This window comes from Anthonomus grandis, chromosome 8, assembly GCF_022605725.1.
Source record: "Anthonomus grandis grandis chromosome 8, icAntGran1.3, whole genome shotgun sequence".
Classification (NCBI taxonomy): Eukaryota; Metazoa; Arthropoda; class Insecta; order Coleoptera; family Curculionidae; genus Anthonomus; species Anthonomus grandis.
This window is the reverse complement of record NC_065553.1, coordinates 34,096,387-34,168,475: the sequence shown is the minus strand read 5'-3', so window position 1 is coordinate 34,168,475 and position 72,089 is coordinate 34,096,387. Positions and strand designations below refer to the sequence as shown.

General features: G+C 33.7%; 1 long non-coding RNA gene across 1 annotated transcript; it reads right to left on the bottom strand.

The window, feature by feature from the left end:
- Nucleotides 1-45,026: 45,026 nt before the first annotated feature.
- LOC126739076 (uncharacterized) lies at nt 45,027-48,039 on the bottom strand. Its single transcript, XR_007661542.1, has 2 exons — nt 47,680-48,039; nt 45,027-45,815 (listed from the first exon to the last, which is right to left on the bottom strand). It is a non-coding gene; the product is annotated as an uncharacterized LOC126739076 (long non-coding RNA).
- Nucleotides 48,040-72,089: the final 24,050 nt, after the last annotated feature.

Sequence of the window (72,089 nt, the reverse complement as noted above, 5' to 3'; positions counted from 1 at the left end):
TATGTGATGTTTCATCTTCATTAATAGACTTTCTCAATGCAATGTTAGATGTATATTACGGTTTCTTAGGTGATATCTGTGTATGTCATTTGAGTTAATCTTAAAATCGGCTATATAATGAGGTATTAATTTTAAGATAAGTTATTTGTAAAATGGGGATTAATACCATAGTTTATTACAGAGAATAGTTTGACTTTTGAAGATTATTTATAATTTGTTAATTTGAATATAATTTTTCTTAAAATAATTTTATAATTTTGCTGTTCTAACTCAAGCATTTGATAAATCGACTTTATTTTTAACATTTTGTAGATTTGTTGGCATAAATTAAAAACAAGGTTAAAAATAATAATAAGAGTATAATTTAAAGACTATTTTTTTTTGTAATATTTTGAATTTTTTTTGCAGACAAAAAACATTTCGCAGAATTTTTTGGGATAGGCCTTATGTCCAATCCTTTTATTATTTTATTCAATTGATTGGTATAGTTAAAGAGTTTAACTTTAATTAAATATTTAAAAATTGCCGTTTTTATTTGTTCATCATGGAAACATTTTGTAAGATTAATCTTATTTTTTAATGTTCTTAAGGCATGTGACACTATTCCTTTTTTATGAAGATCCCTGTTAAATATATATTTAATAATGGCTAATGCATATTTTAATTGGTCTAAAAATTGCGAATTAATATTTTTTAAACGACTTTTCCCTTTATTGTACTCCTTTGCCTTTAAAAACTCGCTTAAAATTTCGCTTTCTTCAACGTCAGAGCTCTTTTTTAGAAGAAGTTCCTTACAGTTGCAAGTCGGGGCCGTTTCAATTTTTTTGATTAAATATCCCGAAATATATCGGAGAGCTTGTGTCTCGATGGGTTGTGAAATTGGTGGCACGTTGTCTGGGACTTCACTAAATGTCTCTTCTGTATTCTCCTCCTCCTCATCTTCAGGCAGTCCCTGTAAAAGAAAAAACATTTATTCAAACACGAATAAAGGAACTATTATAGAATAAATTATTATAAATATAATGAATTTATATTAGATGTAGTATATACCATGCTTTTCTTTGAAGTCCCCCCCCCCCCCCATTTATTTTTTGAACGGGTCAAAAAAAAATTTTTGAAACTTGGCATAAGTAAATTGGTCTATAGATACTATTTTTCACTGTAAACTAGGTAGTTGTAAATTCCAAGATGGCGGCTGGGCAACATCTTGAGAAAAAATTTTAAATAGAAAGGGGGGTCGTGTGGTACCTCATTTTAAAGGTCTCAATGAGTACTTTATAACCTTGAAATATTAGACCCACATCTTAACTCGTTTCAAAATGGCGGCCTAATAAAAAAGTTTTTTTTTTATTTTAACGTTTTACATTTTTATGATTTTTGAATAGGTAAAAATCAGTGTACGAAAATAAATGCGTCACTATTTTATTTTGACATAAAAACGACAGTTCTAAATGTCAAAATAACACATAAGCGCCATCTTGAATAAATGCATTAAATAGAAATCTTGTGTTACCTCATTTAAAAGGTTTTATTGAGTACTTTTAATATTTATTACATGGACTCGGTGGACTCCGTTTTGACCTGTCTAAAAGTAACAGCCAAAAAAATACACTGTTGCGATTTTATTAACGTTTTTAATAATAATATACAAATAATTTATAATTTTTGAATTTTGGATTTAAAGATTAACTTTTTGGTTTCTAAAGACTTACTGAACCGCCCTCGTATGTCACATTTCACGTTAAAGGTTATTGAACATTATTTAGACATTCCAAAAACCAAATAGCTATTAAAAAAACTCGAAAAAAAATTTTAAGATATTTTTCCTTAACCGGTAAATTACTCTTGTATCGGTCATTGTTAGATATTGTTTAGTGTGTTTAGCAGTTTGAATTTATTGTTTTTTTCAAAATGGTTCATTCTCGTCCATTGGAGGAAAAAGTAGAAGCAATTTTTATTTATGGAGCAACGCGTAATTTTCATGAGACTGAAAGGGTTTTCAACGAACGTTTTCCTGATCGTCCTATTTGCCGTAAATATTTAAGGAAACTTGTAAATAAATTTACAACTACTAGTACTGTCCAGGATAAAAAACGCCCAGGCCATATGTCTATTTCAGAAGAAAAGCAAGTCCAAATAATTGGCGAAATAATAGAAAATCCCCAACATTCTACTCCAACTGTTGCTGATATCTGTGAAGTTTCAACTTCGACGGCATGGAGAGTTTTAAAAAAAAATAAGTTTCACCCATACAAGATCCAAATGGTCCATCAACTGACTGAAGATGATCCTGACCGAAGAGTGCAATTCTGTGAAATTATGGCAGAGAGAGTAGAAAGGCAACCTACGTACGTGCGCAACATTTGTTTTAGCGACGAATGTACTTTTTTTTAAATGGTAATGTCCACAGACAAAATTGTCGATATGGGAGTGATACCAATCCACACATTTTTCGTGAAACCCGATCTCAGTATCCGCAAAAAATCAATGTATGGGCAGGAATATTAGGGAATCATATCGTAGGGCCGCTGTTTTTAGAAGAAAATTTAACAGGTGAATTGTACTTAAATATGCTGGAAAATGCTATCGATCCTCTCATAACAGAAATTGTTGAGGCTAATGTACATGAATTTGACATGGAAGTTACATTTCAACAAGATGGTGCTCCTCCGCATTTTGCCAGGAATGTGAGAAATTATTTAAATGATAATTATTTTTGTCGTTGGATAGGTCGTCGAGGTCCTATTGAATGGCCAGCTCGGTCACCAGATTTAACGCCGCTAGGCTTTTTTTTGTGGGGATACCTAAAGCAAAAGGTATACGAAACAGAACCTGCCTCAATTTTTGAGCTACGACAAAGAATCACTAACATTTGTCAAAATATTGAGGCAGATGTATTTGAAAATGTTCGACGTAAATTTTCAGATAGGTTATTTATGTGCCAAGAGGTACAAGGAAATCATTTCCAGCATCTTTTAATTTAAATATTGTTTTTCTTTTGATAAATTGTTTATTTGCTAATTGTAAATTAGTATTTCATTGTATTCTATTAAAAACGTTAATAAAATCGCAACAGTGTATTTTTTTGGCTGTTACTTTTAGACAGGTCATTGAGACCTTTAAAATGAGGTACCACACGACCCCCTTTCTATTAAAATTTTTTTCTTAAGATGTCGCCCAGCCGCCATCTTGGAATTTACAACTACCTAGTTTACAGTGAAAAATAGTATCTATAGACCAATTTACTTATGCCAAGTTTCAAAAATTTTTTTTGACCCGTTCAAAAAATAAATGGGGGAGGGGAACTTCAAAGAAAAGCACTGTATGTTATCACTTTAAAACTCGATTTCACTTTTTAAAAAAAGGTTTATTTATTAAGATAATTATTATTTAATCAAAATAATTATTAAAACTTCAAAATTCAAATGGACATAGATTTAATATACGACTTAAAATTAATCTTACAGATCTAACTTAAAATTATTATGTGTACTGTATTTATACAAAATAGTACAGCGGTGTCAGCGGTTCCCATGGTAGAAGCATCGGACGTAGACAATGGTGGAGCTGCGTCAGCGGTTCCCATGGTAAAGGAATCAGGCCACCGGTTTGCTAATCGACGGAAATGGTATTGTTACCAATTCCTAGAACTGCTGACTCTGGTTCGTTGCGAAATAACACACGTGTGTGGTTTTGTATTTCAACATATAACAGCTCCCTCATTTAGTTAAAAGCTAATGCCTTGCAGCAACTTTTTAGGGCGAGTTCAACTCTGTGGAGTCCTCGGGGGAGTCATCAGGATGAATGGCAGGTCTTCTTCTGGGGAGGATGCCGCTGAGTCTAAAGCCTTGGAGTTTACGGTTGTGAACTCTCGAGGTTGATGAGAAGTCATCTTTGGCTAGGAGAACGTTAATTTGGCAGGTTTGTGTTAGTAATTGGGCGTTCTGCTTCGAGAGTTGTGCTTCACAAATTGCATCTCTATCGATTGGATGAGGTAGTGTTTCCAGGCAGATTTTCTGGCTTCGTTCTAAGCTTTTACAGTGTTCCAAATTTTGCAAAGATACGTAAAGCATCGAATCATCATCTCGCGCAATATATTTCTGTGTTGTTGAAATGATGTGATGAAATCCATTTCTATTATCTGATATAGGTATAGGCTAAACATGATATAAGGTATAAGTTTCTGCTTCTACAAGAGGAATTTTAAGAATGAAAACTATTTTCGAGTCAGATTGATGTTTCTAATTCAATTATGGTGAGTTGTAATGTGATCTGTGTAGGTCTAGGCCTGATGATGCTCCGACAGGAGCGAAACACGTGTAGCTTTTAAGCTTTTTTAAGAAATTATATAGATTGGATGAGACCGTGACTTTGTGTCCTTACCTTTGTTTTTGTTTTCGTTTGGTCTCTTAGAGAAAAATGGATGATACGTTTCTATATGGTGAGATATTGAGCAATATTAGATGAATAGACTGGTAAGGATAGATTGTTTTTATTTATTACTTGAGAGATTGTTTAAGAGAGCTGATCCAATCAATTGTTGTGATAATGGAACTATGTAGAATTTTTAGTCGTGCAAAGGTGATGGCATTTAGAATATAATTTAAGGAGTCTTCAATAAAGGCATAGCTCTCCATAAGAGATTCACAGGTGTCAAGAACTCCTATTTTCGCAGCATAATAACTCGTAGTATCAGTAAGATTCGCGATAGAATCTTTGATGGTTTTAGAATTTTTGTTATACGTTTCTTCGTCGATCTGCAACTTTTGTATTGTTGAATTGAAGTTCTTAATTACAGAAGTAGTAACCGATATTTGATTTTTCATCAGAAATTCAATTTGCGTTTCGTCACGGGCAATTTTTTCGATGCAACTATTGAAGTATTCACCATCAGAGGCATCTAGGTTACCAGTAATGGATTTCCAGATGGTACCAATTCCGTTTATAAAACCACGTTTTTCTCTAAAGAAATAATTTTTGGTGTCGGCAATGATTTCTTTAAATTTTAAATTTACTGAGTCGGAAATTTGGCCAAGAAGACTTATGTGGGTTTGGACTTCTGTTTTAAAAATAGTCATTTTAGGGGTCTGTACATTGTAAAAATTATCTAATAGATGGTTTGAAATAATTTCGTTCTTTGATATTGCTTCTTTTATTGGAAGTAAGTCTTTATAGACTAAAAGAGTCCATTTGTTATTTGAAATTTTTATGTTTCCCTCTTCATGAAGAAAGATTCCTATGGTGTTGTTTATAGGGGTAAGGAATGTTTGGGATAAGGACATTGCGAACAGGCCGCAGAATCTGAAAAGAAGAAAATTTATTCAGAGTATGGTTTTAATCTGTCGAAATTAATTTTTGAAAATTGGTTTGTGTCGGGAAAATTTCAATTATTTCGAAAGGGCCATTAAAAAGGTTTTCAGCTTTAGACTTAATTTGAGATTCTTTCACGTAAACCTTTTCATCACCGATTTTAAAATCATAGATTTGTTTTGATACATGTTCATCGTCTCTCGCCTTTGCTTTTTCTTTTTGTGTTTCAGTTCTTTGGCGTGCTTGTTTATAGTAGAAGTCCATTCGATTATGAAGATCTCTAACATATTTAGATATTAGTTCTTTTTGATTGTATAAATTTTCAGGGGACCGACTTGAAGTATGTCCGAAAATGAGTTCATATGGAGTAAATCCATGCGTTTTATTGCGAGTATTATTGTAACAGATTACCACATAGGGTAGTACTTAAAAAGGATGTTCATCGGGGTTATCGGCGTAGTTAGCACGAATCATTTCGGAAAGGGTTGCATGAAATCGTTCAATAGATCCGTTTGATTGGGGATGACTAACACTAGAGAATGTTAATTTGATGTCAAATAAGCGACAAAGATCTTTTAACAACGTGTTGTTGAATTCAGGTCCGTAATCGCAATGTATTTTCAAAGGTGTACCATAGTGTTGAAAGAATACTAACAGCGTATTGACTATAGTCTTAGCCGTTTTATTTTCAAGAGGGTAGGCTTGTGTAAACTTGGTTAGTTCATCTCGAATTGTTAATGCGTGATTTCTTGTTGGGTACTCGAAAACGTCGATGTTAATTCTTTCAAAAGGGGTCTTCGGGGTTTCTGTTATAACTAATGGTCCACTTAAGTTTTTCCGGCAAATTTAGGTTTTTTTGGATGTTTCACAATTTTTTAGAAATTGCTCGACATCTTTAGAAAGATGGGACCAAGTGTATTTTTCTTTGATTCGTCTTATGGTTTCGTTGATTCCTCGGTGGAGATTCGCTTTTCCGCGGTGATAATGATCTAGAATTTCTCGTATTTCATCTTTGTCTGGGGTTCGAACTAAATCTTGGCAAATTCTTATTTTAATTTCTTTGTCGGCAAATATAAAGGTAAATAATTCTAAAATAAGTAGTTCTAAATTGTTTTCTATACAATAAGTTTCAGAGTCATCAAATTCGTGTCTATCCCTGTATAATGTATAAAATAGATGTGGAACTACTGTTTCCAGGTTATAAGGTAGTAGAACTATGAAGTATTTCCTATTCTTAACTGATTTGCTATGGACGATGTTAATACTAGAAGATCTGAAATCAAAGTGTTCTTTAAGTATATCTTCTATTATTTCATTATGTAAGTTTTGTAATTTATTTTGCCAAAAGAAGGAAATTATGTTTTTATGGGATTTATCGAAGAGTTGGTTATTTGATATTTCTATTTTGGAATAATCTAGTAAAGATGTCTTGTAAAGTTTTGTAAATTTATTATATTCTTGTACCATATACTCTTCGGTTTCTTCGAAATTATCTGTAGCAGGGAGACATATGTTTTCTTCTTCTTCTGTCTTTTCTTCTTTAGATGTATTTTCATTAGATGCAAAAACCTTTATTTTGGATTACATCGAGGCACATTCTTTAAAATAATTAATTCTTATTCTGGAGAGTGCATTGGCATTTTTATTTATTTTTCCGGGTTTGTGTTCGATATGATATGTGTATTCCTCAAGTTTTAGACGCCATCTAGCTAATCTGCTACCTGGATCTTTGATAGAAAATAGCCAAGTTAGAGGTCGATGATTAGTTATTAAATTGAATTTTCGGCCAAAGAGATAAGGGCGGAAGTGTTTGACAGCCCATACGATAGCGAGTAATTCTCTTTCGATGGTTGAGTACTTGGTTTCGGCGCTACAGAGGGTTCTCGAGGCAAATGCTATTGGAAGGTCTTTGCCAATGGGACCTTGGGAAAGGACAGCACCTATTGCAAATGCGCTCGCATCGGTAGTAAGTAAGAAAGGTTTTTCGAAATTAGGATATATTAAGATGGGGTCTGAAATTAATGCTTGTTTTAATTCGTTAAAGGAGATTTTGCATTCTGAATCGAAGAAAAAATTTGTATCTTTTTGAAGTAACTTGGTGAGTGGTTTCGAGATCTTGGCAAAGTTGGGTATGAAGCGACGATAATAACCGGCGAGACCTAAGAAAGATTTTATCTCTTTTGGTGTTTTAGGTTCCGGGAAGTTTTGGATACAGTCGACTTTAGAAGGGTTAGGTTTAACACCATCTTTAGTGACTAGGTGTACTAGGTATGCGACTTCTTTGCGGAGGAATTCGCATTTGTCCGGTTGAATTTTTAGGTTTGCTCGTCGAACACGTTTAAATACTTCTTTAAGACGTTCAAGATGTTCATGAATGGTGGGAGAATAGATAATAATGTCGTCCATGTAGACTAGACAACGTTCATTTTGGATGCCCAAAAGGATGTTATCCATGACAAGTTGGAATGTGGACGGGGCATTTTTTAAGCCGAATGGCATACGAATGAATTCGTAATGGCTATTGTCTACTTGAAAAAGCCGTTTTGGGAATATCTTTTGGATCTATCTCGATCTGATGGAAACCAGAAGCAAGGTCGAGAGTGGAGAAATATTGGCATTTTCCCAATTGATCCAATAGGTCAGATATGTTCGGTAGAGGGTATTTATCATCTACGGTGAATTCGTTTAATTTCCTGTAATCGATGACGACACGCCATTTTTGTTTTCCTGACGCATCCAATTTCTTAGGTACAACCCAAACAGGTGAAGACCAGGGTGATGTAGAATGTCGTATGATGCCTTGGTCTAACATTTTTCCTACCTGTGTTTTCACTTCTTCTTTGTGGATTTGTGGGTACCTATAAGATTTGGTAAAGATCGGTCCGGTGTTATTGGTTTCGATTACATGTTTAACTTCGTTGGTAAATGTTAAGGTGTCTCCTTCGAGATAGAAAATATCTTCAAATTCCAAGCAGATTTCTATTATACTCGTAGCTTCTTCTTCTTCCAAGTTAAGATGTTCAGTTCTTAATTAATCTTTTATAATATGCCTTCTGTCTATTGGTTCGGCTATGACATTGTCTTGTGCATTGAGGCTCATGATTGGATTCGATGAATCTAAAGTTTCTACGGTTAAATCGGAAAAATCTATTGTCTTAGGAATTGCATTTGCATTAATAATTGTTGTTAGAAATTCATCTTTTTCATTGACGTGTGAACTTTTTCTTTTTCTTGTTCTAACAAGACAGCATCGGTATTGGAAAGATGACATTTTAATTAAAAAATTTTTTCGGTGCGTGCGTCAATTGAAATGGTATTTGAAGAGGGTTGAGCTTCGGACGGAAGGGTGTTGGAAGTTGCTTTATGCAAGGGTATTGTTTTAAAATTTGTAAAAAGTTGTTTTGTATTTAAATCAATTGTGCATTGATAATGTTCTAGAAAATCAAGACCTAAAATTCCATCGAATTCTATATCCAGGTTAAAAATGAAAACTTTATGCGGGTCTTTTGCATTAAAAGGAACTAGAGTAGATTCGGTAATTTGCAATTTTTGGTTGGTTATGCCTTGTATGGTAATATTTTCTTTAAATCTATGGGGGAATTGTGTTGCAATGTGTTCTTTGAAAATCGATATTCCTGCTCCCGTGTCTATTAAAAGTTTAAAAGTATTGGAAGCATGTTTAATGTAATATAAATTTTTTGCATTGACGGTAAGAAGTGGATTTAGAGAAAGTTTTGTTTGGGGAAGTTCAAGTGTGGGTTCAAGTCATCTAGATTCAATGTTTGAATAGTATTCTGGATGTATAATAGGTTGTTGTCTTCCGGAGGGTGGTTTTGATCTGAAAGTGCTCTAAAATTTTGGTAGTCGCTTTCAGGTATTACGGTGTCTTGACTAATTTCCTCGTTTTGGTTATTATAAGAATAATAATTTTGATCCTCTTCTAAGTGGGATTCTTGATTATTATCATATTCGTTGGAGTCTGGTATATAAGAATTATTAGAATTTATATCATGAGTACGATGTTGATTGTTGCTTACATAGTTTGGATTTTTCTGAATAACGGAAGAACGGAAGGGGTATTGAGTTGAGCTAGGTTGAGGTCGATTGTAATGAGTCTGCGTTGGTGGAAAGCGTTCAGCTTGTGGCTGATGTATATTTGGTCTTTGTTGCATACTCTGGTTATGAATATTATTATTATTATAAGAATAATTAGATCGCTGTGTTTGAGAAACGCGACAGTCATTGGTATAGTGTCCCATACGGCCACAATTTAAACATTTAAGTGGTTGAAGTAAAGGTCTTCTAATAGTTTGTTGTTGTGGTTTTGGAAGTATGACCGTCCTAGGGGAGGCTTTCTGGATTTCAAAATAAGAGAGTTGCAGTTCTCTACGAATTCTTGATTGAGCATCTAAAAGATCTCTTGGATTTCCAGCACAAATGATTTGGCCTAATCTAGGTTCCAAACCAGTAAGAAGGGTATTTAGAGCCATAGTATCTATTAGATGGCTTTGAGCAAGTTTTTGGTCAGCATTTAGTGAAGATTTTTGAATGGAAGCATGCATTTTGAGTTTAGAATTTCTAAGCGATTGAAAAATGTAAGAGGGGATTCATTTGGGAGTTGCCTAAGTCGTTGTAGGTCTTGAATAAGAGACGATAAATCTCTAGAATCTCCAAAATGAAGATTAAGAAGTTGCTATATTTCTGCATACGATTGCGGATTTCTTGAATTTATTAGTTGGGCAGCTTTGCCTTTAAGTTTATTTTTTATAAATAGAGTGAGTAAAGTTTTTTGATCATTTATAGCCATAATATTTGCACAATCGCACGAACTAATAAAGGTGTTTAAGGAGATTTGATCACCTTCATACTCAGGGATTATTAAAAATATCTCCGAAAGTTTATAGGGTTCAATTTCTATTTCTTCGTTATCTATTTTAGCGGTTGTTGCATACGAGTTTCTTTCGGTGGCATTTTCGTAAATAGATTTTATTATATTTAAATATTAAAATTATTAAACGTAAAAATATATAAAATATTCAAATAAAAATGGGTAACCTATATCAGATTATCGAACAAAGAAGACGGGATGATTCGATTACTTACATTAAAGCCAGATGCATGGAGTTGTCTTGTTCTCTATTGGTCAGAACAAACAGAGGTTTTCCAAAGATGTTCTACTGCCTGTGCCAATGAGTGAGGACGCCTTGTTTGCTCTCTGGGAGTCCTGAAGATGGTCCGTTGTCCGTTTAAGGGATTGGGATCCGCCGTTAACAGTTAGAATTCTCTTGTTCTGTTGACGTTTGACGGATCCTACCGACTGCGCCAATTGTTATCACTTTAAAACTCGATTTCGCTTTTTAAAAAAAGGTTTATTTATTAAGATAATTATTATTTAATTGAAATAATTATTAAAACTTCAAAATTCAAATGGACATAGATTTAATATACAACTTAAAATTAATCTTACAAAACTAACTTAAAATTATTATGTGTACTATATTTATACAAAATAGTACAGCGGTGTCAGCGGTTCCCATGGTAGGAGCATCGGACGTAGACAATGGTAGAGCTGCATCAGCGGTTCCCATGGTAAAGGAATCAGGCCACCGGTTTGCTAATCGACGGAAATGGTATTGTTGCCAATTCCTAGAACTGCTGACTCTGGTTCGTTGCGAAATAACACACGTGTGTGGTTTTGTATTTCAACATATAACATATATAAATATATATCAGTTTTTGAAACCTGTGAAACAAGTCTTTGGAGTGTCAAAAAGACTTCGGAATTATCTTCTTCACAGTTAGCCCCAACGGACTGAGACTGAGACTAGTTGTTTAACCAACAAACTCTTGTAATAACTGCCAAAATCGGCAGCAGTTGGATTTATATTTCTCTGTCCTCTTTGCCTTATCCTACCAAAAAAGTTCTCCAAAGGGTCTTGATTAAAAGTCTTTGGTATCAAGTAGATAAATTTATGATTTTGTAGGACTATCCACAGGTCTTGAAAATTTTGGAGAGTAATTTTTAAATTTTTTAGACATGGTGGTGTTTTTCCACCATTCAAAAAGGACATAGTATCCAATTTTGACATCGAATCTTGCCAAAATTGTACATGGGGGGAATTCGCTTTAACAGCACCTCGCATAAATTTCCCAGGATCAGTATTAAATGAGCTGCCATTTAAGCTATCAAAAAGCTTATCCAGAAACTCTAACAGGTCTGCTGTGTCTGTTCCTGATTTCTCCATTCTAATTTCTCCTTCCTCCGTTTTTACAGTTGTCTCTAAATATAAGATTGGATTATTTTAGTGTTTTTGTCAACATAAAACAAAATATACCTAAAAATGCAAATACATTTATTGCAGCAGCAACGGAGTGGCTGAATACTTGGGTGCATTTGGAAACCTTCATTTTGTGTATTTTTAATGGATTTACGTGTACATCTGTAATTTTTGACATCAATCTCAAGCTTCCTAAATAATGATCAAGTTGATAGGCTTTATATATATGATCCCATTTTGCTATTTTTTGGATGCCATTTTCCTTAAAACTGACATCATGTCTTACAAAATTATTTCTAACGCATTTAAATAAATATGGCACGTCATATATTGGAATGACCTTATGATCATCTATCTCATAATGATAATCCAAAAACTGAATGGCCTGCCTCATATATTTTTCTTTGGTGTCATGCACAAGCCTTTGAATAGCCGACCGATTTTGACACAAATTCCTTGGTCACAAACAGTAGCTACAATGTTGAGACTAATACTGTGGCACTTCCTAATGATTTGTTTTATAATGTTTACCAAATCACTTTTTTTTGTAGCATTATTTACAAAATTATAGTAAACAGGTTGGTTCCATTTACGTCTGATTCCTCGAAGCATAAATACCTAAATCAAATCAATGTTTATTTATAGATCACACAAATTATATAATTAATTTGTGTAAATAATTAATTAATTAACACTAATAAATATGAAGAAGACGTAGCTTAGCTTACAGAAAGTCTGGTTTGTTATGAAAAGTTAAAACCACTGTTCAGGAATTCTTTAAAAAAGTAAAAAGCATTAGTACCAAAGTAATGTTTAATTTTCGACAAAAATTGTTTAGGCTCAATATTTCTAACATGCAGTAGAATGTCATTAAAGAATTTAATACAATAATAATCGGAACCAGCCCTAATCCTCAAAAGCATATGAAATGCAGTCATAATGTTTCTGTTATGCCTGATATTAAAATGGTGAATTTTAGTGTTTACTATACTGAGAGATGTTATTAGCAATGTAAACTAAACAATGGTACATATAAATATATACAGGGAAATGTAAGTATGTATTGGATGCAAGGCTCCTAAAATGTTGCCAGCAGCAATTTTGGTAACTTAGCCCAGCAATAGATCTAACACATCTTGAATCAAGCAATTTTAATAATTTAATGAAGCAACAAAAATTAATGAAAATTTGTTTCAAAACAAATAACATAGAAAACCTATGACAATCTTACCTGAGCATGATTTGCTATTTCTTCAGTTTGTCTAAAACCCAAATCTTCAAAACCAATTATTTTTTCTTCAAGGTAATAACAATGGATGTAGATTTGGCTGAATGCTCATTTCATCAAATATTAGGACACAATGTTTATCCTGGGGATTCTTAAAGTTTTCAGCTTTTAAAACTGAAAAAACTTGCTCATGTATGCCTGGACAGATTGGAATCCTATTAAGGAGCTTCATAACTGTTTTTCTTGATGGTAATGCAAACAACTTTGATAAGAAATGGTATCCAGAGCCAGTTTGTTTATACAAAGCTAATGCGAGTGCCTGATCTTCAAGTGTGTACCGTCTACCCTTTGGTTTTCTGTCAGAATTCTCAATTTGACATTGGAAAAATCTTGCCCGAATATGGTCCATACTCGAAACACATTTTTTGAAAATGTCAGATGAAGTAAACTTCTCCGAAGCACAGAGTCTCTGTTTAAATGATGGCCTACTTTTGTTTGACAAAGCAGCTCGCCTTTTAAATTGTACTGCTCTTTTGTAAAGGTGCCTGGCTTTTGGAATTAGATCTTTTACTTGTGAAACATTCACTTCAGAGAGTAGTGTAGATCGGCCTAATTTAAATTCAATATTAATAATTTGTAAGTAATTATTCAAAACTTACAGAAATATTCCAAATTTCTATATTCATCCACACTTGTCAAAGATAGTAGGTACGACGTCTTTTATAACTAAGTTTTTGAAGTTAACTAAGTAAATCCTAACAAAAAATATTCTTATTATGAGAAAATCCTACTTCTATGTAAGTTAAAAAATTGATTTTTTTTTCATTAGATATCACTTAATTAATAAAACTAAAAGTATAATATGGCTTAATTGTCAACTTATAATAAATTCTATCATAAAAATTTGGATTTTTCATTGTGAATAACAGTTATAACAGAAGAATAGGTTGTGATTTTCAGATAGTAATAATATTTAAGTTATGAACAATGGCTTACTTTTTTTATTTGAGGATGCTCCTACTGGATTTAATATGGGGGTAGGTAATGATATACCATAACCACTGGTGTTTACAGATGAACTCTCAAATGTCTGTCTTAACGTTTCCTTTCTGGTGCTGGGTTCAGATTCTGCGTTTACAGTCACTTCATTATACAAGAGCTGATCATTTAAGAAATCTGATTTTAGACAGCATAAATCTTCAGATCTTCCTGATACCTGTATTTTTTGCTTTGCAAATTACCTCAAGTAGTTCCATGGGACCTAAGCAATAAAATGTTAAGAGCAATCATCAGCACGTGACTTTGCTCGAAATGGATTTAACGCGCTTTATCGGAAAGGTGAGCATTTGGCAACAACGCATCGCTAAAGCGAAGCAGAACGCTGTTCGTCTCACAGCAGACGGGCACCCGAGAGAGTCGGGAGGAACCGATTCGTGCATTTTTTAATTTGCAAGTGGTTGGACTTTTTTGCGTTTACCTACATACAAGTCGCACGGGTATTTCGGTATTTCATGACGTATAAATCAGTAAAGAAAATAACATATTTGTATCAGTTCAATCAAAGTATCCTCATGTTCTTCTGGTAATACAGTTTATTCACCATTCAAATTAACGGATTTAATTTATTTATAAAAAATGCTTTTATATAGGAGGGTATTAGAACCACAAATTTAGGGAGTGAAGAAGTGAAATATAAAAAATTTTATAATTTTGTATCACTTTCAAATAGATGTACCTAAAACGGTTTTTAGTAATTAAGATAAAATTCTAAATTAAAATTCCAAAATAAAGAAACACAAAATAAATTAAATATAACAAAAATCAATTATGTGAGAAAAAACACACACACAACATGTATCTAAAATTAGAATTATTAAACTATATTAATAATATTAATAATTATTAATAATTAACAATGTGTGTGCCAAACGTAGTAACGCAATAATAAAAATCTAATTTAAAATTAATACAGATTAAAAAGGACAACCCAAGGTATATTATATATACATACAGTATCGGACAAAAATAGAGCGACGACATAGTTTTTTTCTTTTATTAAAAAAGCAAAAACGCAAGAATTAAACCCCAGACTTCAATTATTTAAAGAAAAAATTATGTCTCACTTTCAAATACAACATGCTATAACAACTTCAAATACACATGCTATGTAAAGAGAAAATAATTAACAAAATAATATGTCTCAGAGACACATGTTTTTTCTAAAATGAGGATATGCAAAATCACTCATATTCTCCACCATGTAACTAATAATAATTTTGAATTCGTTACGTTAGATTACTTATTTTTGCTTTGTTTTTATGGACTTACTTACTTATAATGACGTAGGTACATGTTTTAGAACAACCTGTATAAAATATAAGACAATATTGAAACAGTTGTAAGAAACACATGTAAGTAAATATACAAAAATAAATATTATAATATAACGAAGTGGAAATTGAAAAACCAAACAAATGTAATATAAACATTGTCATTTATAGTTTAAAATGGGATCTAAGTTCTAAATGGATTTCGAATTTCCATGCCTCTATTATGCCTAGGATCTATAATTTCAGGCAGTAGACATTTAAAATAATTTTTTTTTAATTTTTCTATCATTTTTTCTTTCCAAAATGAATCTTCTCGCCTAATCTACAACAATTAAAAAATGATTTAATTTTCCAATTAAAAAATTATTAAGTAAATATCACTTACTTGTTCTACCAACATCCCTTTGGGTGTCCAATTTACAAAATAGCAAAATTCTCTTTTCGTTATGTGAAGCTGGCCTTGAATTTGGTAATAATAGTCATGATTTCTTTTGACTTTCATGTTACCGTATTCATCCACGCTTGCAAATTTAATTTTTTTTTACCAATAGCTTCTGTTGAGCTTTTATTAGAAGCAGTAGAGGGACATTTAATTTCAACTTGTTCTCTTAAACCTACTAACCCATCAGGGCTAGCTGCTAATGCACAATATTCCTTGTCGATAAAAAGGCCGCACTTTTCGACTTTCATTCCAAATTCTTCCTCGAATTGCTTTATTGCAAAAGGTGTTTTCAGTGCCATATTTGGTATGTTCATTTCCACGGAAGTCTGAATAAAGCAACTGTCGAACTTTATTTTGACAATTTGTTTTGGGAAGCATTTTACAAATATTGCCAAAATTAGATGCTGTCAGTCTTATGCTTCTCTCTTGGCTCCATAGTGGATTTCCTCCTTGTCCTCTTGTATTTATTTCTATTTCATGAATTTCTTTTTCAGTCTTTTCAAGGTCCTTAAGGAATGCCATTTTCTTTTGCTCAAATATATCTGACTCCATATCAGGCTGCACTACTTCTTCATCTTGTAGCCCATAATCCTTATCAGGTAATGTAACAGGTTTATTTCTTTTTTTAAAAATATTTCGTCTCTTATTTTTATAATACAGCCTTTTCATTCTTAACCTTTCAATAAATTTTTTTTAAATACCAGATGTATTTTTTTGAGAAAACAATTTGTGAAGCTGTTCATAATATTCTCCGTTCCCAACATTAAATTGTAATGCAGCAGCTTCACATCTTATTTGGTAGGAACCTTTTTTAGAAAAATTTATCCGTTTACCTCCAACAAACTTACATACTACGGAATTATAATGTTCAGCAATGTTGGTATCCATATTTCGTAATAAACTTGCAGCGTGATGAATAAGTCGATTGAAGCACACTCCTAAATCTTGTAATATTCCACAGTCTTTCATCTCTGGAATTAAATTTGCTTCGTCATCTTTTTTTTCACATTTAAAATAACCAAGAGATGCACATTCACGATGTTCCCCAAACACATGAGACGGAATGTTTCTCAGATGTTTTGTAATATTTTGTAACTTATCAATAAAGTTGTTATTTTCTTTATTCCTATATATCACAGCCATTGTAATAGCAGTCCTTAACCTTCGAATATTATTTGAAATAGTCTTTCGAAGTAACGGTGAAACAGGACTATTGGTACTGTTACTTCTTTTTTTGTCTAAAACATTTAGAAGCTTAATTTACTAGAGCATTTTAAAAAAATGTTTAATAATTACTTACTACAGATTTCTCGAATTTTGGCACAAAAATTCCTCAGCAGGTGATTTTTACACTCCACTTTATCAACGAGCAAACTTCCATATGGTCGGGCCTTTACCAATTTTTTGTATACACTGCTATCACCATCTCCAACAAGTCTTTTGAAAATAATATTGTACATTTCTAAACTCTTTCGGAAACCCTCAACTATAATATCCGATTCCATAGCCGTGGATGTATTATATGTAGACCAGTTTTTGTAGCACACATGTTCAGGAATCGGATCTATTTTCTTTGCTGTTGCTCGAGCACAAAAACTACAATACTTGTTGCGAATTCCCAGAAATAAAAGTTTGCCAGTGCGTTGCCCAATAATGCAAGCCTGAAATAAATAAGATAATAATAAGAAATATCCTACTTACAACCATTTAGACTTACTACTCCCGAAGCAGCATCATAATTTACATTATAAGATCTTTTACTCCAGGCCCCGTCCGCAACAACAGTTATATAAGGACAGTTATTTTTATCTACTTCCCCCAATTCTTTTGCCAAATCACTTTCCTCTTTAGCAGCTTCTTCCATTGCTTTCCAAGCCGATTTTCGAATTATGTCCCCATAAATTCTTCAGCAGCGGAAAAGCCAATGCCAGTTGAAATTGTTGCCAAAGTAGCAGCCGTATTTATGTCAGTTGTGTCAACTAAGTTAAAAGGTTTTTCTAAATGAAACATTTTACATTTTAATAAAAAAGTACTATTAAGTCCTTTTCTATTCTCTGTCATAGCCTATTGCGTGATTTGATAATAATTGAATTTGTTTAAAAAGGGTCTAGATATCAACAATCCGTCTTCCTTCCATAACGACATTTTCCTTAGGATAGAGCGGCCTAAAATATTGACAAAAAAAATCACAAACCGTGTCATAGGATCTAATGTACTTGTTCCATAAGCAAATTAAATGTATTTTACGTTTTTCTAAGTTACTTTTGTCAAAGTTAATCTTGTACTACTAACCTTGCCTCATTCTCAATTATAATTTCATCGTCAGATAACTAAGTTTCATATGTTTTTGGCAGGTTGTCATTTTGTCCTGAGGATATACTAAAATAATAAGTAAATTTTATATTCCTTAAATTAAAAAAATGATATCTTATTGCATCCAAGTTTATTTATACAAACCTTGGCTTTTCGTGAACCAAATTGGCGATATTTTCACATGATTCGTTATTATTATTTTCTAAAATATCATTGCATTTTGGCAACCTAAAATAATTATTTTCATTTATAAATAAATAGGAAAAGCAATGTTACTTACACATTTGCAGCCATTCTAGGCCTAAACTGATCCTTTTTTGGCTTTCTACTTTTTCGTTTAGCATAATAAATTTTTAACTTTCCGTCTCTTCTTTTTCCCATTTTTTTAAAATAAACGTAAAAAACTCAGTAGTACAAAGAAAAACACGCAACGCACAAAATTGCAACACCTTCGCAATAAAATACTTCTAACTGAACTTCCGATCAACAACTCTCAATATAAAAATTCTAAATTTCAATTTTACATAGTATTGAATTACTATTGACCAGTAGCCGATACCGTCGTTTGCGCAAATCGGGCCGAAAAAGCGTCGCGCGTTTCTTGGTTTGATTCATGCTAGCTCGGCCGTGCATTGTTGCCATATGATACTAAACTTATCGGCGGTTCAAGAAATTATAAGAAAAATGCCTGAATTTTGTATTTCCATTCTCAAAGGTTTATTATTAATTTTTTTGAAATGGTTTTTTAATATAATGTTTCTAAAATCGATGTATCTAGAGACGTATGGAAAGATTTTTTTATTTTTATTTTTGGTTTTTAAATAAAAAAAAACAATTTTAGAAATTAAAAAAACTGGCACCTATCATCTCTTGACAAAAATATGTACATTTCATTAGTGAAAACCGCAATAAAAAATATTGTAAAATAAAAAAGTTATCCAGGAAACAGAAATTTATGGGTGAATAATCCTCTTAATGTAGAGTAAAAAGTTGATTATATACCATATTGTTTTCCTAAAGTTTCGTAACCTGGTAAATTGAGTGAGGGTAAAACATCTTTTTTGAGTATTTCATTAGCACCAAAGTCTTGGGGCAGAAAATGTAAAGCACTAATTCTGCAATTATTGCAGATTTTCTCAGGTGTCATTTCTAATACCAACCGTTTGTTTCCTGTTAAATTCACCCATTTATCAAAAATTGGTTTACTCTTAGATAGGTTGGGAAAGCGATGTTTAGATTGGGTGCTCTTATAGCAGCCATCTACGGAACAAGGAGCTGATGGCATGATTATAATTCAACCTATAATTAAGATACAAAACATAAAAAAAAAACATTTTAAGTGTGAGGTGCTTCTTATTTGTAAACAGGAATCAAGGTAGAATGTGTGAAGCCAAGCAAATTTAAATATTTTCTTTTCCTGTAATACTAACATATTTTTCTACTCATACAAACAATAAAACATTAATATGTATTTAACTGAAGTATGTGGTTAATCATTTGTATATTATTAATATCTCTTTGAAAATTAATAACAAGTAAATAACAGCAGGATCTAATACAAGATACTATACCTACAAGAACGAATTTCGTTTAAGACCACTAATATCTTTTGAATAGGTTATTTCAAATGATTTAACATTTATACAATTCATATCATAATCATGATAGTATATATTATAATCAAGATAAACTGGCATAATGCATAAGATAAATTAATGTTATAATACCTACCTACAAATTTCCAAATGCAGTGCAAATAAATGAGTATATATTAAGTCTTTCTGAATTTAAAACACACAAAACAATGCCAAAATCACAGAAAATCACTAAACACAAGACACGATTATTGCAAACTAACAGTGCTAATGTCAACAAATGAACAAATCGCCATTTTGACATTGTTTTCGTCACCTCTTTCGCAATGTGCTAAAGGTTGCATAATCTTTTTTTTAATGGCTTCAACGCCATCTATAGGAGTGGAATTAAGCTCAATGCGGGTCAATATTGGCAATTAGAGATCGCAGGATATGGTGGGCCGCTTAGGCGCTTAAAGGCCAATTCATACATACGGTACTGGGCACCCACTGTGCACCGACTGTGTCGATTTGAACTAAATCGATCACCTGAAGTTTCCATTGAAAATGTTTTGAATTGCACGGTTTAATTCACACATGTAGGTCTACGCACAGACTGTGCTCTGACTGTGTTGCTTCCGACCGCTCTGAAAGCGATTTCTCAAGGTTACGGTCCGACACGGTAGAAGCACGGTACGTGCATAACCGCTCTAGTGAGAACTATTGGAAGGCGACCAGAGGGCGGCCGTCATGTTTCGGCCAGCGCTCGCTCATTTTCGGGTATCGCGATTTTGCCGCTGGTATTCTTCATCGCAGTTAGTGTAAATTCATCGATGTTACGAGTAGGTAGAAAAAATGCCTGTTAATGAAGAATTTTTGATAATTTATGTGCAAGAACATGAATGTTTATATAATTTACAAAATAAAGATTATGATAATAACCTAGTTAGAGATAATATATGGAAAGACATCGCAAATAAATTGAATTTAACACCGGAAGAATGTAAAAATAAATGGGCTTTGCTGCGCTCGTACTGCAGAAGAGCTCTGAGCCGGCGTAAAACAGTGAGTGGTAAAGCTGCAAAAAATATGAAAAAATGGAGGTTTAAAGACCAGATGGAATTTCTTAGAAGGCACATGCAAGAGCGACAGTAAGTATCTAAATTTTATGTAAAATTTGAGAGTAGCAAAGTTTTCTTGTGGTTGAAACAATTGGAAATTGGTACATGGCGAAATTAACGTTGTTTACATTATGATTTATAAGTTTTTCTTTGTTAACATATTGTGCTATGCAAACACACACACAACACACAGAGACATAAACATTTTGTTATTATTTTTGGTTTTATATTCTCGCGCCCATAAGGCTATTAGTCCCCAGTCCCTGCTGCTAAAAAAAAGACTACTAGCCGTTTGCAAATGATTGTGTTCTTTATGTCAAGTTATGAACTTCTGTAAAAATAAAAATTGTCAGTAGCGGTACGTTTTTTTTTGCACGTAACTCTTAATTTTAGAATGTCGGACAACGGAATTTCGCAAAATTTTTGCAGGACAAGGTTACCACTTAAAGAGCATATTTGTAGTAAACGACCCTGGAAAAATCGGCTGTGTGAAAATAAATTCTGTGACGTCATAAGTTGACCTAAAAGTCATGCAAAAAGAAACGTACCGCCACTAAGAATTTTTATTTTTACAGAAATTCAGAACTTGACATAAAGAATACATATACAAATTTGCAAACGGTAATTAATCAATTTTACTTTCACATCACAAAATGATGGAAAAATAAAGTATCGGTAAAAAAAATGAAAAAAATTTTTTTGGCTAATCGTCTTAAACGCGCAAAAAAACACAATTTAAGCTAATAAAAAGTCTGTCTGTCTGTATGTCTGTCTATCTGTTAATTCCCGCGATAACTTTCGAAGGAATTAAGGGTTTTCCGACAACTTTCCGTTTTTCTACAATCAATTTAAGATTTTTTTGCAAAAACAGGGTGGAGTTAAAAAAAAGGAAGGGAAAAATTCGAAATATTTGGATGAGAAATAAGAAATATATCATTTTACGAGTTTTTAAGTATGCAGATTTTAATTGTATGCTTTATTTTATATTTTTATGAAAATTTAAAAGGGTAGAGAGGTAACATTAAAAAATATAATAAAATCGGCTTTTATAATTTTTTTTTATAAAAGTAGCTCTTTTATTTTAAAATAAATAACTAAAAATTTTACCACCCCTCTAGATAATGGGTTAAATTTAAAATATGATGTATATTGTTTTCTAGGTTTTTAGGATCAAAGAACCCAACATTACCATTAGTTTTTGATATAACATTATTTAACCGAGTTTAACCTATCCCTTTAAAAAAGTTAAATAATAAAAGTAATGCGGAAGTATTGATTCAATTTGCAGGGGTTTTACCGGGACTGATTTAAATAAGGTTTAGTATTTAAAATTTAAACATAAATAAGAATCTTTTTGTTACAGAACCTGTTCTAATTTGGATGCGTCAGAGGAAACTGAAGCAGATGATGAAGTTGATGACAATCAGGATATCCCACAACCTTCTCCATCTCCCGCTTTAGTGGTCCCAATAATATCTTCGAAAAAGCGAAAGGCAAGTGAGGATACTCTACAACCATCTTCTCCCGCTTCAGTGGCCTCAACAGTATTTTCGAGAAAGCGAAAGGCAAGTGCTACCTCTACTCAGCCCACTTTGGCTGATGCTTTGACAAATTTTATCAAAGTTAGAACACAATCCGCCAATTCTAACAATCACGTCACAATACCTTCACCAAAAAGAAATCTAATGACTTTCTTTGAAGACATAGCCGAAAGTATTCTAAAGTTCCCGGAGATAGATCAGGCGGAAATAAAACGGGATCTATTTAACCTCGTGAACAGCAAAGAAATCGTTCTGCTTAGAAAAAAACAATATATTCCACCATTGTTTTCTCCGAACTCCACAGATGGGGGGCAGCAATGCGTGCAAAATATTCCTTCAGATGCCGGCTATACAGATTCCCAACACGTTTCTCAGCTACTGCCGGGGTCCTCTAATCGATTTGAAGATGGGTATTCTCCAAACTTCATAGATGGAAGACGTCAATGGGTACAAAATCTTCCTTCTCCAGATACCGGCTACACAGAGTCCGAACACCATCCTCCGTCACTGCCAAGGACCTCCAACCAAACTGAAGATAGATATTAGGCAATGTAAAAAATGTTTCCATTTTTTTCTATTTTTTTAATCTGTTAAACATGAATTCCATTTATGTTATAAAACCAAAATATTTTAAGTTTTTTATTATGTTTGTAAAGTTGATGTATATATGTAGCTGTCTAAGAATAAAACAGTTATCTAATAAATATGTAATATTTATTAACCCAATATGCAATATCTCGATATGAACTACAAATAATATAAATAATACAAAATTACTCTGTATTTTGGTAGGGTATACCTCTTCTTACTACCTCCAACTGCCATGGTACGGCGCCTGTAGTGTTTAAATAATTACAGAATGTATTTCTTACACCTATAGCTACTTCACTTGAATTCCCACCCAAACGACGGAGTCCCCTTAGTGGAAGTTGATGTGAAGTAGAGATTTGTTCTTCATATACAGGCAGGCCCGATTTATTCTTAGATATATCATCTCGTAAGTAATTATGTAAGATACATGCGGCCAAAATAATTTTATCAGCGTTTTCAGGATTCACTTGAAGTCTACCATACAAGATTCTGAATTTTTGAATCAGGATGCCAAATGCATTTTCAACCACACGTCGAGCCCTTGACAGTCTATAGTTAAATATTTTCTGGTTTTCATTATCTCATGCTGTGCTTCCTGGATAAGGTCTTAATAGATTTTCTTTTAAAGGAAAAGCTTCATCTCCTAATATCACGAATGGCACTATATCATCTGAATTAGGTAATGTTCTTGGTCCCGGAACATGAAGATTACTTTTTTCCAATGCTTGTCCTAGATTTGATTTTGAAAATATACCTCCATCACTCAATTTACCATAACCTCCAACATCAACAACAATGAATTTATAATTAGCGTCTACAAGTGCCATGAGAACAACAGAGAATGTCTTTTTGTAGTTGTAGAATAGAGATCCGCTATTTTTGGGAGCCTGGATTTGAACGTGCTTACCGACAACTGCACCAATGCAGCTGGGAAACTGCCACATTGTCCAGAAGTCATCAGCTATTTTTTTCCATCGATCTTCTGTTGGCTCAGGCATTTCTGTTCTTGACGGAACTCTCCATATTGCATCACAAGTGGAAACTACAATTGATTCTACTGTTGAAGGGGCAATTCTATAGCTCATTCCTAGACGGTACTGAGAAGTACCTAATGCTAAGTAACTGAAAATATAATAATTGCTTAAATACTTGTTATGTGTATTAATAATGAACAACATACCTCAAAGTTAATGCTAATCTTTCCTCTGCGGATATAGATCTTCTCCACTTTGTGTTCTGTTTTTGTTAAATTTCAAGAATGTCATGCGAAAGTATCGAACAAATTGTTCTGGATCATCTTTGAGTCGAGCAAATGCTGTGTGAAATTCTCTTTCTTCCTCCCGAGCTCTCCATAAACGATTAATCCAAATCTTCCTCTTTCTTTTTTTCACTTTTTCCGTTAATACTAGATACGCTTCGCATGCTATAACTACGTCCTCCTCTTTTCGATCCATGATACAAACTAACTGTAACACGTAATAACATGAATAGTGTGAATATGCACAACACAGCACAGTCGGTGCACGGTTAGGACACAGTCGACGCACAGTACCGTATGTGTGAATTGGCCTTTACGGTGCACTTTGTAGCGGAGAAAGCACAGCACTTTAAGCGGTGCCATTTAGGTTTTGACCGTCAAATGGCATTTTGAATGAGGTCGATTTTGCGGTGTCGGAGAATAAACAATTTGCGCTCTGTTTGGGTCCCTTTTGGGTTATGTTTAAGAGAAAACGCCTCTCCATGGTCGGTTTTCTCGCCATTTGAGTAAGAATTTTTTCAATTCTTTATTCTCGAGGGACCTTATTCGTTCTTTGAATTTGATATGTTTCATTTTTATAAACTCCTCTATGGTCTCAATGCGGCAATCCTCTCTTACGTATATGTTTCTCGCATATATCGGTGCGTTTGTAATTATTCTTAAGGTTTTATTTTGAAATCGTTCTAATCTTGTGAGGTTTGTTTTTGTGATGTTTGTTAGCACGCATGAGCTATAGAGGAGTTTAGGTCTAATGATTTGTTTATAAATCAGAAGTTTATTCTCGATCGACATCTTGCTCTTTCGACCCAGAAATGAGTAAAGTTTCTGTACCAAGCTATTGCATTGATTAAGCTGCCTTTTAATGTGAAAACTAAAATTATTTTTGTTTTCAAAAAAGACCCTTAGATAGCGAATCTCGCTCTTCCAGGGAACCTCTGTGCCCAATACCACCCAAGTTTGGAATGTCGCGATCTTGTTTTGTTGTAATTAGAATTGCTTCCGTCTTGTCTTCATTGATCTTTATCTTCCATGTTTTTGCCCATAAGCAGAGTTTATCTATGTGGCTTTGAATATAAGCATTTAACTGGTCCAAGTATTTGCAACTGGCGAAAACGCAGGTGTCATCAGCGAATAGTGCTAGTTGTGAATAATGATTATTTTTCGGTATGTCCGCCTGGTAAATGTTAAACAGTGTTGGGGAGAGGGGAGAGCCCTGGGGCACCCCCGCTCTCACTTCTCTATATGGTAGAGTTTTATCTCCAATCTTAGTGGTAAAAGCTCTTCCTTTTAAAAAATTTTGAGTTAATTTTACCATTCCGGCGGACACACCGAATTTTACCATTTTATGTATCAATCCGCCATGCCACACCCGGTCGAAAGCTTTCTCGATGTCGAGTGTGATCATGGCGATTGAATATCTAGCATTAAATGAATCTACAAGACTTTGTTGGATTCTCGCCAGTTGCATTTCTGTTGAGTGACCCTGCACAAAGCCATGCTGCTCTTTGGGGATTATTTTTAATTCTTCCGTTTCCTCTCTCAGCCTGTTAAGTATCGCTTTTTAAAAATTTTTTCCAATTATTGGTAACAGGCTGATGGGTCGATAACTCTCTGGTTTTGCTAAGTTTTTTCCCTGTTTTGGTATCATTGTCACTATTGCCCTTTTCCAAGCTTCAGGAAAATGGCACAGGTTAAGACATTGGTTATATATTATTAATAAATCCATTATTGTGTTATCAGGTAGCTTTTTTAGCATCTTATTATTTATATTGTCATAACCTGGTGCTTTTCTGTTTAGCTGTAGTGGTATTAGTTCTTTTATTTCATGAAATTTAATTTTTTTAGGGCTTATATTCTGTGGTAGTGTTTCTTCTATTATTTTATATGTATTTTTAATTTCTTCTTCTAGTGCTGCATTTTCAGGTCCTTCATTCATGTTAAATTGTTTTTCTAGTGATTTGTTGAATGCCTCGACTTTTTCTAAGTCCGAGTACACTAGACTTCCATCTTCTATTTGTATGGGCGAAAAATTTGTTTTTGTTTCCCCTCTCAGTATCTTTGAAACCCTCCAAAAATTTTTGTGGTTTTCGTCATTGTTATTTAATTCTTCTAAAAAGTTATTCTATTTTTCGTTTCTGAAATCATACACTTCATTTTTTATTGTTTTGGTTAGACTGTTTGCTATTGTTTTTGTTTCTGGGTCTTTGTATAACCTTGCCTGTTTATTTAGACTATTTCTTATTTTAATCAAGTTTTTTATTCTCATCGGGAAAACCAGGGGGTGTGAGTTTGGGATAGGGATTTTGGTTATTGCTTGACTGCAATTAACAGCAAACTACTATTCTATAGGCTTATATACTAGATGTGTGCAGCGATGTGGAAAGGAAAGTCATCCGTGAAAAGAGTTGGGGGAAGGACACGCCTCTCTCTAGATCCTACACTGTCCTGAGAGTAGAGGCTTCCAGATGTTGGGTACATCGACGCTTGGCTGGCTGAAGATCCCCTGATTCTGTGAAATGAAAACTAAAAATGAAAAATACAAATAGTTGTAGTAAGCTGCCGCCTTTGTAAGCTTAATGACCGTAAACATTTGTCGCTAATAAAATTAGACTGGCTGCCAGAATCAATGAGAATACGTATTGGTTGAAAATCACCAAATCCATCACGGATATCGACTACAGCCGTGGCGAGCAGTACCGCACTTTGGTCGATGTATGTATTAGGTGAAAATCTGCTACATTCTTGGGAACGGGAACTGCACGGTTGATTTTCTGTAGTCAGAAATCCGGTGTTAGAAATATTCACCGATGAATCTGGATTAACTTCATTCGAAAATTTGAACATATGAATTAATGAATGGTGACGATTGTTACATGTACGGTATCTATAAGATGAAGGACAATTATTGGAATTGTGCGTATGATGTAAGCAATTAAGATATAACTTATTTTGTTTTACATAAGAAAATCTATCATTAGGCGACTTGGAAAGAAATTGAGCACATTTGGATAATCCATGGTGCTCTTTACAGAGATAGCATTTAATTTTTGAATTTGCAATTTTAGAAGTATTTGTTTGCATTGATATTGTAGCCCCAGTTTTACTATTTGAATATTTTGTGAAAACTTTATCTTTACTATTAGCAAAAGACTTATTTTTTGAAAAATTTAAATGTTGAACGGATTCTAAAGCTTTGCACTTATTTTCAAGAAATTGGAAAAGTTCTGTGTACTTTGGAATTTCTGAATTGCTTGCCTGACTTTCAAAATTAGTGCGAGTCTCAATATCAAGTTTCTCAAGAAGAATGTGCAGAAGTAAAACATCCCACTGATCAGTTTGAAATTGAAGAGAAAAAGTGTTAAGAACTACTCGAAAATCTTTAGCGGAATCAGATTTTAGTGAAATAGAAAAAATAGCATTTAATGCATTAGACGCGATCAACCGTTTGTTTTGGTATCTGTCCAAAAGTTTATTAAAAGCTGTGATGTAATTACAATTGTTAATTGCGATACCGCTTAGTAATTTTAAAGGCTCATCCTGTAAATATGACAATAAATAACGGAACTTTTCAACATTAGAAAGATTTTTATAAAAGGTAAAAAACACGAAATCTACAGCATCACAAATACATTTAATAAAATAACGAAGGTAACATGTTTCGCTCGACTAGAGCATCATCAGACGTTCGTGTTTTTTACCTTTTATAAAAGTGTATGACCAGCATCTTTGGGATAATGGATGAATTTTTCGAGTTAAATTAGAAATATTGACATTTTCATGTATTAATGAGTATCAGTTTAGCAGTCATACGTGACGGTCGTGTTTAAGTTCGTAGGAGGCTACGCCGGTACTCAGTTTTGTTTGTTTTGTTTTGATTTTTTTTTACAACCACATCGACGTGCTATATTTCCGTACAAGTGTTCCTAATTAACAGGTCAATATTTTTTTGTTTTATAAATATTTCCTGTTTTAACTAACTAGACTTGTTTTGCTGGCATTGACCTTAACTTGAAACCATAGAACTTCAACCTTAGGACGTGCTAGTGTGTTTGTTTTACGCGTGTTCCTGGTGACGCTCAGGCTCAAGTTCCTGTTTGGCTAGCAATTCCTGTCTAACCGTATTTATATATTCCTTAATTTATTAAAATGAATCGTAATTTCAAATGCTGTCAAAAAAAGGAGTTTTCAAATTATTGCTGCATCTTTTGTATGTCTATATTCCACCCAAGTTGTTTGGATAGAAATTCTGATGCCATAAAAATGGGAGGCTACAAAATTTTATGCTCAGAAAAATGTCAAATAAATTTTAATGAAAATGAGAATGAAAAGAAGTCTTACGAGCAGAAGATTCATGAATTATTGATTGAACTAAAAGAAAAGGATAGGCATATAGAAAGAATGAGAAGAAACAGTTTGGTGTTTAAAGATGAAGTGTCAGAGGCCGAAAAGAAGTTTTCTTCCTCCCTAGATAATCTACACAAACTTAATGATGAACTTAAAATTGAATTAACAAATTTAAAAACTAAAGAATGTGAGTTACTGTCACTATTAAAAGTATGTGAAGAGGAAAAAATAAATTTCAATATAGAAATCAATGAGTTAAATACCTTAAATAAAAATTTAATTGTAACAATAAAAACATTAGAAAATGAATCTGCAACCTATAAGACTCAAATAAATATGTTACAAATTAGGAAGTTAATGATTTAACCAAGATGAATAAGAATATGATCCAGTCGATAAAGGTGTTGGAAGTTGAAAAAGATACTTGCTTTTCCGATATTTGTGCATTAAAGGAACAGCAAAACATATCTAAATTCGTTAATATAAATTATCCAACACAGTTGCCATGTAGGCCAAATTCACCCGTTGATAATCGACCTAGGCTTCTTTTTGTGGGTGGAAACTGTAGTAGAGTGTTCCTGAAGAAATTGCGTCTGAAGTTTGAAGCTAACTACAAAGTCCAGTGTTTCATGAAGCCAGGAAGTACAAACAATGAACTGATTTATACTGCATCATCTATGGTTAAGGAATTTACAGAAAATGATATGTTGATTTTAATGTTAAATGGTATTTGCTCATCATTCGATATTTAAAAAAAAATTATACACTTACACAGCAATAGTTTAGTGATGACAAGCCCTTACATGTATCCAAACCATAATGTAATTTATAATAGCAATAAGGCTCTCTATAGAATATTTCACGCAAATAATATTAATCTAAATAGAATTTTAGAGTCTAATCTTTGTATCAGATTTGGCATCATTACTGTATGCCAATGTGTTCACAATAAAACCAAGTAATCAACCTGGACTTCTAGATATTGACTGTGATAGGGATTCTTTTTTATAGATAAATACACAGAAGATGAAGCTCACTCACATTCTATAAATAACATTGAAAATAAGCATTCGAAAAGTTTCAGTAGTTTTATTTTAAATATACAGTCTCTAAGAAATAAAATGGACGAGCTTCATCTTTTACTTGATTCATGTGATTTTCCTGATATTGTATTACTAACTGAGCACTGGTTAAAGCCTAACGAATGTTTTTTAATATCTGATTATATTCCTATATCAATTTTTTGTCGGCAACACTCCATACATGGAGGAACAACTATTTTAGTTAAACAAACAATTGAAGCTTTTTTCTGTAAAATTAATAAGTATGATAGCTTTCTGTTGGAGAAGGTTTTTGAATTCTCCCTTTGTTTTTGTAAGCGATTTAATTTATATGTTCTTTGTGTTTATAGACCACCCACAGGAGATATTGATATGTTCCTGGACAAACTTAATTCTCTATTATCCCAATTGTCTCTACACTCTGGTGACTTTAATATTAACTTCACTGATGTAAGCTTGTCATCATATCATACATCCCTTTTAAGTATATTGGAATCTTATGACTTGAAGATGCATGTTCTTTCACCCACACGTATAACATCCTCATCTGCAACTACTATTGATTATTTGTGTACAAATTTAAATGATGTGTCGTGTAGAGTACTCTCATCTGGTATTTCTGGCCACGAAGCCATTCTCGCTAGGATTCCATGCAACACTGTATTTCATTCATCTCATTATATAGGAAGAATTTTCAGCAGAGCAAATTTTAATGCTTTTTCTTCTACTGCAGCTTTGGTTAATTGGAATGCAGTTGAAATGGCTCCTGACCCGTTTACTTTATTTTATGTGCTATGTGACAAGATCAATCAGTGTTAACCTAAAAAGAGGCTTAAAATGAAAAATAGAAAACCATGGGTCACAGCAGGCCTCAGAACTTCAGCTAAAGATCTCCATTTTTTGGCTAAGCTGTGCAAGTTTACAACTAATGCAAACATTATTCGTTATCATCAGAAATATCGTAGTTAGGGTTGCCAAGTTTTCCACAAGCCAAAGGAGGACTTTTCTGGAAAGAGGGGGGGAGAGGGTGTGCATGCCTGCATGGAAGAACGAGAGGTTTTCGTAGGGCGGGAAGCATGATGTAATAAAATTTATTAAATGTATAATTTCATGCAAACATAAATTATATTTCTTATATTGCAATTTGCAAACATAACGTAAATAAATTTTGTAACGAAAATAAATAAATTCTAACGAACAAATAATAAAAATTAACAACACAAAAAAAAGGAAAATATTATATGCAAACTTAATCTATTAACGCAAAACGAATCAGTCTAAAAGAAGTGCCTATTGTGGCAATACAAATAAAAAACGAAACTTAAGAAAAACTGGACAGAAATTAAACAGATACTGATAAAACGACATACAATAATAATTATCAGCTCTTAGGGAAACAAAAATTTATATTTCTGCTCAGATTTTGCGGCAGATAATAAAGAATTATTTGATTTTATTTTTTTGTAAAAATCAACACACTTTTCGGGCTGATTAAAAAAAATTATAATTTCGCTTTTAATTAGCTCTTTTGAAGCTTTGTTTCTTTCTTCTCGCCACTTCGTGTTCATAACAGAGAAAACCCTTTTGGGAAAAGCGGAACTAGCTGGCATGCTTAAAATATATGATATCACTCTAAAAATATTAATAATATTGGGAATTTCGATTGCATTAAAAATGTTTACATATTTGGCTACCGTATCACAATTTATAAAATTAGGATCTACTGTTTTCAGCCTATCAAAAACTTTTTCAAATACCTGGCACTCGTCAAATAATTTATCACAGTCTAATCCTATTATGTCCTGCAAACGCAACCGCGTAATAACATTAATAATGTCACCATAATTAAAGCATTTTTCACTTAGTGATATTTTGCTTAATAAATGTGAAGTTGAATTTTGGTCCAGTTCACATCTATCTTTACAATATTTTATGGCAATCTCTAGAAATGAAGCAAAATCTGCCTTAATACTTTTCTTTTCGCTTTCAGGTATTTTTTTCAAAAGCTCCATAACCTTAAATCCAAAAAATTTCTTATTGACCCTATCAGATAATTTAGTTAAAAATGTCTCTATTATTTGAAAGATGTTTAAAGCTGTTGTGTCATTTGATTCTAGTTTTAATACCGTGTCTTGAAAAATTTTTAGAATGTGGGATAAAAAGTTTAAATATATTAAAACCTTGTCTGGAATTTCATTATCAGTAGAGATTAACAAGGCTGATTTAACTACCTTTGGTAAATCTTCTGCCGATAGAAAATAAGATTTTAGAGCATCCCATAACAACACAACTCTATCAATAGCCGGTGCCATTGATAGCTATCGGGTTGTTACATGACGTAAAATTTCTTTAAATTCTGTATCAGTAAAATCGCAAAATTCACTGAATTTATCTCTTCTTTTTGCCGAGTTGTAAAAGTGAGCATAAATTTTTAGAATGATATTCTCCACATCTAGATTTAAATTTCCCAAAGATTTTTTTAAACTGTTATGGATTAAATGGGCATGACAGTTAGCTTTAAAAACATTCTTATTTTTGTCACATATTAATTTGTATAAAGAATTGTGTTTTCCATAGTTGGAATTTGTATTATCCGCGTTAAAGGCTGTAATATGGGTAAAATCTAAGTGTAGTTTTTTTAATGAGGTTTCTAGCATTTTAAACATACTCTCGCTACTTTCATCATTATTCTCAACAAAATCTAGAACTACGTTTTGAATACCGCTTTTATCAAAATATTGTATACAAATTGGAAAAAACTTTCTATTTTTTTTATTTGATGCGTCGGTCTGTATAGCAAAAAAAATATCTTGTGACTTTAAATTAGAAACAATATTTTCCAAAATAAAAGGTGCTAAAACATTTTGAACTATAGCAGTAGCTTTTGTTCTTCCACAAGATATTTTTTTTGCTATTTTAGAATCTGAAAACGTTTCTGAGTCTAGTTTTAAACCGCAGTCCAATGAATTGTATGACATTGTTCACATGCTATGTTTCACACAATGATAAATATTGGCAACTTCTACAGCAATGACTGTTAATTCCTCATCAGTGTTTGATTTAACATAAAAATTTGTTATTGATTTGCTCGTTGAAGCAGCTTCACTCATTGAACGATGACTGGCAATTTTTTCGTGGTTAGAAAAAGCTGTATATCCCTTATATTCTACACTAAAATGCGATCTACATATTACACAATATGCCTGAGTAGTTTTTTTATTTTCTTCTATATTAAAAGGATATTTTTTCACCCAGGAAAACTCTTTAAGCCAGGCGTCATTGAAATAGCTGGAACGCTTCACTTTCTTACTTTTTGGAGTCGAAGTTAATGATTGATCCATAATTCAATATATAGGGCCTGTAGTAGCCCAAATTGCGATAAATCGCTCAATCTGGCCACACTGCTGATAGATATTATTAAAACAGAGACAAGACAACACTAAAATCTAAAATCACCAAAAAAATCAGCCGGACCTACACCGCCGCCGCCGGCGCCGTCTGTTACAAACATAGACGTATAACCAAGGACATATCCTTGTTTATACGTCTATGGTTATTGGTTACAAAATACCGCCGTCCGCCGTACGGTACCTACGCTACAAAAATAAAACAACTATACGGGCGAAGGGCGAGACATCTATCGACTGCTATATGAAATGTTAGCGTAAGAAACTCTTAAATAAAAGAAAATAATAGCGATAAATATAGTAAAATAAAGATAGTCGCTAAATAGCCGCTAAATTGACTTAAAAATTAAAAGCAGGATTTAGTGTAAAAGCAGTTCAAAAGGAGGACATTTGGGTAGAAAAGGAGAAAGGAGAGCTCACAGCAAGAAAGGAGGACTGTCCTCCCGAAAGGAGGACACTTGGCAACCCTAATCGTAGTCTATATAGAAAGACGATAAAAGCAGCTAAGGTTAAATATTATAGTGACCGCTTGAATATGTCCTCAAATAGACAGAGAGAATGTTGGTCAATTATAAATGACTTCAGGCATTCTCACAAGAAAGTTTCAGAACCAGAAGTAAGACCAAATAGTTTAAATGATTATTACTGTAATATTCCTCATTTATTGCTCAAGGATGTGAATACTAATATTGATCCTTTGCATTATATTCAACAAGTGTCAGTTCAAAATTCTTTTTTCTTTTATTCTGTTAGCCTTACTGATGTTAGAGATGCAATTAAAAGCTTAAAAAACCATAAATCAGCTGGAGCTGATGGAATATCATCAAAATTACTACTCCTTTTGCCTGACTCAGCATTGAATGCCTTAGCTTCTGCCATAAACAATTCCTTTCATAATGGCATCTTTCCAGCATGTTTGAAGGAGGCAGTGGTTATCCCTCTTTATAAGGGTGGAGATGTGAGTGAGCCTTGTTATTTCCGTCCAATTTCTATATTATCTACCCTCTCCAAGATAGTTGAAAAACTTGCAAAAATCAGAATTTTATCTTTTTTGCAACATAATTGCATTTTATCTGCAAATCAGTTTGGATTTCAAACTGGAAAAGGGACTCATGACGCTGTTTTCGGCTTTTTGGAAAGTGTCTATGTGTCCTTAAATTCTGGAGAGTCCGCGGCGGCAGTGTTTTGCGATTTATCCAAAGCATTTGATTATGTAGATCATGGAATACTGCTGTCTAAGCTCAATAATTATGGCTTTAGAGGTGTGGTATTGCAATGGCTGGAATCCTATCTGTCTAATCGTACCCAAAGAGTTATAGTATCTGGATGTTTATCCGATTCCAGATCCCTTAAAACTGGAGTACCTCAGGGTTCAGTGTTAGGACCACTATTATTTTTGCTCTATGTAAATGATTTGGGTTCATTAAAACTGCAGGGCAAAGTGGTTGTTTGCTGATGATACCACCATTTTATGGAATCATAGAGATTCTGATAATGTTAGAGCCCAGGTTTTTAAGGATCTTAAGATTTTATCGGAGTGGTGTGCTGCAAACAGGCTTGTATTTAATGTGGGCAAAACCTTTATTATGGGATTTAAGTGTGACGTTCAGGGCCTTATGTTTAGTGAAAACTCCCTCTTGCAAAACAAAGAAAGCTGTAAGTTCCTTGGTATTACCATTGATGGTCGCCTTCGCTTCGAAGATCATATCCTAAATCTTGCATCAAAATTATTCTCTGGATGCTTTGCAGTAAGAATGGCGGGGCATGAGCCGGGAGGGGTAGTTGCACGTTCAGTGTACTTTTCTCTTATTGAGTCCCACCTTCGTTATGGCTTGCCTTTTTGGGGTTTAAGCAACAAGGGATTATTAAACATAATTTTTGTGATTCAAAAAAAGGCAGTTAGATACCTATGTTCCGCTGGGTTAAGAGATTCTTGTTTTTGAGAACTCTTTTTTCTCTTTTTATCTTAGAAAGAGCTACTCTTATTCATAAATGTCCTAAACCTCCCTCTAACACTGGTCATATGACTCGCCAGGTTAACGATATTCCTTACCAATCCCTACATCCTCCCTCACCAAGAACTCACTTATATACCTTAGCAAAAAAATTTACAACCATGTTCCTCTATGTATCAGACAAATTTTAGAAGTTAAGAGATTCAAAAAGGAATTAAAATCACTTTTATTATCCAGGGCATATTATAGCATTGACGATTTTTTTAATGATACCTTTTAACCTGTGCTCTGACATCATTGTAGTGTTTTAGTTTTGTTTCCTGTTAAATAATTTAATTTACTTCTTCTAAATTCTGCTTTATTGACAGCTTTACTTATTTTTTAATGAAATTTATTAAAAGCTTTTTTTTTTCTCAATTGTTTTGTTATGATTAATTTTGGTAATGTGTGTAAATTTTATGGTAAAGTGTTTTAGATGTTATGTTTGTTTGAATTTGAAATTTAAAGTGAATTTGGAATTTTTTAGTTTTTAGGATGCTTGTACACAAGAATTTGTTGTCTTACGTAATATAGCACATTTTCTTTCTTTCTTTCTTTCTTAATTTCTCGTAAAGATCATGGAAAGTTGACCAAATTTTTTGGTCGCCGTTAAAGCTTGGAATGCTTATTGGTGGAAGTTTTGCAGTAGCTTCTACGTTAATTCAACGTTCCCCAGTATTATTAATAGAAGATTCCTCTACGCAGCTATTATAGTAAATTGAAAGACCCTCGTAATAAAAATTCTCAGTATCCTTTCGAATTTTATCTTGAACCTCAAATTCTGAATCATCTCTACTCATAATAATTTCGTTATGATACTCAGAAAATTTATCAGAAACCTTTTGAATATCGCCATATCTAGCTTTGAATTGACCTTTTTTTGTTGCGTCTTGTAATGACTGATCGTATAAAATTCTGTAATTCTACTGATGCACGATTTTCTCTTTGCCTCTAACCTTTGTGGTTGGCTCATTTTTATTAATAATTACGCGATGCTAATTACTGAGGAAAAGTTTATAGATAAAAAATTTTAAAAATGTAGAAAATTTAATTTTATAAATTACTGCAGATAGAATTTTGACAAAAATAAATTTATTGGGCCCGTACTAAATTGTTTATTATTAAATAAAAAGAAGGTCAAACAAGTGCTTGCTTATCTACGAATGTTTACTTACTTACTGGGTACCTGAAATTCCTGAGTAAAAATAAATTTACGTAGAAATACCTTATATTGTTACACGGCGCGATACGGCCAAATATTAAATTGTAAATGGATTTGGAAAATGAAATAAGGAAAGGGAAGAAATAATATGGTGTTTCCTAAGGACGAGAACGACTTTCTACTTCGAATAGTATCCCGACTTATTGCAGAATTTTATGTATGAAAAGTAAGAAAAAAGGAATTAAGATGGTGGCCTTTGAATTTTGAAATAAAAGGAATATGAAATTATATTTATTTTAAATAGGAATTCAAATCCGGCTCGAAGGACCATTTTATGTCAACGCATAAATAGAAAATTGAAGAAGATTGTGGACTGTATTTGAAAATTGTAAGTAATTGCTAACGCAAGTAAGAAAATTGTAAAAAAAAAACGAATGTACCACACTACTCAAATGGGCACTTACCGAATAAGACAGTTGTCGTCTTCTTAACGGGGATCCCCTTAGCGGCAGTCCAGGCTCGCCACAATGGTTTTTAAACCGACAATTAATTAAATTGTTTTAATGATTGACTTAGTACCGACACCATAAATTTTACTTGTTTTCACCGTCGTTGTACCTCGTACAAGTACTTCGACCTTGCACATCGTGCCCAGATAATGGAAGAAAAATATGGTACATATTCCGCGCGAAATAGAGTCAAATTTGAAATTAATGATGCATTAACAATAAGTATATGCTAAAACTCCCTTTTTTATAGATCTAAACAAGATAAGTGGCGTATATTTCCAATGTATTGCCTTGTTGTTCAGTTTACTATTGAACGTTACTGTGAGAGGGTTATTTTGTTTTTCAATAATAAATAGTAAAGTGCCATGTGGTCTAAAAATAAGGGTTTATCCGACAAGGAACTCTACGAAATATTAATGCATTCTTCAGATGACTAGTGCAAAACCGAAATACCTTTGGAATAGGCATTTAGTGATTTGGCAGATGATGAGGACACTTCGGATGAAGAGCCTGAGATACATGACGGCAATCTTTCATTTCAAGAGTTAGAAGAAGAACAAATACATTTACCTGATCCATTAGAAGACGAAACAGTGAGCAATAAACAGTCATTGCCGGGCATATGATCAGTGCCGGTTTAAGGTAGTTTGCCGCCCGGTGCTACAAAAATACAGCGCCCCCTCCCCTCCCCACTCGTTCAAAAAAAAAATTTTTTTTTTGAAAAAACTTTTATTTCAAAAAATGTTTAGACAAATTTTACAAAAAAACAAAATAAAAAATACATCAGGACAACGCCAGTATACAAATAAAAATAAACGATTCTATAGCATAAACTCTCTTACAACTAAAACTCCCAAAAAAAAACAAACTCAACTCTTAAGCTTTCTACAAAAAGTAAAACAGATCCTTTGGTTTTAAAGGAACGTAAAAAATAAATTACACATAAATATACTTATATAATAATGCATATAAATTACTTAAACGATTGTTTTCTTGCTTTTAGTGACGCAAATTTTTCGATTATAGAAGATGTATCTATTTCATCAAGAATATCTTTATTAATTGAAATAATTGCCAAAGAGTTTAAATTTTCTTGCGCTATTGAGTTTCGTAAATAGGTTTTAACTCTCTTTAGAGTAGAAAACGATCGTTCACCGCTTGCATTTGTGACCATTATAGAAAAAAAATGCGTAAATAAATATTGATATTGGGAAATGTAGATATTAGTTTATTCTCATATAATGCATGAACTAAATCTAATGGAGTTTCTAATTTAATTTCTGATATAGAATTTAATAGTTTTTTTAGATGAACACATTCTTGAGGAAAATATTCATCTAAATCGGAGCTGTATTTTTCCTTTAGTTTGGTTGCTACAGTGATAATATTTTCATCTTCTATTAATTTTAGCTTAAAAAGAAATTCAAATGTATTTGAACATGTTTAATATATTTCTGACCGACGAATAATTTCAGATTCTAGATTATCGATTATTAAAAAAAAACACTGCGTGCGGATTTTATCTCTCTGACTCAAATTTACGTCGGAACTTTTTTCTCCTAATTGCAATTTTCGTTTGATATTTCGCCTTTCAATATAATTTTCGTTTTCTGTTAACAACATTCCTAAGCTCTCATAATGGTCAAAGCGATCACGTAAGAAATCAAAATATTCTACTAAAGACGAGAAAAGTTGGGAAGTTGTACACCAAAGAAGTTGTACCGAAGTTGTAAGTCCAAATTCTCTCTTTGTACAGTTTTATTAACATCGTTAACGCTTTGCAAAATATCCAACCAAAACGATAAGATTATCCCATTTTCCAAGAAATTAAGTTTTTCGCATAACGAACTTGCTTCGACTCTTACATTTTTCTCATTAACATCTGTTGCTATATTATTTAAACAAGTCTTTATTGAATTGTAACTACTTTGTAGCGCATTTATGGCATCAAAGCGAGAAGACCAACGAGTTGTATTGACCCTTTTTGGCATGAGCGATTTCTCAGAGCCTGATGAATCTCTTATTGTACTAGACAGCAAGTTCCATCTATGTGTAGAAGCCGAAAAAAATGTATAAAAAGCTTGAACTAGCATAAAAAAAGATGTTGCTTCGAAGCAGCAATCCGCAGCATTTTTAACAACTAAATTGAGAGAATGTCCGGCACACGGAACATAGATTGCTAACTCATTATGTGCCTTAATACGCGCTTGCAATCCAGAAAATCGACCACTCATTTTGCTTGCGTTGTCATATGACTGACCCCTGCAATTTTGAATGTCCAAATTAAATGTCTTTAGCATATCCATGACGCACTGCTCAAGCTCTTGTGCCCCATGCCCAATGTTATCATAGAATCCTATAAACCTTTCAAATGCAAGCCCTTTACTATTGCAATACCTTAAAATTATTGTTAGCTGATCCTGATGTGATATATCGGGTGTTGAGTCCACACTGACTGAAAAATATTTATTCGCCTTAATTTGTTTAGCAATTTCCTCAATAACCCGATTCGCCATGATAGTGAGGACTTCATTACAGATATCCTTGGATAGGTATGACGTTTTACCCTTGCCCAAATTTGCCATTCGATTTATATGGTCTTTTAAAAACGGATCATATTCTGCTAATAGTTCCAATAAACCCAAATAATTCCCATTGCGCTTTTCACCAAAACGTTCATCAGTTCCTCTAAATGCCAATTCTCTAGAGGCCAAAAACTTAATCACGCTTATAATTCTTCTTAATACTTCGACCCAATAATCCTTGTTGCAACTTATTTGTTTTTCCAACTCATCGTTAATTTTTCCTCGCTTTAATTGGCGGCTTGTGTAAACATTTAAACTATCTAGATGACCAATGGAACGCTCGTGTTCGTCAAATCTCTCAATGCATTTATTCCACGAGGAAAATCCGGTTTTAAATTGGTTTTGTTTGTTACTAAACAAACAACAATATAAACAAAACACATTTCCAGTACTTTCTGAATAAATTGCCCAATCTCTTCGAACTACTTCACCGTTAACTAGCTTCTTATAAAAAATTTGCTTGGTAGCATACCTATTTTGGTCCCCATGTTTTCTTTTAGATATTGAAAAGTCAATTTTATCAAGAATTTGTTCGGTCCAGTTATCCAAAAGAATTTGCACAAAATTTTGACCATCCTTCCAAAGTGCCGGATCCTTAAATTCGGTCCAATCGTCTGTTTTTGCATCTACAAATAAATACATTTGAATGCATTTCTGTACCATTCAAATACAATTAAAATATTTACAAAGGATTTTGTCTTTAAGGTTTTTTTTTTAAACTGAAATTATGCGTAAAAGCAATATGCAATCACCAAAAATACTTACCTATAATACTATCACCAACTGTATTATTTTGCAAAAGACTTTCCTGTGGCTCCATCTCAAGACCGGTCTCTTGCGTATTCATCTCATTTGAAAGGCTAGTGCTCGTACTTGGTCCAGGTTGAGGTTCGCATATACTTCTGCTCTCGTCTACGTCTGTGTTACCCCGTGTAAAAAAACTTGTGAGTTTAAGAGTGTTTCTAAAGCTTTCTTTTCCATTTGCTGTTTTTCCAGTTTTCTTTTGCGCCAATACAGATAACTTTCGTCCGCCCATTTCCTAGTTTTTTTTTTTGATATTAAGAAAAAAAAACAACTAAAATCATAACTTACCGTATTTAATTGCCGTTTAATCTTTTAAAAATCCTTATCCGAATAATATCACCGATTAAACTAAACACCAAACTTACTGTAATTTGAAAGTAAACCTATAATTCTAAACTTTCTAACATCACCAATTTATACCGCCAATTCTTTTTATACTGCATCGCCAAATAATTGTTGTTTTGAAATAATTGGCGGCTAAATTTTATCGCTTGTCATAGGCAGTAACACCGGTATGAAAGTTGAATGTGGCGGGGCGGAATAGTTTGCCACCCAAGATGGCCGATTGATTCTAATTTTTGATTTTGACGTACATCAAACATGACAATAGTGACATTTTTTAACTGTCGTATTTGACGACCGTTTATTTTCAGTTTCTTTTGGATGGAAAACAAGCCAAGCCTCATGGTTTTTTTCCAATGTAAAGTTTTTTAAGTAATTTTATAGCTTTTTTTAGTTTTCTTAAGTAATGGGTTAATAAATTATTTCACAATCGTGCCAACATCCAATCATTGTGCAACTACATAGTGCAGGAGACAGGTAAATTTTAATTATGACATAGGTACCTAAGTGTTTTCTCATAATGTTAAGGTGCATTTTGGATGTATTATCATTTTCCAGGGTATAATTATAGATTCAATCCTATTTTGGACATATCAATGTAAGTATTCTCAATTTAAATTTCTTTTTACAATTCAGTTTTAATTCTTGGTCCTCCACGGGGAAAATGTCTAGTATTTCCTTTTCATTGTCTTCATCTAGATTAAAATATTCGTGCAAATATCCTTTATGCAGTAGTTTGTATATTAGTAATTGCCCAGAAAGTCATAGAAATCATAGATTATTTAAATTTCCATTGAATTCATCCTTACAAAAATCTTGGAGGGAGATCTGTCATGTAAGTCCAACTAAAAGTGTCACCAATTATCAAGTTTGCTCCAATCACTTCTCTGATTCTGATTTTAATAACCCGAATAATCCTGTGCGACTTAGATGGGATGCTGTACCACATAAGATTGAAATGCAAAGTGATCATAATTATTCAAAGGTCCCTAATGAAAAAAAAGTCCTATTTGCAGCACAGTCCCAAAGTGTGTCTCAAGATGTATTCACTGATGTTGCTCTGATTGACAAAGAACATCTTTACTCAGTTAGTAAAGAAGATCTAAGTTCATTTCAAGAGCAAAAATCCTTAAAAATCATGGTTCCAAATCTTACAGGTTCTAATTTACCAAACATCTCTTTAAACACTGTGATCTGGATAATACTCCCATATCGTCCAGCTCTGATTTGTCCAGTTTAAAAACTAAGAGAGACCATAGTGACAAATACTCTTTTCTTCTTGAGAATAAGAGGGGCATTCTTGCCAAGGCAGGACTGTCTAAGGATAATCTTACAAATGAGCAAGAAATTATGTATAATGTACATAAGTCTGTGATGTGTAAGTTATCTAAGCTTAAGTTTCTTCTCAATAATGAAAGAGCTCATGTTGCATCTGGCGTGGTTTGGGTCTTAGCTCAACCTTGCTTATTTGTAATTAGCCTTTGCTAATTAATAAAACGCAATGATTCAAAACAAAACACTTTATTTAAAATTTAACCGTCGTTAGAACCCTTGAAAAAGTTCTGCATGCACTTAAAATGGATCAATAACTTTATTGACCCCAATTCAACATTGTATTTCACTGTAGGTTAGAAAGGTTATCCCAATCAGTACATGCTAACCAATCTAAGTTTTCAAGAGTCAGAGTCAGAGAAAAAGAACCACTGGGAATGTAAATGAGTGACGTCAAAAAACACTGTCCACTAAGACAACAACTATATCTAACAAAAAAGCATATAGCTGCGAAATTTATTTTATGGCGAGAGAAATTTTTACTGTGTAAAACTGTAAACTAAACAACTTTGCATCATTAATGCATGAGAAACATAATTACTAAATTATGGGGTAACAAACACTGCGAGCTACTAACTGTCTAATTGTCAACAACGTGACGTGTGCGTATAAGGAGAGCAAAACTTATACTACTACTTCTTAAAAAACTACTATTACGACTCCGGTGACAATTAAACCTAAAAAACATAAGACCACAATCGGTGGCCGAGAAGAAAAACAGGGCGGAATCTATTTCTAAACCCAAACGCAGGATGCTGCGTTGTCACATTAGTTGAGAAATGAAGCGTAAAAATACTAAATTAGGGTAATAATTGCAACTGCGCTAACAATCAAAATTGTGTAAAGCCCGTGAACGGGATATTTCTTTCAATTTAAATCGATTTTAAACAGCATCTCTAAAATCACTATATAAGGATGGTAGGTTCCAGTTTATTGAGGAAAATCTAAATGAGGTAACAAAGGACTTTATAAACTGCCAAATTTTAAATGCAAACCGTCCTCCTTCTGGTCGTAGATGGTCTTTTAAGGATAAAGCTTTTTCCCTCTCCATCTTTAAACGTAGTCGAAATTTAAAGAAAAATGCAATTATAAAATTTAAGATGGCAATTACGCCCTCTGGTGGTAATTTTTAGAACTTGAAAATATTTTCCAACGATTTTTCATGACCGATTTACCTAATAATTTTTTTTTTAAATTTTTTTTACGAACAGTTCCCGAGATATGGCCGAGGAACAGTCTTATTGGGTCACCCTGTACATAGTTATATCATGTCACGGATTAAGTTTTATTACAGTTTATACTTTGTTTTTATTTGCTTATACTCAAAAAATTAAAAAAACATGCATATTAACTTGTACATATGAATTTCTGTTATATTTAGTCGTTATTAATTAATTTATTCATAATAAGAAGCCAGATTTATTTGAAGAAATAGGTACAGTTTCTGTTGTTATAAGAGTTTATATTTTGTTTTTTTTTCATAATATGTGGATATATATTATTTTGTTACAATTGTATAGATAAGGTCATAGGCTATATTTGTGTTCTGTGGGCAGTAATGCGGAGCTGTACAAGTAGGAAACTAGGGCTGGGCATTGGCGATTTTAATTACCGTTGGTAGCGGTGCTTTAACTCGTAATTTCGCATTCATATTCCACTTTACGATTTTAATAATAGATGTCTGTTAGCAAATAAGGCAATTGAGTTAATAAAAAAGGTAGGTAACCTTTTATTTTTTACATTTTTTATAGGTCTGGGTTCTGCGAAGTATAGTAATCTCTGAAATAAGTTGTCGCTTTTTTCGATTGTGGTTTTAAAATTTAATTATTTAATAATAAAAGGCGGGAGTAGCTAATTTTGTGGTAAACTTAAGAGTAAACTTCTAAGATTTACCGCCCGGTGCTATAGCACCCAAAAGACCCCTGGTTAAACCGGCACTGCGTATGATGTTGATAATCGCACTTGGTATACTGTTGCACATAAAACAGGAAAATCCAGAACATGCAATATCTTGCAAGAAAATAAAGGTCTCACAGATAAAAGCAAAGATATAAATTATATCATTGACTGTTTTAAGCTGTTCTTTTCTAATGGCTTATTAGATATTATTATAAGATACTCAAACAAAAAAGCTAAAGACTTTATAAACACCTATAATAAAAGTCATGAAGTCAAGACGGAATCATGGAATGAGGTAGACACTACAGAATTTCTCGCTTTCCTAGGAATTATTATAATTCTTACTGGTAGATTTCGAGAATCAAGAGAAAGTGTACGTAGTTTATGGTCGACTACAAACAATGCATTCGCCAGGCCTATTTATCAGGCTACAAGAGCTGAGAGAAAAAAGGAGGATAAACTTGCTCCGATTCGTGAGATCACTGAGATAGCACAGGAAACATAATCAGCTTACAATGGGTAAGGTAGCACAAATTAGAGACAAGCTAGTTTTTGTGTATATGAATTCATACAAACGTGTACTATAACATACTTAAAGTCCCAATTGGTAAAAGTATGAAAAAAATGGCGCCATCTTGTTTTTTATCATTTTTTCTTAATATCTCAGTAAATTGAATTTTTATGAAAATTTCTGAAGAGTACTTTTTTTTAAGAAATGAAAAATGGATAATATACCATTAACTTTTTTTCCATTATTTTAATATATAGTATGAAAATATATATTTTTACTATAAAAAAAATTAAAATATATGATTTAATAGCCATTACTAATGAATATAACAGGTATATATTCGATTTAGGTGCAAAGAAATGTATTAAAAGGTTATGTAATTGATATTTGCTCATCTAAAACATAACAAAAAGAATTCGCTACGCCACTGGATAATCAAGCAGCTGCGAGACAAGTGCGCGTACCGAGGTCATTACTATGCACAATTTTCAGTCTATAATATCACGTATAAGTTAAAAGTCGCGTGCAATTTTGGTTGTAGCGTTATTTTGTTATTTTGTATTAGTGACTAAAATGGAGAAAAGCAAATGTGCAATATGCAGTGAAAAAGGTACTTCTAGCTGAGCGTCCACTAGGTCGGGAACGCGGCGCGGCGCGGAGTAGGTCGGTGCCGAGCGGTTGAGGTTATATTCGTCCATTAGTTGCGGAAACGTGGAGCGGTGCATTTCAATTTTAGTTTACAATTTTTTAAACAGTAAATATGGCTGATAGTTCTGATGAAGAAATGTTTTTCTTGGCTACCGTGTTGGAAGCAGAGGAAGAAGAAATAAACGTAAAGCGTAAACGAAAAATGTGGGTACATGAAATAAATACGAAAAGACTTACCTTTGGAGAGCACCATCACCTTTTCCCGGACCTATTGCAGGACAGAAAAAAAATTTTGAAGTACTTTAGAATGTCTCAGGAAAAATTTTACGAACTTCTAGGACTCATAAGGCCAGATATTGAAAAGAAGGATACAACATTTCGTCAAGCAATACCTGCGGAAGAAAGATTGGCGACTTATTTAAGGTAAGAAAAAACAAGTTAGTCTTGAATCTTTTGGTTTATTTTGAATATACATTGAACTTACTTATATTATAACTATCATTATACTGAGCATAATTAGTTTGAGGAGGACTGGAAAAATTTTGATGTGAACTTTCTGATAAATTTTGAAAATTAACATTGGGTCGTGATAAAAGCTCATTCTGATTTGTGGTAGAATATATGGTTTGAGAAGTCATTGTATGTCGATCTGGCGGTCCATTTGAAATATGTGAAGAACAATGACCACTTATGGCTTCTAATTCAGCTGCATGAACTAATTGGGATATTTGTGTTTTTAATCTAATTTGTGTGATGTGTGGAAGAGTACGAACAGTTTCTTCAATACTTTGGAAATATTTACTTAAGTGGTCTCCAGATGACTTCGTTTCTGTCGCCGTATTTTTCATATTCATATAATGACGCAAAACCTCAGCAGCTGATCCAGGGGGAATTTGTTTACTAGAAGATAGATGTTTATCTCTGCTGTTTCTTGTAGATAATAATTGGGGAGATTCGATTGAATCTTGACTGGTCTCGTTGTTGGATGAAGCTTCAGGTATTTGTAATTCATTTGGAGAACTAACTGATTCTGGAGATTCAGGCGGGGGTGAAAAATTACTAATTTGGTCGGCACTTTGAGAAAATAAATATGGTTTAATAAATTCCATCTGAACTTCTAAACGCCATGGTTTTATTTTCTTCGTAGCTTATCCACTGTTCGTTTTTCTGACATTTATTGCTTTGCGATAACTTTCTCTTAAGAATTTCCATTTGGCTTTACACACAGAACCTAAAAATATAGTATGAGGTCAATATCATGAAGTTGGAAAAAGCTTTGAATCGTAACATGCCAAGCAAACATTGGAAAAGTACTAATTTTCTAAAATTAAATATTAGTATAATGATATATATAATATATTTTTGAGAATTATTCCAGTCATTTTTTTTTGAAAATCCTTAAATCGTAAATCCTAATTTAAAACTTGATTATATTTTGTAGATTTTTAGCTACTGGAGATAACTTTGGAACCATTGCGTTCAGCTATAGGATAAGAGAAAAGTCAGTACGTCGTATTATTTACGAAACATGTGATGGCATTTCCAGGAGACTTGGGCCAATATACATGATCCCACCGAAAAAAGAGCAATGAAAGCAAATTGAAGAACAATTTAGAACAAGGTGGAATTTTCCAAATTGCGTAGGCGCTATTGATGGCAAACACGTCATCATTAATAAACCTTATCATAGTGGGTCACTCTATTTCAACTATAAAGGACACTGTAGCTTGCTATTGATGGCAATTGCTGATGCCCAATGCAAATTTATTATGATTGACGCTGGGGGATATGGTAAAAATAGCGATGGAAGTATTTTTGCAAACTGCAGTTTTGGAAAAAAGTTTCGAGAAAGAAAACTAGATTTTCCTGAAGATACACCACTACCTGGAACAAAAGCACCTATGCCTTATGTTCTTGTTGGCGATGAGACATTTCCTCTTCAAAGAAACCTAATGAGGTCTTATGACCTGGGGCCGAACTCATGAATATGAGGAGAAGAAAATATTTAATCTCAGGTTAAGCAGGGCAAGAAATACAAGCGAAGATTCATTCGGAATACTATGTAAGCGATTCGCGTATATCAGAGACGTTTAGAGATGAAACCTCACTATGCAACCAAAATTGTTGTAGCAACATGCCATCTTCACAACTTTTTAAAATCGGACTGTTCTAATCTTTTCGCAGAAATGCAGCATGAAGAACCGGCGGCAAATCCTGAGAGGAGTGCCTTACAAAATATAAGGAATATTGGAGGTGGATTTTCTGGAGATGCTTATCTTGTACGAGAGAAGTACAAAGATTATTTCTCATCTTCAATTGGATCAGTTGAGTGGCAAGTTCGGGCTGTTCAGCAAGGAAGACGACATGATTTATAAAAAAAAGTTTAATTATAGGATTTCTTTTGATATACAGTGTCATCCAGAAAGTTTGATCGGTATGGAAAACTTTTTATTTGCGAGTTCTTAGAAAATTTTATTAAAAAGTTGCATATTGTTTGGAGTGAGAAAAATGCATTGATCGACTATAGGCCTAATATTTCAATTAGCTTATAGAATATTTAATTTTTCGTGAAAATTTTGTTCATCTCTCGCAGTTTTTTATAATACATTATTAAAATTGAACATTTTAATCTGCTTTCATTTGAAAAGTATAAATTCGGTTAAACTCAAAGAAATGACAGTTAAAAAATTAGAAAAAAAAATTATTGGTATACAAACAAAAGTCGATTTCTGAGAAAAACTTATAAGAATAACTAATTTTTTCCTATAATTTTTTTTACCAGGTAAAATAGGGCTACTTTATTGATTGACAATGAATTTTTCGTTAATTACGTCCGCTTGGCACGCCACTGGTAAATATCTAACAGTAGGTTAAGTTCTAGATTAAGCACACACTTTGTAGTATAAATTTTTCTGAGAAGTTGAGAATAAAAAAGTTTCCCATACAGATTGAACTGCTTGGAACACCCTGTATAGGTTAACTGTGTCGTATTTATTGACTCAAATTCAAAAATATAATGTAAATTAATATTATGTAAAGAAAGTATGATGTCTGATATTATTAATAAATAAGTATTATTGATATCCAATTTTTACCTTGTTCTTTGAGTTTCGCTTCGATTTCCTTCCAGCAATTTTCTCTAATTAAATATTCTTGCAGACAAAGTATCAACTTTTCTTCCGTTGCAACGTCCATTTTTGTTTGAACTACAGAACACCAAACTTGTTGATCACTCTACAAACTGAAAAATTTTTGCATGCATTGTCGTGTATACGAATACTACGGAAATAACCGATTCATCCACGAAGCCAGTAAATTCCGACCGATATACCGTCCACTATGCCGGTGAATCGGAGCGGCACAGGGCAAAACCGACCTCCAGAAGTCTAGCTCGATCCGCAGATCGGAGCCGAATTGGTTTTAGCCGCACCGCTCCGCTTCACCGACTTAATCGACGCCTGTTCGTTTATTTCCGTAAGTATAATCTGAAGTCGGTGAACAGCCGCTCTCCGCGGCGCCGCGTTCCTGACCCAGTGGACGCTCAGCTTAAGACTCTAGTAGTGGTAGGGAAAAGAGGCTTTCCAAAACTTATAAACACCAGCAAACTTCACGGTGACTGCAAGTGGCAAACATTTGAATCTGTGGATTCTTTAGTAGTTCATAAGGATTGCAGAAAGAAATAGACTTGCTCGGGACAGTATTATTTTCCCCTAATTTCATAATTAGTTTAAGTGTAGTGGCAACAGCGCTCAACTGTCAATCTATTTATAATTACGCGCTGTTATTTCCCCGCTCCCCGGACAATAAGTTAGTCGTCTATTGTCATCGATTCGGTAACGATTAAGTAGCGTCGCGCGGCCGCCGTGTTTTGGCCCTCTGTAATCATGCGGTTACTCATGTAAATTTTAAGTTTAATATTTGTTAAATACTCCCGATAACTGTGTAAGAAGTGTTTATTTGTTTTCTTTATCATTTATAACTCAAGTATGAATAAATTACGTTCTGAGTTCGAGGAATTCGTAGTTTATCATTTGCCCTGTATCCGAGTATTTTAAGTGGATAAAGCAGCTAAGACGGGTAGTTTTAGCTGGCCCCCACATTTTGGCAACCGTGACAGGACCTCGGCTTACAGTGGCAAATCGACGCTTGAGTTTTCACAGTTACGGATAAGTTCGTTTGGATTTTGAATCAAGATTCTGTATATTGGGAAGTATTGTTTTTTGGTTTTTTTTTTTGGGTCGGTGGAGAAATTCTTTATGAACACTGGTTACGCGGGCGCCGCCCCCAGTAGTGTGGGACTCAGTGTCGAGTCTGTTTCGTCCTATACCCTCTAAAACTCCACCGCTGGGTGGTGCCTTGTGGCTCCCTACACTGCGGTCTGCTAAGAAGCAGTCCTATTGTGTCCCATATGTTTAGTCCCACAGGTTCAATTCTGTAGCTTCAAGGAAGTCCAGGAATGTTGCCCTGGTTTGATTAAATGCTTCACAGAAGCACAGTATGTGAAGAGTTGTTTCGTCCTCCTCATTGCATCCCCTACATAGCGAGGTAACTGATTTCCCTAGCATATGCAGGTGTTTCCTGCTGGGTGCATGGCCTGTAAGTAGCCCTGCGACCCTTCGCAGTTGTTGTCTGGAGAGGCCCAGTATGTTCTTACCCTTCTTGAAGGGTGGGCTACCTATAAGTTGTTTGGATTGTTCCATCTTTGGCAGCTGCTCCCAGTAGAATTTGTTCTGGTTTGTTAGCCAGTTGCCGATTTCCCTCTTCCAGGTCTTATCGCTAACACAACATGTTGGTTCAGGGCCTACCAGGCTGTTGCTGGCTCCCTGGGTTGCAAGTTAGATAGCCCTTCTTGCAGCCTTATTGTTGCCCATATTCTCTGCTAGGATTATCTCTGGCCTATTTTGCGCTTCGGCGAGGTTCCTGAGATCCTCCCAGCAGCTTTGCACAGTCCTTGACTTAGTCTCGAACTGTTGTAGTGCAAGTGTTGCAGCCTGGTCTCCTGTGAAAATTGCGAAGGTTTTGCCTCTTGGCAGCCCTTCTCTCATCAGTTGGACACAGGTTTGTATTCCTATTATGCTTGCCTGTAAATTTGTTGTTTCGAGGCCCAGGTTTAGCATAAGTTGTCTGCCCTGTTGTTCGTCCTCCACCATGCCCACAGCTACCCCGATCTTGGATCGTTTGGTTGCCGTGTGCCATACTGAGTAACCTCTTTGCCTGAGCCTGTCCGCTTCTGCGTCCAGTGGTCCCCTTTTCTGTTTGATGACAAAAGGTTTGTCTAGGTATGTGACCTTGGTTCTGTCTGTTCTTAGGGCGAGGCACCCAAGGTCCTGTATCTTGTCAAATAAGGCATTGTGCCCATCTTTCGATAGGATTGTTGCGCCATTTGACAGCAGTCTTTTCGCCCCCGTTATAGCTTCAGCCCGTACCACTAAGTGTAGCGGGCTTAGTCCTATCAGGTTCTCTAGGGCAGCAGTCGGCGTTGTTGACATCGCTCCTGTTATGCCCAGACATGCTATTCGTTGTGTTTTGTTGAGTATCTGTATTACAGTCCTCTTTTCTGCCGCATGCCACCATATAGGTGCTGCGTATGTAATGATGGGTCTAACCATTGTCGTGTACATCCAATGTACCATTTTTGGTGACAGTCCCCATGATCTACCGAACATTCTCTTACAGTACATAAGAGTTTTCGTGGCTTTATTTGTAGCCTGGATTACATGTTTCTTGAAGCTGAGTTTTGTTTTTTGGTTAATCACATATCGTGTGGGACGTGGTTTTGACTAGTTACCATGGATCAGGAACTAGAAGCTTAGAAAAAGGCTCGAAAAGTTTACCGTGGATCTTTCACGAGAACAGCCAATGAACTCGCGAATTTGTTAGATGGTCCCCGTTCGGAGGAAAATAATGATTTCCCATAAATTCGTGTTTTATGGGAGACTTTAAAACCGAAAGCAGAAGATGTGAAAGTGCGGGATAGTGCGATTTTTAAGAGTTTATTGGAGGACGCATCGGAAGATGAACTTTCTACCAAGGTGGACAGTTGTGATATGTATATCAAACGGTTTTGTGAACTGAACCTAAGGTGTGAAAAACTTTTCGTGGATGCCGATTTAAAATCTAGTACCCGTATTGTGCCTAGTGTACATTCGATGACAGGAGAAAGTCAAGGTAAGCGAAAGTTTAAATTACCACGCATCGAGTTAAAACCTTATGATGGTAGTGTTCAGGGGTGGTTGTCTTTCTGGAGCCAGTTCCAGAAAATCCATAGTGACTCTGATATTGATGACCATGACAAAATCTGGTATTTGTGGCAGACGACAATCCCAGGAAGTCGAGCAAAACAGCTTGTTGAAAGTTTTCCAGTTGTAAGTGAGAATTATGTCAAAATTATTGATTGTATGCAAAGTAGGTTCGGCAATTAAGACATGCAGATTGAGGTCTATATCAGGGAACTTCTTAATTTAATTTTGGGTAGCGCTACTAGAAAACAAAAGGTGGACATTACTATGCTCCATAATAAAATTGAGACACAATTGCGGGCACTCGAGACTTTGGGTATTACAACGGAAAGTTGTTCAGCTTTACTTTTTCCGTTGATTGAGTCATGTTCACCCTTTTCAGTAACCAGTGTTCCAAGCGATGTCCCTGATGATGGTTAAAAGGTCTAATGAAATTCCTCAGTAGTGAGGTGGAGAATGAACAGAGGATTAGTTTGGCCGCAGACGGTTTTGGTTTGACGGAACGTATGTCAGGTGTCAGATTGTGTTCTAATGACGATAATTTTAAGAAAAGAAAGTCTGTTAGAAGTGACATAGTTTCTACTGCCGCGGGTCTTGTAAATTGCGATGCTGCCAGTTGTATTTTTTGTGGCGGATCTCATGAAAGTGCCTCTTGCTTCAAAGCCAATAAAATGTCACTAGAGGAAAAGAAAAATATTTTTTTCCAGTAAGAAAACTTGCTTCCGTTGCTTGAAAGGGGGTCATCAATCTCGAAGGTGTAGAGGGCGTTTCAATTGTGTTGTTTGTGAAAAATCCCATCTTGTTTTGATGTGTACTAGTCTGTCAGTTAATCAAGTCGCTTCCAAACAGGAAAAATGCTATAATGGTGGTCAAAGCAGTGACGTTCGAGAAGAGAGAACTGTTGTACGTGATCAAACGTTGGCGAATTACACTAACACCTATGTATTTTTGCAAACTCTTCGAGTCCAACTAAAAGGTTTAAATAGGTACAAGTCAGTGAGGGCGTTAGTGGATAGTGGTTCCCAGAGGAGTTATATTTTGAAGTCAACAGCTGCTCAACTTGAATATAAATCCATACGCTCTGAAAAGGTGATTCATTGTTTATTTGGAGGTAGAGAGGCAGGTTATGACCATCAATGCTATGATATTACGTTAAGTGGTGAAAACTTTGTGTTTTCCATGGAGGCTCTGGATCAGCCTATTATATGTAGTAATATACCTCCAATATTTAGTGGTCAATGGTCAGATGAACTGGCAGACCTAGATATTCAACTTTCCGATTCCCAAGATGCCGGGCCCATAGAGCTATTGTTAGGAGCAGATGTAGCTTGTATTTTGTATACGGGAAACCAAAAGTCTTTGTCTTATGGTCTGATGGCGATTGAGACTAGGTTAGGATGGACTGTCATAGGAAAGGTTGTAACTAATGGAAAGAGAAATATAGGTGCTGCTATGACAACTCTAAATCTCTTTGTGAGGGATGCCACTATAAAACAACTTTAGGAACTGGATACTCTCGGTATTAAGGAGCCAACGGAGCAGAGAACTAAAGAAGAAATGGGGATGGCAGCTAAGGAGCTATTTCTTGAAACAGTTCGCATCAACGATGAAGGGCGATATGAGGTTAGTTTGCTGAAGTTCAATATTACCAAACTGAGACAAGATAGACTTTTTCAACAGTGTGATCAAGTGTTTAAAGAGTGGGAAGTAGAGAAAATTATCGAACGGATTAACCCGGAAGTGCACGTTAATAAAGGTCATTACCTTCCGCACCGAGTAGTAATCAAAGACAGCAGTATGACCACAAAGTTGAGACCGGTATTCGATTCGAAAAGAACAAACCGTCACTTAACAATTGTCTAGAAAAGGGTTTGAATCTTGTGGAGTTGATACCGTCGCTGCTTTTAAGATTTCGAGAATATAAACTAGGAGTTATAGCGGACATCCGCAAAGCTTTCCTGCAAATCAGCGTGCATGAAAATGATCGTGATTTTTTAAGGTTCCTGTGGGAAGATGATCAGCACAATGAGGTTGTTTTTAGATTCAGAAGAGTTGTATTTGGAGTGAATAGCAGTCCTTTTCTATTAGGTGTGACATTAGAGTATCATCTTGAGCAATTCCTCAGATAAGGTGACAGCAGCAGTTCTTATTCAAGAGACACTATTGAGAGATTACGGCACAGCTTTTATGTGGACAATTGTGTCACAAGTGTGCCAGATGGTGACACTTTAGCTATCTTTATTCGCGAGTCTGTGGCAATCATGGCAGGAGGACAATTCGAATTGAGAGGGTGGGAGCACACGAGAATTGGTAATTTAGAAAAAGAATCTGTTCCCTGCCCTGTACTTGGTTTAATTTGGCATCCCGACCAAGATATTCTAACTCTTAATCCAGGTTTTTTGGAAATTAATGTTGACAATTTAGTGGTCACTAAGAGAGAAATTCTATCGTTAACTCAGAAAGTGTTTGATCCCATAGGATTTACGTCAGCAGCAGTATTGCTGAAACAGTGGATGAGGAGTATGCACAAGTTTTTAAACGATGGGTGCGAGAACTACCATATCTGATGATAATACGAATTGCAAAATGGACTTTGACTGGTGGGAGCAATATACAAGATGTCAGCATACATACCTTTTGTGACGCTAGCAAGGATTCCTATGCATATGCAATTTTTTTGAGAGTGGTTGTGCATCAAAAAGTTAATGTTTTTCTGTTAGCAAGTACAGCTAGGGTATCACCACTAATAGACCAGGCGAATTAGCTCAAATTTAATAAAAAAATGCACAAATTGCTGTCCGGAAACTGACTGTTGGAGTTGGTACAGGGGTTCATACCGAGTGAAAAAAACGAAAATCCAACCATGGGGTAGTAGGGGGTTGTTTTGGGGGGGGGTGAAAAGGGGTGGAAAAATATTCTTTAGCAAATTTCCGGCGAAAGTTGACGTCCAATTGAAAAATGTTCAATAGAAAAGTTGTAGATCATAAAAAAATCTATAATTTTTGTAGAAGTTACTTTTGAACATAACCTCAAAATAGCCAAGATAAATGCGAAAAACCGTTTTTTTTTTCAATTTTAATTTTTTATTTTCACAAAAATGGATCTTTGTAAAAATTAGTGAAAATATACCTTTGTAGGTCCTAAATAACCTCAATTTTTTTCAGATCGAAATATTAAAAACTTTCGGAGATATGCGTTTTTTTCGGAAAAAAAACGTTTTTTTTTAAATGAAAATTGTACTTCAGAAAATCATGGTACCGCGTTCATCCGGGGTTCATTTTTTTTGTTTTCACATGTACTTTCTTATGAAATAAAGAAACTATATACTTCCTATTTGAAAAAAACGTCGAAAAATGCAAAAAAATTCAAAAATGATTTTTACAGCAATAAAATTTTTAGAAATTGTTAATTATTTATTTAAATTAGTTAAAAAATCAAAAAACAGATTACACCATTCGATTCTACGGAAAAAAATACAAAAGAAACTATGTATCATTATTTTACCGGAAACTTAATTGGGCACAGTTGGGCTTTGTACACCGTGTAAATACAATCACATTCTTACGTATTTTCTCGATTTTCATAGAAAATAATTGTTTTTCGAAAAAAATACAAGAGACAAAAATTATTTAAAATCAAATTGTCTACAACTTTTGTTAAAAATATTTTTCGCAAAAATCATTAGTTTGTCAGTTTTAACAAAAAAAATATGCAAAAAAGTCAAAAATCGTTTTTAACATTGTAAATTTTACAGTTATTCTTAATAATTTGTTTGAATTTTTATAAAATTAAAAAAACTAATTACATAATTTAATTCTACAGGAAAAAGTACAACAAAAGAAAATTTTATTATTTTTATACGAAACTAGATTTTTATTATATGTAGCGTATCACAGCTTACATTATGGAATATTACAAAATTACATCAATCTTTTTCTTTTAGACAAAATCATAATTTCTTGCTCATCATCCGTACTTTCATTGAATTCCGTGCTTCCTTCATCTTTATACTCTTCTTCAATATCACTGAATCGTTCTTCACATTCTGGATTCAAATTAATACTTGGCTGCTCTAATTCATAGGAAATATCCTCGGAATCACTTAGATATAGATGATAGATAAATAGATGCAATCAATACACAGCCATTTCGAGCAATAAGCTTTGGATCAGAATTCTGTTCATAAAAAGGCTGTACTAGTTCAGCTAAATTTGTATTTTTCATGAGCGACTCGACTGTTTTTTTCTTTCCTTTTCCAGCAAACGCAGACGTTGAATCGCAACCGGTGAAACAGTGTCAGAATGCAATAATTGAACGGTAATTTGAGAAGTTGAAACTATTTAATGAATATAAGCAGTCACTTACATTTTGTGATCCTGCTTTTAAAAAATTAACTGCAAGATTTTTGACATTTAATTGATGTAATAAAACTAATAAATCAATATCTTGACCAATAATAATGACAGTTTTTTTATTAATTTCTGCCATTTCTATTGCTGTGTGAACGATTAAAACATCTGCGTCTTCTCTAGCTTGTTTGATCGAATATCCTTCAAATCGAAAGGCTGCAGATAACCTCTTTATTAATTCAACTTTATTTTTGTCAATCGACAAAAACTTGTCTTGTGCAATTGTTATTTTAGTTTGTGGTTCAATATGAAAAGAAGGATAACTCGACGTATTTTTTCGTCGTAAACGTTCAATAGTTTTTATCGCACATGCAGCTGAGTTTTCATCGTCACTGTCTGGATACCCATCAAACACAATACACGTATTGTTTGCATAATTTTTGCGTACAAAAGACAGATATTTTTCAACGATGACCTCAACAGTATCATTCTTCTGCCACACAACTTTGTGTAAAAGAAGTCCACCGTCGCTAACGTACAATGCATTATCTGTATTTGCTAAAGCTTCGATGTTGGTGAAATGATCAAACATTTGCGATTTGACATTTTTCCGAAAGCCGTTTTCTGTAAACAGTGAAAGTGGAAATGGAGCAAGTTCAAACTTTAAATAATTTCTCATATCAGCTATGCTATTGATATTGACACATAAACGTTGAAATAAAATCAGCGGATTTATTGTGATAATCTCGTCATTCACTTTTTTTTTTTATGGTAAACACAAGCACAAGAGGAAAGTCCTATGTCACTCTTGGAGTGGTGCTTGCGCGAAGATATTTGTGGGTATTTATCTTGAATCGCTGCAGGTTGTATGCGTCTGGAAATATGTGAGGTGGAAGCCCGTTCCACAAGGAAGATGTTCTCCAGATGAATGAGTCACAATACAGCGACGTCCTTGGGGTAGGCAAGTGGACTCGATGTTGATGAGCCGCAACTGCTAGACGCGTCCTTCTTGCCGGAACAGCCCTGGGTGGGATCAGGCCTGCCAGCTCAGAGGAGCACTTACCGTGATAATAACGGTAGAATAAACAGAGATCAGCCACCTTTCTCCTGTGCTCCAGACTATCCAGACTCTTTGTCAGTTCTGGTTTGTCGATAAGACGAATAGCTCTCTTCTGTATAGAAGCCAGCAGGTTTAAACTAAGCTTGGGTGCAGAGCTCCAGACATGCGAGCAATACTCGAGGGAAGGGCGTATTTGAGCCTTATAAAGAGTCAGCAGCTGTTCTGGTGTATACAGTTTTTTCGTTTTGAAAATCACTCCGAGTTTTTTGGAAGCCGCCCTGGAGACCTCGGCAACGTGGTCATGCCAAGACACACTGTTGGTGACTTCGACTCCTAGAAGGTGTAAAGATGATTTCATTGGCAATGTTTTCCCTGCCATAACCAGCTCCGGGCCACTAAGGTTAGTCTTCATCGTAAATACTGCAGCCTGCGTTTTTTTAGCGTTAAAATTGACCAGATTGTTATCGCCCCACTCCAAGATTGCTCTAATATCGTTGTTGGTTGAAGCTACTTGTTGCTGCCTAAGATTCTGAGAAGTTGCGGCTGTCGTTGATTTGGCGGACTTAAATGTGGAAATAAGTGTGCTATCGTCCGCAAAGCTGTAGATTGGATTGACAGTGGTTCCTAGCAAATCGTTGATATATACCAAGAAAAGGGTGGGGGATAGAATGCATCCTTGAGGGACTCCAGCGTTAATGTTAAATTTGTCGGAGAGGTGTCTATCGACGGCTACTTGGATTGTTCGTTGTTCAAGAAAACTTTTGATCCAATTCAATAATGAGTTTTGTATGCCGATTGAGGAGAGCTTGGTTAGTAGTCCCTCATGCCACACTCTGTCAAATGCCTTGGAAATGTCAAGAGCGACTGAGCGGGACTCGCCGTGCTTCTCCATGGCCTCCGTCCACAAGTGTGTGACGTAAGCCAGAAGATCGCCGGTGGATCTAAGCTTTCGGAAGCCGTATTGATGATCGCTGATTAGTCCAGATAATTCCAGATATCTTAACAGTTGTTGGTTGACTGCTTTCTCCATAATCTTCGATATTACTGGAACTAGTGCAATCAGGCGGTAATTGGACGGCATCGTCTTCTTACCCTTTTTGGGTACAGCTTGCACTTTAGCAGTTTTCCAGCTTGTTGGAAATAAGCCCTGCTTATACGATGCCGTGAACAGTCTACATAAGGGAGGAGTTAATTCGACTGCACAACGTTTTAGTACCAGGGCTGGAATTCCATCGGGTTCAGAAGCTTTGTTGGTGTCTACGCTTTTAAGAATTTTATTTATAATTCGTTGGGGAAACGAAATTTCTCCCATCGATGAATTCACTCTTGGAAAATATGGCGGTGTTTTGCCTTGCGAGTGCAGAGTAGAATTGGACGCGAAGAGTTTACCCAGTAAGTTGGCTTTTTCCCTTGCTGTTACCGCGATAGAACCATCATCTGCTGTTAGGGGTGGCAAGGCCGACTTAGCAAATCCTTGACTAACGGTTTTCGATACCGGCCAGAAAGAAGTTCCATTTGGGCAGTTTAGCAGTTTGTTTTTGATCCTGTTGTTGTGACTCTCTTTGCATTCATCAATAATTCGCTTGCAGCTATTTCTGGAGGTTAAAAAGTTCCTCCAATTTTCGGTGGAAGGATGTTCACGCCATTTGCGATATGCTGCGTTTTTAGTCTTTACTGCCTTTTTGCAATTCAGGTTGAACCATTGCTTGTTGTTTAATCGAAATTTAGTAGAAAAAGGGATATAAGCTTCCATTCCTGCCAAGATCGTCTTTGTAATTTGGTTTGCACATTCTGAGATGTTATTGGTTCTAAAGCAGACTTCTTTCCAAGGGAATGAGCGATAAAATTCCCGAAGATGGTTCCACTCTGCTGATTTATAGCGCCATACCTTCCGCGGCATCGGAGGATCCTGCGTTTTAACATCCAACTGGCAAGAGACTGTTATCAATTTGTGGTCCGATGTTCCTAGGGGGGCCTGTACTGATACAGGGTACAAGTCAGGGTCTCAAGCCAAGACCAGATCTAGGAGACGACTTGATTGCAGACTGAACGTTTTTTAGCGACAAAACTCTGTTTTTTCTCGTAAATGTTACTTGTTCAAAATTATTTCCTACTATTGATTCAACAGATTTCATACCTATCTCGTACGCATGGTGACAGTTTATTGAATCAGTTCCAATCCCTCCAGAATACATCGACATGATTTTCGGTGTTTCTGGAAATGAATAAAATCTGTTAAAAAATTCCAATAGTTTTTGTAGATCTTCAGCGTCTCTTTTGATCCTAGCTTCTGTACAATCTACATGTTGCTCAGACGTGTAAAAGGAAATATTACAAAAATTTTCCATTTCATTTGAAACTTCCACTAGAGTTAACATAGTTAATACGAATGTTGTTATAACGTTTTCACTCATTCCACGTCCGTGCGTAAGTCCGCCTTGAGTCTTCATTGCTCTCATTAAAACTTGTTCAATAATCATGTCCGCCCAAACTCCAACAACTTTGAGACCACCCATTGCGTGAAACGTGTTTCGTCCATCAATAGTACAAGTGTCATGATCCGCGTTATCATACAAATATTGAATAAAAGCTTCAGCATCGACACTGTGAATATCCGGATCGTTAACAATAGACGCTTCGAATCGTAACGTTTCATCGTAACTCGCAGACAAACCTAAGTAACATAAAGAATCCAACAACCTTTTAGATGCGTATTTTTTATGCATCATAGCAGATAGACCAATCAAAATTGGTGATAAAAAAGACCGTGGCCTTGCTGATGAAATTATCGTGTGAGCAATCGTACTCACTCTTTTTTTCCATTTAAATTCATTTTTTTTATTTGTTTTCTTGTGTGTTACGATGATAATCTTTAGAATGTCTAATAAGGACTCCGGAATCAAGTCAAAAATATTGTTTTCGTCAAAATTTGGTAGAATGTAATTATTCGTGTCGTAAACAGTTTTACGGATATCTTCTAATATAATTTGACCAGCCATTTGAATAATTCTTTTTTTTTCTACATAAGCATCTGCATTTTGACTTCTGTACCATTCTTTCCAAGTGTCATTACTAATTTTATGTCTAAAAAGTATAATGATATCTGTACTTACATTTACAAATTTTATTTCATCATCAGAATAATGCTTTAATAAATTTTGCTTAATAGTCCGCAAATTTGGAATACTTCCAATAAATTCCTCTTTGATCTCATTTAGAGAGAACTGACTTTCAGTTGCGTTGTTTTCAATGTAATTTATTGCATGTTGTATAAAGATGGTGGACGTCCAATTTGCAAATCAGAAACTCGTTTAACATAAAATTTGGACATACATGTTGAATGATACCGAGCTTTTACGTCAATTAAATTTTTGGTATTATCTAAACGTGCAAACAAATTTTTATGAAATACATCACAAACCTGTCGTTCCTTAATTATTGCTATCAGTTTATCTTTTGTTTCATTTTTTTGAACTAATTTAACTTTATGATGTGACTCGAGTGATGGAATTATTATTGAACATCTACTTTTTAAAAAAGGGAATAAATTTAATTCAAAATAAATTCTACACAAATTTGACCATCGATTAACTACAACTTTATTCGTCGAAAATTAATAGATGAGTGATTTTATATAATGCAATTTATGGAGCCTAATAATATTAAAACGCTTATTTTGTTAATTCAGAAATATTTATAATAATAATAATTATGTATGGGGTCAACTGAGGTTCTTGGCCTGGTTGCATCACATAACTCTCGTCACACACCTCGCCGCAAAAAAACAAAGATGTTCAAAATCAAAATCCACAGCATTTTTTACAATAGTTTTTTTCTTCGATGCACTTTTTGTTCAACTCTGCTTTAGCATTACTTATCGCACTACTTCGGTGATAAGAGGTAGAGCAGGATTTATAAACCAAAGCTGAAGTCAGTTTAGACCATTTCAAATATTTTCGGTCTCTTCTTTTTTTGCTGGAGTCAATTAATTTATTTAGCGCAACTCGTTTTATTGATACTAACTCACCATTCAGTAAATTGCAAATAATACATAGAGCATTGTCGATACTACTTTTAGCATTATCCGTACTGCATTCAGAATCATCCATGATCTGTAATTAAACCAAATAAAAATTGTAATTGTAAAGACCGTTTATTTTTTTTTTTTTTTGCTAAAAAAGAGTAATAAAAAAAAGGAAAAAATAGCGAATTTGATAAAAGTTGTTTATGTTAAAAAATGTCGCAAAAAGTCTTTTTAATTTTTAAACATTTAATTTTATAAATAAAATGTGTAGTACCTTTCACAAACAATCCAACGTGTAGATAATTTGTAATTTTTGTAGATAATAATCATGAACGAAATGACGCTCTCATCGAAAATGCGTGTAGGTTGTGTTTGCTCCAAAACGAGAGGTTAATTTGTCGATGCTCCGAAAATGAAAGAAAAAACTGAAAAAAAGATACACAACATTTAATAAAGCAGATTTTATAACATTCTGTGCAAAGTTTTAATTAAGAACATTGTTCGAGATTCACTGTTAGTTTTATTTTTGCAATAACAATGATGCACTTTCATTGAATGTATAAACGTAATTTTTCCTGTAGAATTAAATTATGTAATTATTTTTTTTTTAATTTTATAAAAATTCAAACAAATTATTAAGAATAACTGTAAAATTTACAATGTTAAAAACGATTTTTGACTTTTTTGCATGTTTTTTTGTTAAAACTGACAAATTAATGACTTTTGCAAAAAATGTCTTAAACAAAAGTTGTAGACAATTTGATTTTAAATAATTTTTGTCTCTTGTATTTTTTTCGAAAAACAATTATTTTCTATGAAAATCGAGAAAATACGTAAGAATGTGATTGTATTTACACGGTGTACAAAGCCCAACTGTGCCCAATTAAGTTTCCGGTAAAATAATGATACATAGTTTCATTTGTATTTTTTTCCGTAGAATCGAATGGTGTAATCTGTTATTAAATTAATAATTAACAATTTCTAAAAATTTTATTGCTGTAAAAATCATTTTTGACTTTTTTTCAAATGGGAAGTATATAGTTTCTTTATTTCATAAGAAAGTACATGTGAAAACAAAAAAAATGAGCCCCGGATGAACCTGGTACCATGATTTTCTGAAGTACAATTTTCATTTAAAAAAAAAACGGTATTTTCCGAATAAAACGCATATCTCCGAGTTTTTAATATTTCGATCTGAAAAAAATTGAGGTTATTTAAGAAGGTATATTTTCACAAATTTTTACAAAGATTGAACTATTTTTGTGAGGTTATGTTCAAAAGTGACCTCTACAAAAATTATAGATTTTCTTATGATCTACAACTTTTCTATTGAACATTTTTCAATTGGACGTCAACTTTCGCCGGAAATTTGCTAAAGAATGTTTTTCCACCCCTTTTCACCCCCCCCAAAACAACCCCCTACTACCCCATTATTGGATTTTCGTTTTTTTCACTCGTTATGAACCCCCTCTACCAACTCCAACAGTCAGTTTCCGGATAGCAATTTGTGCACTGTTAAAGTCTAATTCGCCTGGTCTATAAAGAAAATGACGATACCAAGGTTCGAGCTTTTGGCCGCATTAATAGGTGCAAGACTTTTTAAGAATGTCAGAGAAAATCTCAATACTACCGCAAATTGTTATTTTTGGAGCGGTTCATCTACGGTAATATCGTGGATACAAAGAAAAGATCAATGGGGAACATGCGTCTGGAATAGGGTTATGGAGATCCGAAAGCTAACCATAGCGGAACATTGGAGACATATACCAGGGGCTTGTTTGTAATCCCGCAAATCTGCCTTCCCGGGGTTGTTTTCCAAAGCAATTATTTGAAGCTAAATGGTGGGAGGGACCGACGTGGCTCTATCAGAAACCAGACCAATGGCCTTTGGAAAACCCAAACTACAATGAAGAAGAGATTTTATACGAGCGACGAAAACAGCTGGTTTTGGCCCTTGCAGATTTAAATATCCAGAGTGAATGGAATTTATCCTACTTTTCGAATTATCACAAGACAATACGGATGCTTGGTTGGATTCTCCGGTTTTGTTATAACATCACGCATTCAGATAATAAGAAAAGCGGTGAGTTAAGTGCTGAAGAATTTACGGCTGCCGAGACCTTGGCATTTAAATTGATCCAGCAAGAGTGTTTTTCGGGAGAAGATGATAAAAATATCAGCAATCTTCAACCATTTTATGATGAAAAGGGAGTGCTTAGATTGAAATCAAGAGTGTCTAACAGGGAAGATACTGAATATTTCCGATTTCCCGTTATTTTGCCTGCCAGGCATCCTTTAGTACAGAGTTTGATTTGGTTCGAGCATGCGAAGTCTTGCCATGTTAGAACCCAAGGTTTACTGAGTCTCTTACGAGAAAAATATTGGATTTTGGGAGAAAGACGTAGTATTCGAAGTGTCATATCCAGATAAGTAGTGTGCAAACGACAGCATGGAAAACCCTTGTTGTTCAATCACCATCGTTACCTCTGGATCGAGTGCGTTTGGCAGTTCCATTTGAGATCACCGGCGTGGACTTTGCTGGCCCGTTATTCCTGAGAACTGGACAAAAAGTGTGGTTGCGTCTTTTCACATGTGCGGTGTACCGCGCGGTTCATTTGGAGTTATGCACGTCGCTTTCGACCGCGGGGTTTTTGCAAATGTTTCGTCGTTTTGTAGCTCGGCGCGGTAGACCTAAAAAGATTTATAGCGACAACGGGACTAATTTCGTTGGTGCGGAAACGCTTTATCGGAAACGCTTTTGATTGGGACTCGATTTTACGCGATACCAGTGTGCAACGTATCGTTTGAAAGTTTAACCCCCCGACGTATCCGACGGGTAGTTTTAGCTGGCTCCCACAATACTCATCCATCAAATATTAAAAAATCCCAACGAATTTGTGATAATGCCACTGATACCCCACAATGCTCAAAATCAATGCTCCGATCCTCGTTAAGCCACCAGTGTTTTGATTTTAAAACTTGCTGTTTTTTTTTTGTGCCGAGGTGTTAAACGTTAAGCAAGATAGTTTCCGCGTAGTGTCTACAATTAACTTTAAAACGTCTGTAGCAGAACAAGCCATGAATAGAAATGACGACTGGGGAAAAGAAGTTTATAATAGGATATGTATAGAAAACGATCTTATTGCAGCTGAAGCAAGATACCATGTATCCGAACGAGATATAAGCGATGTATATTTGTTAGGAAAATCCGAAAATAGTCCTATCAAAATCGAGTTTGTAAGTTTTTTAAGAAAAAAGCATGTACTGGTTAATCTCAAGAAACTAAAAGGAACAAAAATTGGGATTTCGGATGATCTGACCAAAAATCAACAGGAGGACTTGAGAAAATTAAGAAACTATTTAAAAATTATAAGGAATCAACAACCAGATGAAAGCAGTTACATAAGAAGATTTAAACTTTACATTAAATACGTAGGATATACTGCAAAACAACTGGATGAAGGCGAATATGTCGTTTTAGATCGACGTCCCAATAGTGCTCCAGCTACTCCAACAGTAAGTAGAGATTTGGATGAAGCATTTGAAGACACAGTACAACACAATAATAAAGACAAGGCGGAGGAAGATATACAGATCCACCAGCAGCAACAGGAGAATCGAGTCAGGAAAAATGATGGAAACAAAATAATCACAAATCACAAAGAATCCACAAATAATTCTACTAGCAACCAAGAAACACCGAAGAACATATCAAGTAAAAAGCCTTTAACTAAAACCAAAACTTCGTCGTTATCTGATGCAAATAGAATTAAAACAAGGACTAAAAACTAATCGGGTAAGCGCACAATAACAAACAAAAAAAAAATTAAAAAAAAAAAAAAAAGTGTAAAATTTTAGTAGGTAATTTAGTAAATATTAAATATAGTTTTTAGTTTAAATTTATTACAAAAGGAAAATGGATCCATATATATTAAACTTTGAAGCTAACAAGTATAAAACCATATTGTGCAGTGATTTAAACAGTATTAACTCAAAATGTTTTAATCATAATTCCATAAAAATATTTCAACTAAATATCTGTAGTGCTGTTAAAAACCTTGATAATTTATTGCTCTTATTGTCACAGATTGAGGTAAATTTTGATATCATAGTATTGACAGAAACTTTTCAGATATTGAACACAGATATTTTAAATATTTCAGGATATGATTTGCTTTACAATCATGGCAATATTAATAAAAATGACGGTGTTCTTGTATACATTAGTCAAAAGTTCAGTTATAAATATGAAATAAAAAAAATGTCAAATATAAATTTTATTGATATTGATCTAACTCAACAAAAAAATGAATCTTTTAAAATTACTGCTATATACAGACCACCGTCCACAGATGCTGACGTTTTTAATGCAGACTTGCTTCATTATTTATCTGAGTTGCCTAGGTTGGATGTTCACGTTATTTGTGGGGATATTAATATTAATATAATGTAAATAAATATCAATGTGTGATTACCTTTAAAAAGTTAAATACCCGAATTAAGTGTCCTGACAAAATTAGTAAAATTAGTGGGAAAGAGTGCAAATTAAAAATTGAAACTTTATACCAGAAGAGTTTATAACCGTATGTACCTCTTATCATAATTTTTAATTGAACACATTATAAATCTGTATTAAAATCCCGGTACAAGTACTGCAATCTAGAATATAAACAAATAGTTTGTGCACAAGGAATTTCTTAACTGTCCGGCATTGTATATAAATCTACGTTCGGCGAAATATTTTTCAACATAGTTTTAGCGTACCATACACCTAAAATACTTTACGGAAATAGAAATAATATATTAATTCATATCTTTCGTCGAATGAAATGAAATGGCCGATGAAGATATAAGAAGTCTTTTAAAATCTTTGATTGCTTCAAACCAGGACGTTAAAGAAGAAATTAGGCTAAGTAAAGAAGCCCTATCTGACGAAATACGTGACCTGAAGGGAGAGTTTCGAGGCGAAATCAACAAGCTAAAAGGAGAAAACGAAACGTTGAGAACAGAAATAAGCACCCTAAAGGTAAAATTGGAAAAACAAGAACAGGAACATAAGAAATATGAATTTATGATTTACGGTCTTGAAGAGCAAGAATCGAAAAACGACGTGGAAGTGTGTTTACAGCTGTTCAACGAAAATTTAAGGTCGAAGTGTACATTTTCCGACTTTCGCAACGTCTACCGAGTGGGAAAGCCGGGAGGCGAAAGGGTGCGTCCTATCTCAGTTTAAAGCAACAGTTACTTTTTATGTAAATACATATTAACTAACGCTTACAAGTTAAAAGGTACAAAAATCTATATTTCTCCTGAATACACCCAAGACGAATACAAAGATATAAAAATTTTAAGAGAACACCTAAAAAAGGCTCGACAAAATCAACAAGCTGCAAAAATTAAAAACAAGACATTAGTTATTGAGGGTAAAACATATTCAGTAAAAGAATTACAAAGTAAAGAAACAGCTGGGCTTTTCCAAGAGGGTACTAAAGGCAACAAAGAGACACCATCAGGCTCAAATAAACGTAGAGCTTCTCCATCCCGCACTGGAATCCAGGAGAAGGCGAATCCTACCAAGAGGAAAACTCGTGCTCAAAATAGGGATTTTGATAAAAAAAATTAGAATAGTTTTTTTTTTTTTTTTTGTCTAAGAGTTTTGAAACTGTAATTTGTATATAGGTTTTGAACTCTAAATTTTATTATTTGTTTACTTCAAATTTTTTTGGTTTTAAGATCTGTGTAGGCTTTACGTTCGTAACTTGTTGCACTTTTAAGACTGTTGGAGGGAGAATTCTGCAAGGACATAATTATATTTTATATTTAATTTTGTTTTTTGTATATTTTGGTTATTGTTTTAGAATCTGTGTTGGTTGTACGTTGTAAGTCCTTTAAGCGTTTTTTAGCATTTTTTATTCTATTTATTTATTTCTAAATTCTATCAGGTCTAAAGTGTTTTATTGGCATGAGATAAAAGCATTTCTTTCATTGACATGGATAATTATATCAGGGACTATACATATTTAAAAATTGACACATCAGAAATAGAAAACCCAAATGATTTGAATGACCATATTTTGCCAAATAGTAATTTTAATATTTTGCAATTGAATATTAGAAGTATAAATCAAAATTTTGATAATCTACAATGTCTGCTGGACCAATTTTCATTTAATTTTGATGTCATTGTTCTCTCAGAAACACATTATGTCTTTGATGAAACAGTTTATCGGATGAATGGATATAATATAATATATAATAGAGGCATTTTAAATAAATGTGATGGAATAATTATTTTTGTAAAAGAACACGTATCACAAAAACATAAATTTGAATTCATTGGTCAAGTAAAATCAATAGAATTGGAAATAACTACCCCTTTAACAAATATGCTTTTAATAACTTGTATATATAAATCTCCCAGTATAAATAAGGATCAATTTAATAATGATTTTGCCCACTATCTCGAACAGAGAAAGAATATAAAAAACCATGTAATTACTGGTGATATAAATATAGATTTGTTATCAATGAAAAGGGAAAGTGAGGAATATAAAAATATAATAAATTCCTATCATTTTGTTTCGTATATTAATAAATTTACCAGACCGGAGTCAAAAACCTGTCTAGATAATTTTTTGGTTAAAATTTGTAATGAGGATATTTCAAAAATTCCTACGTCTTTTATTTTGAAATATGATCTTACAGATCATTTTCCAATTATTTTGAATTTAAGCTTAAAGGATGAAGATGCAAATAATAATAGTCATTTAGTGAAAACAAAGAAATATATTAACTATGAGGCATTCAGAAATGACTTAGAAATGGAAGACTGGCAATTGATATATGGTATAAGAGACACGGAAGTGGCAACAAGGATGTTTATGGATATTTTAGTTGGGAAAATTGAAAAACATACAGAATTAATTAAAATAAGTAACAGGAAAAACGGAAAAAGTAAATGGATTATGAAAGGTTTACTAAGAAAAATAAATGAAAAAAATAGTTTATATCTACAGTGTAAAAGAGAACCTAATAATGAAGAACTAAAGGAAAGATATAAAACATTCAATAATGAGATACAAAAACTTATTAAGGGAGCAAAAAGGGACTTTGTACAAAATACAATTAGAGACAACAAAAATAAAACTAAAGCCCTCTGGAATTGCGTTAATGCCATATGTAGTAATAAAAAAAAGAACAAGGGAAATATTAGTAAATTTAAGCTTACAAATGGTGAATTACTGGAAGACAAACAAAATATAGCAAACCAGTTTAATAAATATTTTAGTGAAATAGGGCAAACACTTGCAAATACTATAAAAATAACGAATACCTATGTTTATAAGTCTAACGAAAACCATCATATTCATCAATCGATGTTTTTATGGGAAACGACGCCCACTGAGGTCATAGAGATCATTGACAGGTTAAAAAAAGGCAAATCGCCAGGTGTTGATGGCATTAAGGCCGAAACCCTGAAAGAAATAAAAATTGAAATAGCACATGTGCTAGCATATTTAATAAATATGTCCTTCAATACAGGTATCTTTCCCGAAATTTTAAAAATTGGTATGATCACACCTCTACACAAAACTGGCCTGGAAGAAGACCTTAACAACTACAGACCAATCTCTCTAATTTCCAGTATAGCTAAAATTTATTAAAAAATTTTTAAAAATCGGTTAGTGTCATTTCTAACAAAGAACTCCATTCTTTCAAACAAACAGTTTGGCTTTCGAGAAAAAATGTCAACAGAAGATGCAATTATACATTTAACAAATTATTTATATGAAAGCTTAGATAAATCTAAACCATCACTCTGTATCTTTGTTGACCTCTCTAAAGCCTTCGATACTGTTAATCACAAAATCTTGTTAGATAAACTAAATTGTTACGGCATTAGAGAAATAGTTCATAAACTAGTTGAAAGTTATTTAAAAAATAGAAAACAACTTGTCAAGATCGATGGTACAAAGCTCCTTCGCAGACATAACCTGTGGGGTACCCCAAGGCACTGTACTTGGCCCATTATTATTTATATTATATGTAAATGACTTACTTAAAATTGATATTTTGGGGGAAATAGTAAGCTACGCTGATGACACTGCCATATGTTATTCAGGAAATTCATGGAATTCTTTAAAACAGAACGCTAAAGCTGATTTTAGAAAAATTTCCTCTTGGTTTCAATCAAACAGACTGTCTTTAAACGCCTCTAAAACAAAGTATTTGACATTTACATCTTACACTAATAACTTGCCTCTGATGGGTCCTCTTAATATAAACTCCCATTTTGAGATACCAGAAGCAAATTCCATAAAGTATTTAGGTATAACATTAGACCGGCACTTAAAATGGGATATACATGCAGGTGAACTTACAAACAAATTAAGAGGCTTGATATCTAAGTTTAAACGACTTAAGGATTTTATGGATATTAAACACTTAAAAACATTGTACTTTGCTCTGGTACAATCACATTTAAATTTAGACTCAGCGGATGGGGTGGATTAAGAAATTGCCATATGTCCTCCATTGAAGTTGTTCAAAAATGGATTTTAAAAATAATCTATGATAAAGACAAACTGTTTCCATCTGATCAGCTATACAATCTTGCTGGTATATTTGACTTAAAACAATTATATGTTCAAAAGTTACTTTTAAATCTTCATAAAAGGAAAATCACAGTTGAACATGTGAATCATTCAGATGCTACTCGAGCTCAAAATCAAAGCGCTGTAGTTCCACGAAATGAAAAAACTATTGGTCAGCGATATTTTAGATTCTATATCTCTAAGATTTATAATTTGGTTCCGGGGCATATAAAAGATAAAATAAATCAAAAAAATTTTAAATTTTATGTGAAAGACTGGATACAGCGGACGGACAGAGAAACGTTTAATAATATATTAAATCATAATATGTAACATACTATGATATATAAATATGCTTTTCTTTAAAACATAATCTTTAGCAAATCCATGTTAAATTGAAAAGAAAGCAAATAAAATCACACAAACCTGGACATGACATACTACCTCGATATAGACCTTAAAAATTACCGAATTGGACATACTCGATCTTGATCTATGTTTTGAACATTATATCGTAGTCATTAAATTTTAGATAAGATTAACTCTGTAAAACTTTTAAATTCATATTCACGTACAAGTAGTAATCTCGCTACTTCTGTGATCATTGTTTATTCACTATTCTCTTGATCGTTATTATAGACATTTTGTAATATTGTTAATTATTATTTTGAATAAACTATTATTATTATTATTATTATTATTATCCTAAAGGAAAAACAAGATTTAAATCATGTTCAAGAATATCTTAACCTTCTTAATGCAAACTCTTATGTTTCGTACGTAAATAATGTTTGCACTTGGGAGAGAAATTTACAGAAATCCTGTCTAGACCACTACTTTGTTAAATCCGGAAATTCTGAAAATATTAAAGCTTATTTGTTAAATTACAAGATAACGGATCATTATCCAACTATCATTGAAATAGGAGATCAGAACAATTTATGTAGAAATTGTCCTTTTTAATAGACTGGAATTATTTTTACTCTTGTAAGGACTTAGATGAAATGACGAACATTTTTATAAATAACATAACAAAAATCATGCAAAAAAATACAAAAAACGTTAAAATAAACAAAAAAAAAATTCCAAGGAAGGGTTGGATTAGTCCAAGCCTACTAAATGCTATTAATAGTAAAAATGTACTACATCAAGAATTAAAAAAATCTCCTAATAATTTAACTCTAAAACAAAATTACAACATGTGTAAAAGAAGTCTTGCAAAATCCATCGCCGCCTCAAAAAAACAATATTTTGAAAAATTACTAAGTAACCAACAAAACACCAAATGCCTATGGGATTCAGTCAATAAAATTTATAACAAAAACCAAAAAAATCAGGAAATTGAAAAAATAAAATCAAAAAATAAAATTATATCTGATAAAAAAAAAATAGCCGACGTATTTAATAAACACTATTGCTCAGTAGGGGAAAACTATGCCAAAAAAATTAAAAAACCTAAAAATTTTATTGTCAACGAACCTGAAATAGCAAACAATATGTTTCTTAATTTTGTTACTGAACAAGAAATATTAAAGATTATAAAAAAATTAAAGACAAAAAAATCCCCCGGTTTTGATGGTATACGTACTGAAATCTTAAAATTAATAGACAGTCAAATCTCATACCCATTAGCATTTTTAATAAATAAATGTATAAAAAAGGGATATTTTCCAAAACCATTAAAAATAGGTATTATTTCTCCTTTGCTAAAATCTGGAAGTAGACTGGATATTATAAACTACAAACCAATTTCGCTGTTAACAAACATAGCAAAAATTTTTCAAAAAGTGCTAAAAAGTAGAATCATGAAATTCTTAAAAAAATACAAATTGATATCCGAGAGTCAAATTGATATCCGAGATCAGTATGGGTTCATGGAGGGTAGATCGACGGAGGATGCAATTGCTGGGCTCACATCACAAATATATAAAAATCTTGATGAAAGCAGCTTGACATTGTGTATCTTTGTTGATCTGGCCAAGGCGTTCGATACAGTTTCGCACTCCTTGCTCTTAGAAAAAATCAAAAGATATGGCCTTAGAGGAAAAATATTTGATATCATAAAGAGCTACTTATGTGATAGAATATAATATACAAAAATCGGTGGAGTAATGAGTGAGGCTGGGTCGATAACCTGTGGCGTTCCTCAGGGGACTGTTTTGGGACCACTACTGTTTGTTTTGTATATAAATGGCTTACTTAAACTGAACATTAATGGTAAAACTATATCATTTGCTGATGATACTGCTATTTTGTTTAAGGGAGAAACATGGGTGGAATTAAAAATTCAAGCAGAAAGGGATTTTTCGCTAGTTAAAAAATGGTTTGATTTTAACTTATTAACTGTAAATCTTGAAAAAAACCAAATGCATATTATTCTCTCCCAATGATAAAACAATAAACTGTCAAGGCATAATAGTGGATAATCAAGCAATACCTGCGACAAAGACTATAAAATATTTGGGAATTATTATAGACAACAACCTCCGATGGGACCATCACATCAAATATGTTGTTCAAAAGATTAGATGTGTCATGCCAAAATTAAACTATTTGAAAGACTTCCTGTCAACGAATCAATTAAAAACTCTATATTTTTCATTAGTGCAGTCACATTTGATCTATGGAATAATTGGTTGGGGAGGAGTGCTAAACTCACATGTTACAGGTTTAGAAATAACTCAAAAATGGGCACTTAAAATTGTATTTAACAAAAGTAGGTTTTTTCCATCGGATACATTATATGGCATAAGTGGTGTCATGGATATTAGACAGCTTTTCTGTTATAGAATGCTCTTAAGATCGTTTAAGAAACCTCAAGAAAGTTTAGTTTCTAACGAAACAAACTATAATTTAAGGTCTTCAAATAAAGTTATTATTCCAAAATGCAAAAAAATGTGCGGACAGAGAAGTTGGCTATACCTAACTCCAAGACTATACATATAATAAAATCCCTGATGATATTAAATGTTGTGAAAGTTTTATTAGTTTTAAAAGAAAAGTGTCAGACTGGTTACTGAGGGTACTATCGCGAGAGGATTTAAACAGTTTTGTGAACCAAAAAGAAAACAAATATTAAATTATATACCCAAAGACTTATATTGAAGTGAAAAAGTTTAAGAAAGTGTCACACAAAAAGCAAAATGATGTTTGCTTTTTCGACAATACTTATGAACGTTTATTACGGTAAATTTATGGTAAAATATGTATTAATATCGAGATTAATATTGAATTAAAAT